A 72,089-nucleotide genomic window follows, 5' to 3' on the forward strand; every position below is an offset into this window, starting at 1 on the left:
TCCACAAAGTATTTTTTGTCTGTTTACTAGGAAACCATTTCACTATACACATATGCACAGACAGTGCACAAACTTCTGAACTATATTACTATTTCTTTCTGTCTATCTTATGAGGAACTGAGGTATATGTTTTTCAATTCATTTCCCATAAAAACAGTAGCCTTGAGCATGGGGGGAGCTTACTGCTCTAGCCAGATTGCTAACCAAGAACTGCTAGTGGGATCCCAGACCTCTCCCAGATATACTGAGAAGAAAGGAAAGAGGGACTTAAGTAAAAGCCCCAGAACTAGTGAAGAAAAGGGAATATTGGGAGGGAAACTCTCTGACAATTGAAATTATGGCGAAAACACATGCCAGAGATAGTAAATTAACAAAGAAATGTCTGACTAATAAGGGGTGCATCTGGTGTACTGAGAAGAGACACATAAAAATCTAGTTAATATCAAGGATTAATGTGAATGTCTGGCAAATGGATTCATTGACACAAGCATATTGAACTGAACTGAATCCAGATTGGATTAGTTACTTTAATGGCAAATGAGAATGGAGGTAGATTTGAGAGAGGGGGGGGGGAAGTACTATACAATTTTCTTTGGTTTCTACAAGTTTCTCTGATTATTGTTACAGATACCCTGGTACAGGTCTAGCATTATTTATTTGTTTGTTTGTTTATCAAATGTCTCTGCTGCCCATCTTGTAGCTGACGATTCTGGGCAGCTTATATATTACACTTATATATTTAAATTAAATAAATCACATCTTAATTAAATTTATTATTCATCTTGTTCAGAAATACTCACATTAGGGAAAGTGCCTTTACACAAAGAGAGAGAAAGAGAGAAAACAAGAAAAGTCTATATATTAGGACAAATGTACATGGCAATGCATACACATTTTGTTAAAACCCTAAAGACTTAAGATGGCAATTTTGCTTTTAAATCCTCTCCTAAATGGCAAGACTTTACCTAATTTTTTGAGAGGGGGATAATTTAAGAAGGTGCAACTGGTACAGGCTTTCTTCCTGAAAACTACATTTCCCAAAACCTGATGATGATGATGATGATGATGATGATGATGATGATGAAGATACATTGTACATTTCAGCACAAAGGTTTTCTTCCCATATGAAAGAGACTTTTGATTTTCTTATTTTATTTTCAGGCCAAGTGAATATTTCTTTCAAATTTCTTTTGGGTGAGTTTTTGAACTTATTTTCTTATTGGAGATAACAAAAGTGTCAAACTTGAAACAAAACACTGCATCCTGGAAGTATCATCAAGCTGGCTTCAGTTGGCTGCAGTTCAGTAAATATAACTCAAATGGATTTGAGTATTCCATGTTGTTGTTTTTTATAAAGCTTTATCAATTTTTTCAACATATACATAAAATACATAAAACCAAAAAAGAATGAAACAAAGAATACTACAAGAAAAAAGAAAACTAAAAAAGTGTGAAAATACAGAAAAGTCTATTATATGGTAGCTTCCAACTTTCTACAACAAAGATATATATAACTCATTATCAATCTCTTACTCTAATTTAAAGTAAGATAAACATTATTTCTATAAAGCATTTCCATCTCTATATGACATTCTCCTCTAAAACAAACTATCTCTCCCTCTTAAAAAAAAACTTTTCTAACGTAATTATTCACCTAATAAGGAAATATTCAAATATTATCCTACTTCACTAAAATTTTACTCCTCTCTGCCTACTAAAATGACAAAAGATAAATTATTTACATTTTACCCAAGGTAAAATCATTATCACCAAAACAAAAACATCAGTCTAAACCTTTAAGAGACCATCCCCTTAAACACCTTTAAACAACTATCCAACTTCAAAATAGACCAAGGCATTTACTTATCTCAGTATTACACACAAAGCTTTCCCCTTACAAGTCTCAAATTCAGCAGCCAGCCTTGATTCTTGGTCTTGATTTTCCAGGAACACAGCCAATTGTGTCTCTCCCTCTATGCCTGAAACTCTTCTTTCTTCAGAATCAAAGTTAACTCTCCACAGTCCATTTTTTCTCCCTTCACTTTTTGACTTGGAAATGTTAATCCTCATTTTCTTCTTTAAAGAAGGAGCACGACTCTCAAAGTAGGTTTCACTCTTGTCTTCTTTTTCAAGTTGTTGGTAGGCTTTAGACTCTACAAGTTCTAAGATCCAGGGCTTGGGTGATGTCAGGATAGAGTTCTTTAAGGATTGCTTTCATTTCTTCCATGTAAACAGGAGCCATTCTCACAGGAAAGCAGAGGCAGATAGCTCAAAATTCAACTTTGCAGATTCAGTGAAGTAGATAAATCTTTTATAATCCTCAAAACATTAAGAAAATGGCAACAAAACAGCAAAAATCTTTAAATACCAATATTAGAATTTAAATATTAAAAAAGCCAACTTTCCAAATTATTAATTCCAAAAATAATGAAAATTACCAAGAGCTTCGCATTTTTTTGTTGCAAAAGGCCTCTCTTTGGTAACAAACAAACAAACAAACAAACAAACCTTCATGTTTTAGAAATGGGATGGCAATATTTAGTGTCCATTTTACAGCTTCGGTGCAGCTCCAAACTTAATGACATCTGCGCCTCCCAGCATTCTCAATCACAGATTGATTGCAGGGACTCTGTTCCGCAACCCCACCCCCACAAGAAAAATCTGTCCAGAGAACAAAAGGGATATTTCCTGGATTCTCCTTACCCGGAGAATCTTCAGGCTGCAGGGACCCAGCCTGCGCCCAGAAATGCTGTGCTGTTGGCGTGGCTTAAAAAAAAGCAGTACCATTCAGTCTGCCACTCCCCACAGGAAGCCCGAGTGTTCCATGATTTTTTAAAAGAAACTCAAGGTAGTTTAAAGTGAGTCAATCTAAAATGCTTCCCAGCTTTGATTCCGCTCTGACCTAGACAAGCGCACTGACATTTTTTATTGCCCATCCTTACCAAAGTAAGTATCTCCTGGAGGTTTACAGCACCATTCCAGTGTCCAACTCACTCCAAGTGTGCCCCAGAATATCTCCAGATGGTTGGGGCAGGAAAGAACTAAAAGTATTTAAATTTGCAGGAGCATATTAAAAGGAGTGTTCACTTATTACTTCTACAGTGGTATATATTTTATCTCTCACGCAAAACACATCCCTTTCAGTATAAATCTCTTCCAGGGCAGGATGGCTTCCTGACAGAAAATACTACATTCCAAATCAATATTTTAATGGGTTATTTAAAATACATGTATTAAAATAAACTTCTAAATCTATTTTTTCTGTGTTTAAATCTAACCTTGCAGGCAATTACAAACATGGATTGTCCCTCTTCCCTAGGTTTATCGGTTGATTTATTTTTATTTTTATTTTATTTTCATTTTGAGAACCAAAGAAAGAATGAATGGCAATTTCTGCCTGAGGGAATGAGAAGATAGGAATGAAATAACAAAAGTAGAAAGAGGGAGGGAAGGAGTGAAACTGTTGACCAGGAAGGGGTCCTCCTCCAGGGGAAAAAATTAGTCTCTCTTTGCTGGCTTTTATACATGTACATGCACAAACACTCCTGTTACATTTTTCTCCAGTAATTCACTGGCTTTTCTTTTCAAGGATACACACATTATCCCACCCCTGTGAAGCTGCATTTCTGTACCTGAATCTTTAACCAACCAAATCCACTCTCCCGGTTCCAGCTCATCTCCCATGCAATCCAGTAATGGCATGATGAATGGGGAATAGTTCTAATCTGTCTCAGCAATGTGCCATACTGCTGGCCTTAGCATTATCTCCATGCTGTGTGTGTATATGTCATAAGTACGTGTGGCCCCCAAACCAGTCTGAAAAGATAAGCAGATGAGCCATGTGGATTTCCTCCAGTTTGACTCTCTACTCTGGAAATGAAAGGAACCGGCAGGTAAGCCAGATAGATCTCATCCAGTGTGCATCTTTCAGATAAGCAAGAGCCATACTGCTAGGCAATCATTGCCAAGTCTAGGCAGACCTTGCAATTGATGCCCAAAACTGGGATTGGTCCATCTCTTCACTTTCCCCTGCTTGCACGTGTAGTGCAGAACAGAGTATTCTGGATGACACATCTCTCTTGTCCTTGCAAATGCTCTACCACGTTGCCCCAGGTTGAGGTTGGCATGCTGGGATCTGCCAAGGAAAAGTCCATGCCAGAACTGAAGCCCTAAGTGTTCCTGCTGACATAAGGGTTGAAGCTGGCAAGGAACCAGCAGTTCCCAGGATACAGACGGTATTGTGGAAGCATATCACAAGTGCCCTACTTCAAGAGCTCCAAATATCAACTATCTGTTATGTAGAAGCAGAAATCCTCAAGTTTAAATCTTTGAGAATATGTAAGTCCCTGACATCTTTGTACTGCATTGGATGATCAAACATTGTGTATGTGGCTTCATTCTTGTCTGCAGTATGCTACTGTATATCTCTGAGTCTTTTGCCAAATCAAGCCAAGCAGTTGATTTAAGGTGATGTGTTTGGAATGCTGATTATTTATTGCTAAGCCCCAGTATAAAGCCTGAGAGCTGAGTAGAAACATCCACTGGATTGCCCCACCCATCCTCCTGGCCGCAGCCTGGTTTTGTCTCGTTCACCAGGCTACTCCTGCAACCAGGAGCTCTTTCCACCAGAGGAGATAGTCAGCACAGATGAATCTCCTTCATCTTTGGACCACCCAGGCTGGCAAGCATTAATACTTGCTTAGAATCCAATGGCTTCAGCTTCTTCAGCAACTGTGCAGGAAAGGTGCTGTGTTTGACAGCCTTGCTGCTTGTACAGTACAGGTCCAAGCAAACAGACCAAAACCAACAGAAACAGATGGAAATGATCCATCCCACCCAAAAGAATTTGAAAACTGATTGAAATATGAATAGAATTCACATTTGATACACAGCAGGTGCTGTAATTCTTTGTAACAACTTGTGATAAATCAGTTATTATATTCTGGGATGCCTGTTTATCTGTTCCAGTATTGCTTGCCAGAGAGAAGCCAGACAGCTGCTAATCAATGACACAGGTTGTGCAATACTACTAGAAGTAGGAAGGATATCTGGATGATATCTGGACAGCTGCTTAAACATTCCTGGGGTTGAAAGCTACTTTGCGTCCTTCCTCCTGCTGACCTGCAGTCTACAGTGGTTGCATACAGGATAGTATGGGTCCTCAAGAGCAAATTCCTCTACAGATGCCTCTCCAATGGTAATTAGATCCAGAATGGCTTTTACTCCCTCCCTATGACATGTGCCCCTTAATTGTCTCTAGTTTTACTCCAAAGACCACCATGGATTGCCTCCCAGCCAGCCTAAGCAAACAGCAGCAAGGACTTGACTGGTTCCCCCCTTGCTTGAATGGCCAAGACAGAAGAATTCACAGGATAAAGCTGAACTGGTCTAGGCAAGACAACTTCTAATCACATTATCTAAAACAGAATGGAACACTTGAAACACTTTCCACCCAAAACAACCATGTTTCAGTCCATGTCTGAAAGAAAACAGCCTTGTTTTGGTTCATACTTGAACCAAAATATCTGAGACACATATGCTTTGTTGAAACAATTATCCATGCTTGACATGGTTCAGGTTTGAGCTGTTTTGCATATCTGTTCTCCTTGAGCTTAATCTCAGATCTTGTAACTAAATTAATCCTGAACAGCCCTTTCCCTTTCCTTTCCTTTCCCTTCCCTTCCCTTCCCTTCCCTTCCTCCCACAAATTATTGGAGAATTCTGTCTGGTGCAGAGGATTTTCAACTTAATCCCCCTTTCTCATTTAACTGCCTCCCTTATGCTCCAACTGCATTGGAAGAATGTCTTCCTTCAGACTTACTGTTTTACTAAGCCACCCGCCTGAATGAGGGAAGAGGAGAAAAAACTATATATTTCCCAAATTGTTATTGATCTTGGGCTATGAACCAGCAGCACAATACTGAGTCAAAGGATTTTGGATATGAAATCTCAGATTAATTAATTCATACTCAAGTTGAATTAGGGAACCAGGTGAATAGTCTTAAGCCATCAGGGTATCTTGATCAGTTTTCTGCACTTTGACATCTCAAGAGTTCTAGAGGGCAGATTAAGGAAATCTCCTTATGCTAATGGAATCTATCCTTGTAGTGTCTAAACAGTTAATTTGCTGACTCATGACATACTATGCTGTGATTTTTACAGAGATTTCCATAATAGGCTGATTGCATCCCTTATTAAATCTTTTCCTGGGTGACCAGATGAATTATACGTCCATTATCTTCTCTTTTTTTTGAGCAGGACACAAAAACCAAGTTTTATGTAGCCATTTCTCTGTGATAGCTTGTAGAATTGCCTGCATCCAGCTGATTAATTTCTTCTTGATTATCTTAGCTGGAAGTCTTAATACTTGATTATAGCATGGAATGATAAATTCTGAATGTCTATTGGTTTGATGTCCGTTTTAGTGCTTTTTGTTGTATTTTCTCTTTGTCTTTTATTGTGCAAACTCTTGTATTTTATTTGTTAATTGTTGTATTTTACCCATCACATTAGTCAGTGACCATAATAAAGAATTGAAATGAACTGAATTAAACACTTTTTATACAAATACTAAATAAGTATATGGCTGATTTGGTAAACATTTGGCTTTGATTTGTTGTTAAAGTACATATATGGTTGCTTGGTATGTGCTTCAAAGTTTTTTTCTAATTCTGAGAGATGAATAGTGGTACAAATGAAGAAAACCCCTTCAAAATGTATCGACCAGCTCTTAGCTAACTCAAGAGTTACGTGTGTAAGGATTAAGGAATTGTTATGATCTTCCTAGTCAGTTCCTACATCCAACTGCAATCTTCCACAAATATTTCTTTCATCTGAGAGGTGGGATAACTTAGATGTAACTAACTGATGGCATAATCAATACCCCTCCAAAATCATAAATCCTTAAAATGTACCTTCCACTGTAGACACTTGGAGCTGTTAACTGGCAGAAGATTTTTGGATGGTCCTGCCTCCAGATTAGAAAGAGTTTTAAAAACAAACAAAATTGTATAATTCTTCCAATTCTGGAATTCCACAGGTCAGTAAATTAAAGAAAACAGTGCAGTGCTTGAAAATAAAAGATGAGGCTCATTAACAAGAAGTTATGTTAGACACTTTGGACTGTTTTTGAAGAAAAAAACTTTATAGAATGAAATGTTATTTTCACATGTCATCATGTGCACGAATTATATTGGTGTCACTTTTCCATTATGTTCCTTCTGTCCTTTTGTATGAATAAAATTTCTGTTTGTATTATTTTGCCTTGATTTCCATAAGGTGTTTATACAAGATAGCCACATATTTATGAGACTATTTCAAGAATACAGGAGATGAAAATGACTATGCTTGTGGTTGCAAATTAGAAAAGGATAATTTGCATAGCATAGTTACTATATATAATGGCATATTAAATAGTTTACAATTCTCTTCCCAATCTCCTTGAACTAGTTTGGTCTAGTGGTTAAGGCATCAGGCTAGAAACCGGGAGACTGTGAGTTCTAGTCCTGCCTTAGGCACAAAGCCAGCTGGGTGACCTTGGGCCAGTCCCTCTCTCTCAGCCGTAGGAAGAAGGAGACAAGGGCAAACCACTTCTGAAAATCTTCCCAGGAAAACTGCAGAGACTAGTCCACACAGTTGCTAGAACACACACAAAAAGAAGAAATGCTTGACTTTAGCTGAGTCCCAAAACAGAGTTTTATAACTTATCCACAAGGATGCTGAATATCCAAAATGCAGGGTTATTGCCAGGCACTGATAAAAGTGAACATTTCAAGGGAAAATTGAAGTTCCTATTCCAGTAAATGTTACAACATTTTGAGGAAAATTAAAACAGTTTGCAAAAGGCTCAAGGTATTTGTACCCATCTCTGGAAAAATCCATTCTAGACATGTTTGCCTTTCAATCCAGTCTAGGTTGAGTAAATGTATAGGTATAGGCTATTACACAAAGTTTACACAGAACAAGATTAACTATTGTTAACCCTCACTGAGTTTATGCAAAATATCGATCCCATCAGATGAGGTGTTTCCTTTTACAATCAATTGTCATAGCTTATTAATTTATTTATGTTTCAAAGGGTCATATGTTGCCTTAACAGCTTACAAAGAAACAGGTAAAATATCCATTAAAAGATACTTAGCTGAAAAACTAAAACAGTAACAGTAAAAGATGTGGAAAAATAAATACATTGTGAGCATGCAGTTGAACTGTAGTAAGAAAGGAATGTGTTTTAATTCCAATGTAAGGTTGTTTTTGCCAGAGGGAAAAACAGAATCTCTGATAACAAGCATATCCATGACAGGGCCTGCAAGTGATGCTCCATTAATGACCTAAGAATGTGGGGCAGATTACACAGAGTAGGGAGGAACATAGGTAGACCTGTCTTCATCCCAAAGCAAATCTCTTAAGATGGGTCTCCCATCCCAATATTGGTCATTGGTTAAATAGCTAGTTGCTGATCGGAAGGTCGGCGGTTCGAATCCACGTGACGGGGTGAGCTCCCGTTGCTAGTCCCAGCTCCCTCCAACCTAGCAGTTTGAAAACATGCAAATGTGAGTAGATTAATAGGTACCGCTTCGGCGGGCAGGTAACGGCCTTCCATGTAGGCATGCTGGCCACATGACCACGGAAGTGTCTACGGACAAACGCTGGCTCTTTGGCTTTGAAACGGAGATGAGCACTGCCCCCTAGAGTCGGACATGACTGGACTTAATGTCAAGGGAAACCTTTACCTTTACCTTTACTACCTGTGAGAAAGCACCCAAACTACTCTTGGGGGGGGGGAATACCTGCAGGAACTCCTGAGGGCACTCCCTTGGGGGCAGAGTGGCACCAGCAGGATACATAAGTATTAGGGCTACCAGGCTTGGACTGCACAGATCTGGGCATCCACTAGATGGCAGCAAAGATTTAAAATAGTTTTTATGTTTTTGCTGCCTTCTAGTAGTTGCCTTAGTCAGTACTCATTATCATCTGTTGCCTTTAGTTATTGCTGGCTTCTCCCTATTGCTCCATCCCCAGTCTTTCTGGCATGCAAGGAAAATGCCTAGACTCCTCTGTGAGGCAGTTTGGTGTAGTGATTAAGGCATCAGGCTAGAAACTGGGAGACCATGAGTTCTAGTCCTGCATCAGGCACAAAGCCAGCTGGGTGCCTTTGGGCCAGTCATACCCTCTTGGCCCTAGCAGGCAATGGGAAACCACTTCCAAAATCTTGCCAAGAAAATTGCAGGGACTTGTCCAGGCAGTCACCAGGAGTCAACAATGACTTGAAGGCACACAAACACACCTCTGTGGGCACATGCTGGTCCTGAAGCAGATCATAATGAGGCTCATTTTTTAAAAGACTGATGATATAGATAGGGCTTCCTGTGCCTGCAAGCCCCAGTAGCCACCACCCTTTCCTTGATTATACTTATGTCACTGGGTGTGACGGGGTGAGCTCCCATTGCTAGTCCCAGCTCCTGCCCACCTAGCAGTTCGAAAACATGCAAATGTGAGATTAATAGGTACCACTTCGGCAGGCAGGTAACGGCATTGCGTTTAGTCATGCCAGCCACATGACCATGGAAGTGTCTACGGACAAATGCGGCTTTGAAATGGAGATGAGCATTGCCCCCTAGAGTCAGACATGACTGGACTTAATGTCAAGAGAAACCTTTACCTTTACTTAAGGCTTTATGCACTGTTGGGGATAAGGGATCCTAGGGAACTGGCAATCAGTGAAGTGGTTTCAACATGATAATGTGGGGCTTCAAATGCACTACGCACCAACTGAGCTGCTGCATTCTGGGTCAGCTACCAGAGTCTAGCCTTGAGATTACCAGTACAGTCAGCCTTGAGATTACCAGTGCATAAGTCATTGAAGCTAGTTCTCTCTCTTTCAGGTGAAACAGAAAAAGACCTCTTTGCCACAGATATTATGTGACTTTCCACCATCATTACTGGCTCCAGGATAACCCTACCCACCTATGACTGCAAACTAGTCCATAACAGCCATATCTCCCAAATCCTGATGTCCAGCATCCAAATCAATAACTTCTCCCCTGCATCAATACAGTAGAGTTGCAGAGTCTGTTTTCTAACCTGTCCTACTGTGAAGGGCTGAGATTAGGTGATCTTTGCTAGAAGAGGAACAGGGAAAATGGAACTTTGCTGATTCTCCTGGACCTTAGTAACATGATATCCTTCTGAAACTGCCCAGAGTCCCTCTTTTGGGGGAGATGGGCAGTAATTAAATTTGAATAATAAATAAATAAATAAATAAATAGTTGTCCAAGCTACATGATGTGGAACAGCCTTGAACTGATTTTGCTAATATCTAGATGATCATTTCCAGAAGATGGTACTAAAGAATTTTCACTCAGTTCCATGGCTTTTGTGCTGTTGGATTCCACAAGACTCTTTTATCTGCCAGTTGTTCAATGTTTACATGAAACCACTGAGTAAGATTGTTCAGAGATTCAGAGGAAAGTATCTTCAGAAAGAACCTAGGGTGGAAAGGATTGAAATAATCCATTTCCTCTAATAGCTTCTGGAACTGCAGCAGTATCACCCACATGTAACTTTAAGGCTGCCTTGGTGAAAGAAGCTACAGGCTGAGAGATCTAGGTAGCACGATTTGCTAACAGGAATACTTTGTTTTTACCACAATCTGGATGAAAGGAGCACAGTATTTTAAGGATCTTTTCCTTGAGAGATGAATATCAGGAACAGTGAAGGAAGTATTTTTAATACATTTTATTAAAAGTTTTATAAAGAACATAAAAACTAACACAAACTAATAGAGAGTAAAAAGAACAAAGAAAAGAAAAGAAGCAAGACAAAAGCAAAAGTAGAGAAAGAATAAAAAGAAATAGGAAGAAGCTTCTGATTTCTTTTACAGCAAATGTAAGTACAAATACAACATTATCACATACTCTATGATTACAAAAAAAGCTCACTTTTTTCAATTATCCATTTTTTTTTCTAATCATCAAAGTCATAAATGCATTTTTTTCTGTTTCATTCAAAAAGTCTATAAGGGGTTTCCAGTCAGCCATAAATGTAGATACTGTTTTTTTCTCTGATCAAATATGTTAATTTAGCTGTCTCTGCAAGTTCCATCATCTTCACCAACCATTCCTCCATTGTGGGTAGAGTTAAATCTTTCCATTTTTGAGCATACAATAGTCTCACTGCAGTTGTCATATGCAAAAACAAAGTCCCATGACTTTTTTTCTAGTTGCCTGTCCATTAGTCCCAAAAGGAAAGTCTCTGGATTCAGTTGTACTTTAATCTTTAAAATCTTTTGAATTAACATATGTATTTGTGCCCAATTTTTTTTGGCTTTTTTACATGTCCACCAAACATTATAAAATCTCCCTTCATGTTGTGCAGGAACAGTGAAGGAAGTATTGAGGGAACTTTTCAATCAGGAATTTGCTCTATATAGAGAGCTATTGTGCTGATTGTACTTCTAAAACCCTAGGCTAAATTATTTTAACCGAGTAACTGGCATTCAACTTGTATGCAGAACACATCATGCGACAAGCTGGCCTTGAGGAATCCAAGGCTGGAGTTAAAATCTCTGGAAGAAACATTAACAATCTCAGATATGCAGATGATACCACCTTGATGGCTGAAAGTGAAGAGGAACTGAGGAGCCTTATGATGAAGGTGAAAGAAGAAAGTGCAAAAGCTGGTTTGCAGCTAAACCTCAAAAAAACCAAGATTATGGCAACCAGCTTGATTGATAACTGGCAAATAGAGGGAGAAAATGTAGAAGCAGTGAAAGACTTTGTATTCCTAGGTGCAAAGATTACTGCAGATGCTGACTGCAGTCAGGAAATCAGAAGACGCTTAATCCTTGGAAGAAGAGCAATGACAAATGTCGATAAAATAGTTAAGAGCAGAGACATCACACTGACAACAAAGGCCCGCATAGTTAAAGCAATGGTGTTCCCTGTAGTAACATATGGCTGCGAGAGCTGGACCATAAGGAAGGCTGAGCGAAGGAAGATAGATGCTTTTGAACTGTGGTGTTGGAGGAAAATTCTGAGAGTGCCTTGGACTGCAAGAAGATCAAACCAGTCCATCCTCCAGGAAATAAAGCCAGACTGCTCACTTGAGGGAATGATATTAAAGGCAAAACTGAAATACTTTGGCCACATAATGAGAAGACAGGACACCCTGGAGAAGATGCTGATGGTAGGGAGAGTGGAAGGCAAAAGGAAGAGGGGCCGACCAAGGGCAAGATGGATGGATGATATTCTAGAGGTGACGGACTCGTCCCTGGGGGAGCTGGGGGTGTTGACGACCGACAGGAAGCTCTGGCGTGGGCTGGTCCATGAAGTCACGAAGAGTCGGAAGCGACTAAACGAATAAACAACAAAACTGGCTCTCTAATGATCTCTTTTCAGCATACCATAGAATGGAGTGAATCTTGATGCCATGATAGTTCACCTGTCAATTCCATTTTGGGGTGGGGTGGGGGTAAATTAAATGATATTCCTGGTATTTATTATGTTGATACATAATATGCGATGAATTGTTATTTATTTTATGTACTTTTGTGTTTAAACCGATTTATAGATGTTGGATATGTATACATTTATTTGTTTATTTATTTATTTATTACTCAAATTTATATAGCCACCCATCTCACGCAAAGCAACTCTGGGCAGATTACAGCAATCAAATAAAAACAGCACATACATAACAAACATTATTAGTGATCTGAGCACCCTATAAGCCAACAAAGCAAGGAAGCAAGCAAATGAACAAAATCATTTTAAAAATCTAGCTCCTCAGGGTTCAAAGATATATATCCATGAATGAGATAGAGATGATTAGAATAAAATACTAACTGTCCATTTTCATGCCTTCAAAGCCATGGCTAGCCAGCAATTTACTGTTCCATATCCAGATGACTTTATAATTATTACTCAGGGCTTTGTGAATCTGAGCTTGCACTAAAGATAGGTGAAGCTCAGTTTGTTATTCCCTGGAACATGTTAAATATATTTGCTAAGATATTTTTGCCCTTCTGTCCAACTGTTTTTATTTGTCTTCTTTATTTTCCAATTAACTTCAGTGGTGACCCACTGTCAACTTTAACTCTGGTATTTTCTAAGCAAATGACATACCAACAGCATAACATCTACAAAATTTCAGACAGACTGGACAAAGAACCACTATTTTAGAAGTGATTAAATAACACAAGTTTCATGCATAATTAAAGTATGCATCAATTATTAAACTATTGAATTTGCTGCCATCAGATGTGTGGCTGGCCCTCAGTTTAGATGGTCTTAAAAATGGAATAGAAAAATTCATGAAAGGATCAAGCTATCAGTGATAGTGTACTACTTCCTGAATCACCTGCAGCAGCAGCCGTGCTGCTTATTCTGGTAAATGGGGCTGGATATCTATCCTAAAGCTCTGCCCAAAGAGCATATCCCTTTGTAATTATTTAATACAATGAGCTTAAATGAAATCCATGGAGTATGGGCTTACCTGAACAGTACCCAGGAAATTCCATATGCAGACTGCAAAGGCATTCAAGTTCATTGCATTTCTCGTTTTCATTTTAAACACATCAATTGTCCTGATATGCAATCCTTCTTCTTTTTTTTAATAATCCATTTATCTTGTGTTGTTCACTGTTATTTTTCCTGTTGACTTTTGTGGAAACAGGCTTTGGTGGTATTTGAACCTTCTCTACTGGTAGAATGGCTCTATACATCCCAGAGGAAACCACACAGAGGGACTTTCAGGGGCTGCAAGGAGATGGATTACTCCATTACTGATAGAAGCAGGCAATTACATTCCAGGTCAGCTTTTAAAGCCAATCTAGAGAAGAATTTGACTTGCTTCTTGCTTAAAACTAGAATTAAGAACCCCTAAAGTTCAAATCTGGGCCTGTGTCCATTGAGTTTCACAATCCCTGGCTAAATATTAACTATGCCTATGTATATAATCCTCATACCCCTAAGAAAGACTAGGGCTAATAGGAATTTATTTCATTTGTCCCTTTTTCTACTTTGATGATCACACCAAAGGACAAAACACATTTCGGATATGCCCTAAGTATGTTTAAAGTCACAGTACCCCTCTTAGCTACATGATTTATTTATTTTTTTATTTCCTGTGAGAAAATCTGAAAACCCCTATGTCTGGTGATCTATCTCTAGGCTAGGGAACTGCCCCCCTCTATGTTATCAGGCTCTATGGATACTATGGAACTGTTCTTATCCTCCTGTCCCCACCCCCAAGAAATGTGTCCTCTTCTACTCTGTGTGTCTATGTCCATGAGATGTGGGGCAGGGAGACATGCAGAGAGAAAGAACCATGAAACTTCACTGTGCTGAAAAAAGTCTGTCCATTTTTTTTACTTGTTCTTTCATCAAACCAAACACCTCTCATATTCAGCTGAAGCTCCTGACCGACTTTTTCATGGACCAGTGGTCATTCACTGGAAAATATTTTTCTACCCCAGCCTACATAATGGAATAAATCGTACAGCATTTTTCAACCTTAGCAACTTTAAGATGTGTGGATTTCAACTTTAAACAAACCCTGGTGCCGAATCTTCATGTATCAAGGGCATAATGGGTCAGTTCCCTCCCCCACCCCATAGTAAAAATGAAAATCTCTGTGGTGAACAATAATACTTTTACAATTATTAATATAAAGAAATAAATATACAGATATACAAATGGCAGAACAGTACCATTCTGGCACAAGAATAACTGTAAGCCCTATTGAACTCAATGGGATGATGCTGTTCTGGCCAACAGAGAGGGTTTTGCTGAGACCTAGCAGTCTATCCTCTCTCACTAAGATATCCACAGTAGAAGCTTCTCCTTCTCCTCCTCCTTGTATTAAAGTAAGCATGTTGTCTCATGTACTATTCCAGTGCTGCTCAACCTTGACAACTTTAAGTTGTGTGGGAGTCCACACATTAAAGTTGCCAAGCTTGAGAAACACTGGAATAGTGTATGAGACATGTTTACTTCAACCAAATGGATTTGTGCCAGTTAATTTTACATCTTAAAGTTGCCAAGTTTGAGAAACACTGGAATAGTATATGAGACATGTTTACTTCAACCAAATGGATTTGAGCCAGTTAACTCTTTTCCCATCCCTTAGGGTAACTAAGTACACTGCATTGTTTTGGTACTGTTGCAGTGTCTGCTATATCCCATATATAGCTCTTAATTCTGGAACAGAAAAAATCACAAAGGGAAAATAACTAAATGGATTAGGGCAGTCACAATGTCCTACCCAACAAAAAAAGAGCTATATATTGATATCATGTGCTACTATTGCAATATGCACAGAGATAGAATAATTGCTTTAATCAAAAAGAGCAACATGTTTTTGTTGATGAGGAAACATCCTTTCTCCTCTGAGAAAAAAGGCATCATGTTTAGCTCGGTTTGGAGTTACAAGGATAGAAGACAAGGATCTGGCAAAAGGCAAATGTGGAAAATACCTCACTAACACTGAGCTCTGCCTCTGGCAATTTATAGATTCTGCTATTGTCATAACTTGTATTGGCCTGATTATTTTCAGATACATATTCAGTTTGCCATATCGCACAATGTTGTATAAACTGCCACAGCTGCCAACTGGTTCATGGGGACAAGTCAGTGTTTGTGTCTTTATTTATAAAACCATAAAGGTTTATGGACCTAGCTGTCTGAAAAGTCACCATCTCCTGTATGAATCCACCCATAGTTTTAAAATCTGCACTGTAGTCCTTTCTTTGGGTCTTGCGATCAAGTGGCACAGGGTTAGGGTTAGGGTTAGGGTTAGGGTTAGGGTTAGGGTACGACAACAATTTTTAGGAAACAACATTTTTTTATTGATTAAAAGCCCTCCTACAAGGTCTCCCTTAGAGTTAGGGTTAGGGTTAGGGTGAAAATACTTTGCTTGCTTTGTCTGGCACCCCATTTGTAGAATTCTTTGTCTTTGTTTAGTTTTAGATAGGCTATTAATCTATACTTTTGTTTAACTTCTGAGATAATTGATTAGCTATAATTTGTTTTTAACACAGCTTTATTTCTTCCCTTGATTTTTCTGTGTTTGTTTTAATATTTGTAAATTGTTTGCAGTTCATCTTTGGGTGCACTTTCTGAGCTGAAAGATAACTTAGAAATTATTTTATAAGTAAAACTTCTAAAATAAATTCTGTTGACCTGTACTGATGAAATCAGCTTTTAGGTGTACTTAACTTCAGTTAGGTGTAATTGATGCTGAGAGGACTTAATAAGAAACCAATGCTCTGATGGGATTCTGTGAATTGTACCTTTCTTATTTAAAAATTAATCATTTTTATCAAGGTAGTTTTTTCCTACCTTCTGCTGGTTATAAAAGCAAACTGTAGCTATAAATTTTTGAAGATTTAGTATAAATTACATGCAGGCATTTACAGACATAATAAATAGAAAAGGGTTTTTTTCCCCAAAAATTATAAGGAACAGAGATTTTATTTTAATTTCCCCCATGTCTTAGCACTTTCATATATTATATAAGCTATGCCTGAACATTTATGTCATATGTGCATTAACTGACACTGCAAGATATAACTTCCATTATTATAATAATTAGGAAGAGATTGAGTTGTATGACAGTAGTTGCTTTCAGCCCACAAGGCATTGTCTGGAGACTAGAAATGGTCCGTGCCAAAAAAATGAAGATCACATTTGCTGCCTGAGTTAATCCAAACTCTTTTTTTTTTTTTTTTAGTTAACCAAAAATGAAAACCATGATCCAAGTTTTTGGAGAAGTTCATAGCCAAATGTTTAGCCATAGACATTTGCTAGTGAGATTTGGTAAGGAGATTATGGTTACAAAATGTTTCTGTGTGCTGGAGAAACAGAAGGACAAACAAATGAAACACCTGGTTTGGAGCTGTTGTTTGGTATGAAAAATAGTGGTGTTAAGCATATCAGAAAGGGAGGAAGCAGCATAAATTAGAGGTAACATTGCTTAGTTGCCATCAAGTCATTGTTGACTCTTAGTGACCAAATAGATTTTCTTTGGGATAGAGGTTAGATGCAAATTGTTGGAAGTTTAGTTGCTGCTGCTGCTGCTGCTTCTGTTCAGACTGGGGAACATATAACCTCCAAAGTTGGGAGCAGAGTAAATAGAGGATAGAGATTAAAAGAAGGGATACATTATTACAGACAGAGAAGTGTCTGAATTAGGGAGCTCAGAATTGGAAAGGTTAATTTCCCATGGATTAAGAGGCAGCAACAAAATTTAGGAGAACTGTGAAAGAAGAAGTGAGCTGTGGGAATGTGAGGAAGTCACACACAGTGGGGGAGAGGAGTGAGATGGGAGTACAGAGTCAAGAGAAAAGGAAAGGAAAGGAAAGGAAAGGAAAGGGAAAGGAAAAGGCTTTGGACAGGCAGACCTGCAAAAGCAGGCTTTTCTCCCTGCAATATTCCACTTGGCAGGGATCCCCCTCTCTACAGCAGGAAGCAGGGGCAGCTTGGGAGCACAAGGAAATGAACATTTTGGCCAGTTGGAAGAGGGAAGAGGATAGAAAGCCTGGAAGAATCTCCAGTGAGGAAAATGCCCATGGATTGGCTAGAGGCAGAGTAAGCCCTGGAGAGCCTAAAGGATTCATGGAAACTGGAGAAACAGACTCAATTAGATAGGACAGGAAAGAGGTAGTCTAACCCTGGAGAATGCAGAGAAAAGTAAGAAAACTGCTAAGTCTCCAGCTGTTGCATTTAGTGTATTGTATAAAGGAAGCAAGAGCCAATTTGGTGCAGTGGTTAAGGCATCAGGCTAGAAACTGGGAGAATGTGAGTTCTAGTCCCACCTTAGACACAAAGCCGGCTGGGTGACCTTGGGCTGGTCACTTTCTCTCAGCCCTAGGAAGGAGGCAATAGCAAACCACTTCTGAAAAACCTTGCCAAGAAAACTGTAAGGACTTGTCCAGGCAGTCACCAGGAGTCAACACTGACTTGAGGGAGTGCGCGTGCACACACACACACTCAAAAGGAGGGGGGGATAACTATATTTGTTTAAAATATACTGTGGGAATCTTAGTGAGAGAGGATAGACTGCTAGGTCTCAGCAAAACCCTCTCTGTTGGCCAAAAGAGCATCATCCCATTGAGTTCAATAGGATTTATACTTATTCTTGTGCCAGCAGCATGGGGGAGGGAATTGACCCATTATGTTGATACATGAAAATTTGGCACCAGGGTTTGTTTAAAGTAAATTGCAAGGAAGCCAGAGAGAAACCACTTAGGAATCTCAGGGGAAAACCAGCTTCCTGAACCCAGAATACCCCCTGCATTAACACATCAGGTACTTTAAGGAGGGTAGGCTTTTCATAAGTCATTCCATCTAATGCTGCTTCTGTAATTGTAACACTACATGGAATACAGCTAGAAAGTAATTTCGGTTCAAGAAAAGTCAACAACTGATAGAAAAAGGAATGGATTTGAATGATTGGCAGGTCTACCTTCTAATCATAGTTCATTAGGGACTCTATAGTCACAGTGTTTTACTGGGGAAGTGATAATTTCTTTGCCTGAAAAAACAAGAGAGCTACATTTTTTAAAAGCACATAACATAAAGAAGCCTGACTGTAAAACCTTGAATGTATAGTTTTCTAATTTTTCACATTCCTTGACAAAGAGTGCCTCTACAATGGGGGTGGGGGGATAAACCAGTGAACCTTTTGCCCCCTGCCCTCTTCTTATTCTTAGCATTTTTCCCACGCTATGGCAGGGTCCGCTTGTTGGCATATCCATCTCCATTTGGCCCCCTGCCTATATACAAAAATTTCCCTTGCAGAAAGTCTCTGAATTTATCAGTCTGAATCTGATCTGCTTGTTCCCCACAAAAGGAGTGATGGTTCCAGCACATGACATCTCATTCTGTCCACAAGCAGGCTTCATCTCCTCAGGAGAGACTACTATAACTACAGATTTGATCGCAGGACATCTGCAGGATGGGGGTCAGAAAAAATAGGATGGCGGCTGCAACAGCATGTTTGAAGCCCCATCCCTTTTTTTATAAGTGTTGCACGTGTGATATATGTAAAAAAAGATGAGGCTGTGATCATGTATTTTCAGCCACCTCCCTGCAGATTCCCCTATTTCAGCCCAATCTATTCAAAAGTAATCAATTACTGTCCATACTCTTTGTGGCCTTCCCTTTTTAGTCAGTGGAAAACAGAAAACTTCAGTTTCTCACATCTTGCCTCAGCGCTGGTTTGTTCAACTGCCAGTGATCTATAATCTAAGATGGATTATGTAATGGTGGTCTATCCCAAACACTCAGACTCACAAGAGGTTACTTAAATGAAATCTGGTTTAATAGGGAAATTATGGCAGATACAGAGAAAGCTGAGAATGACTAAAAGCGCGCCAAATACAAACTAAAAACCCTCGGCTCCAAACGTAACCCCTCCCCCTACCAGCCATAGCAACCACCCCTCTCCCAGGTGCTAGTAACCGTTTTCCGCACATCCTGGGAAAACAACCTTGAATACATGAGATAACCTAAATACATTCCAACCCAGCAGCCAACAGATAAGAACTCCCCGAAGAGGAATCTTCCTCCCTTCTGAGATCAAACATGTATCAGGCTAATGACATGCGAAACGTTACGATGTACCAAGCACATTGAAACGGTGAACATGACAGATTATGAATGAGGGTAAATGGAACGTCTGACTAAGATACTATCTTCAGTAAATTAGCAGAGCTTAAGAAGTGACCCATTAAATCAATGAGTCTCTCTAAATAATACACATTTCATTTAAAAAAATATCTGTGAATCAAGAGACAAAATGTGCTATCCTCATAAAGCCCTTTCAGACACTTAAAACCAAAAGCAAGAGTCTTTTTTAACCAGATTTATTGAAAAGGAAAATAAATTAGGTTACAGAAACCTTGGCAATTAAATAGGTTTACTTTAGCATCCAATTTACCTTTAACTTCATTATGGCAGAGATTAATTGATCCTCTTGCTAACCACCCATTGATGCACTAGGGAAGTGGCTAGCCATTTTCCTGATAAAGAATATGCAATTATTCTGCAGGTGTGATATTTTACACACAGCCTATCCTTCTTGCTGAAGCTTTGAGAAGCCTCTTGCAAACCTATTCACACCAATCCATTATTCAGGCTGTACATATTTTTTTTTTCTTTACTCCTCAATGGAAATGAACAGATTTGTACATAAAGCTATTCAGTGTTGGAGATTGTTCCCAAATCCACACACCCTTGCGGTCCATGACTTTCTCCATGAAAGTCAAGCACAAATAGAGCATAATTAAACAGAGGCAGAGAAGCATAAAGTGAGAGAAATCACATCATGCTAATATTTCTTGTTCTGCAGATGGTATGAGTTGCCAGAAAGGATCAGCACAGGCTTAATTACAGGAATAGTCTGAGAGATTGTAAGAAGAGAGGAAGGTGACTACAGCCAGACTATTGAATGAGAAATATTAATGCTGGCCATCGAGGTGACCAAGCTAAAGATATAAAAGCAGCCATTGATGAGCAGAAGGAATGCAGCCTGAAGTTCTTAATGGAGGATGACACTGTATATAGATCATGGTGCAACAAGATACCCATGTCATTTATTTTTCCTGTGACTTACATCCTTCAACAGGTACTTAGTTAATTTAAAATTATATAATAATAAGGTCATTATTATTAAACAATTTTAACAATTATTGTATAAAAATTACAGTTTTATATTATTATTGAGAGTAATATTTGTTTTAAGACATACATTATTATTTCATTTTCCCTTCTGTATGTGTGTGTGTATGTGTGTGTGTATATATATATAGTATATGTATGCACTTATACTAGTGCACTCTTCTCAGTGCTCATAATATGTTTTCTCTTCATCCAATCAATTAAAAAAAAATCCAGTATAATGACCCAACAGAAATAGAAACAAAACCCAAATAACTTAAAAGTAGGGGTGAACATATAATGAAAAATGTGTTTTGTTTCAATCTTGGGGAAAAAATACCAAAAGTCCGGAGTGTGTTTACATAAAGTGAGAGTGAGATAAGCAGACAGTTCTCAAGGGACAGTGAAAACAGAAAGCTGAAGGTTCAGATCAGCTGATTCAATGTGTAGGAAAATGCTAATATCTTCAAATTTAATACAAAAATAATAACAGGAAGACAACTGTTTACTCTCAATCTTTGGAATTTCCTTTGGAAGGAAAATGAAATCCAAAACTTAAAATAATTTTTTTTAAAAGAAGTAATCCCAAAAATAATGTTAAGCACCAAGAGAAGCAGCTTTTCCTCACTGTAGAAAGCCTCCCTTGGGCTACATACACTTAAAAATAATACAAATTGTTGATTTAGAAATGGGGTGGCTGGTCTTAGTGTCCCTTTAAGGCTGCAGTGCAGCTTGGAAAGTGATGAAGTCTCTGCCTCCCAGCTGGTTCTTACCAGTCAAAAGCACAACACTGTTTGCAAACTTCTGGCTGCAAGCAGCCATCTGGCAGACAGATGGGATGATTCCAGGTATTCTCCTTGATCAGGAGAACGTTTGTGGGCTTCAGGAAAACCTGCCTGTGCCCGAAAAAAATTACCGCATTGTCATCTCCACCCACTGAACTAGTGGGCACAGCCATTCAGTCCACCATTCCCACTGGAAGCCGGCTCTACATTTCTTTTTAATCAAATAAGGACCAAAGCCACAATCCTTTCAAATCAATTACCTCTTCCATAGCAGAACATCCTGGCAGAAAATATTAAGTTTGAGTCAGTCCATTAAGAGATTACTTTAAAAGTAAATGTTTTAAAAACCTCTTCCAAATTGTTGTCTATACCTAATGTAATCCTACAGAAAATCAGGATCCTCCTCCTTAGTAGTTAAAGGCTCACCTGCACTGCAGGTTATTTTCCTTTTTGACAGCTAAAAACAAACAGAAAAGAAAAAAAATGGATTGAAACAAGGGAGAAAGAAAGAGAGATAGAAATTCCTCCCTGTCTGGCTGCCAGCACTTACATCATAAACATAAAGAACCTTGTTTTCACAGAATAAAAGAATCAGGCACATATCTTTGTTCAACAACACAACTCCTCTTTTTTACACATGAAGTTCTAAAGAGACAGAAAAACTACAAGAAAGAGGTCTCAAAGCAACAAATTTAAACATGTCTTTGCAGCAAAATTCAGCAGGGACTTCATCTACAGGAACCAAGCACATTCACAGAGTGTACATGCCCCTAGGTTTAAGAGGCAAGAGTATAGACTCTTTTTGCATTTTTAAATGCACTTTGAAAACTCCACAAAGAAAAAGAGAAAAGAATGTACAGAGTGCAAAGATGATTGAGCACAAAAATTTCAGCAAAGCAACCCAAATTACCATTTGCTTGTCATATGTATCAAACATCAAAAGCTACATTGTGTGTAGCAACCCCAGATGCAGTGGAAGAGCCATCAAATCTGTGAAGTGCTTTGAAAGGTTATGAAACACTTCAAAGCCATTTTATTTGATCCACTGCTTTGAAGCAAGTCCCCATTTCAGTTTGCAGATCTGTTTCATTGGGGTGCCCAGCTGTATAAGGTAGAGACCAGATTATTACTTCTGACAAAGTACTTTGGGGGAAACAGCTTGGGTCAGTTTTGAAGCTTCCTGGGAAAATGTGTTTTCTTGTGTATTTAGTGATAATTTATTTTCAGTATCAGGAAAGTAGTCCTAGGAAAGCCTCCCTCGGTTGCCTATTAGAATGAAGCAGGGTTTTTCCCCCGTTCTTACATTTTTGGGATTTGTGGGAGATAGTTGTATAGTGTCTGTTATAAAGAAAAAACAGATCTGATTCTACAGTCCTTTCAAGACTCTCTGACGTTTCTTGTAATATGTGAAGTGGGCTATACCGATATGCATATCGTAGACTTAAGGGAAGTTTGAAAACCAACACTCAAACCTACCACTGTAGATATTACTTGAAAATATTTTGACAACAAGAGGAAAACCAAAAAGCCTCTAAAATCTGTCTCAAAATGTTTACCAAGATGTGAACTGAAGGTTTTGTGGATAATACACAAAATTCAATATCTAATTTTGCTTTCTCTATCTTTGTTTGCACTTACTGCTGAGGTATTTTCTATTTTCCAGTTGGTTCCCTGTTTTTGTTACAAGTAACATGTTTAAGGGACGTGGTGGCACTGTAGGTTAAACCGCTGAGCTGCTGAGCTTGCCGATCGGAAGGTCGGCGGTTCGAATCCGCGTGACGGGGTGAGCTCCCGTTGCTAGTCCCAGCTCCTGCCAACCTAGCAGTTCGAAAACATGCAAATGTGAGTAGATTAATAGGTACTGCTTCGGCAGGCAGGTAATGGCGTTCCGTTTAGTCATGCCGGCCACATGACCACGGAAGTGTCTACGGACAAACGCCCGCTCTTCGGCTTTGAAATGGAGATGAGCACCGCCCCCTAGAGTCGGACACGACTGGACTTAATGTCAAGAGAAACCTTTACCTTTACCTAACATGTTTATATGGCCACCCAACTCGCTAGCAATTCTAGGCAGCATACAATAAAAACACCAATAAAATACAGGAAAAAATACAGATGGAAAAACCCAAACATACTGGAAAAAACCCCATTCAAGCCAAAAGAAATAGAGAGGATCTGCCATTCATTCAACCCAAGGCCTGGGGCAAAAGCCAAGTTTTCAAGGCTCTGAAGGCCTTGGAAAAGGTATTCAGATGCCGTGATGTGTCTATATGTACAAAGATCAGAATCGTGCAAGCCATGGTATTCCCTGTGACAGTCTACAGAAGTGGAAGTTGGACTTTAAGGAAGCAGGATTTGAACAATATTGACCCTTTTGAACTTTGGTGTTGGAGAAGGCTCCTGAGAATATAGTGGACAGCCAAGAAAGCAAACCAATGATTCATCAAACAAATCAATCCAGAGTTCTCACTCATGGCACAAATGACCAGGCTCAAATTACCATAATTTGGACACATTACGCAAAGACTTAGCTCTGTGGAGAAGGGAAAGGTAGAAGGAAAAAGAAGAAGATGACCAGCAACAAGGAGGATGGATTCAGTTACAGTGGTGATGAACACACTGTTAGAAGACCTGAAAGACCAGGTTAGAGACAGATCATCATGGAGAAAATATATCTGTGTGGTCTCTAGGAGTCAACAGCAACTTGATGGCACATAATCAATCAATCTATAAATCTCAGGGGAGATAGTGTTCCAGAGGGCTGTTGCTGTGATAAGGAAGCCATTCAGCCCTCTGGAACACAATCCCTCCCTGAGATTCATCTGACCCCCACCTTAATTGTGTTTAAAAGATGCTTGAAAACCTGGCTATTCCAAATGACATCAATATTTGATTTTTATCTTGAAATGTAACACATACAACATCTTTCAGAAAACAAGCCACAGAATAAATATTCATCTCCTCTGAGTCTATCAGTACAATTCAATAAACAATATTACTATAAAACCTATCAATGTTTCACTTCCTGAATCAATAAATATAGAAAAATGATTATGTTAAACAATTTGTATGATGCTTAATTATGTTTTAAGATTATCATTCCTCTTAAAGATTATGAGTGTAATCAAAGACATTTGAGAGTTCTGATTGCTTTCATTCACACAATCACTACTGGAGCATCTGAGGTACTATATTACTAGGTAGAATATTTAGATTTTATTAAGAATTTTAAGAATATTAATGTATACTAATTAATAAATAACTTATGCATAAATATTAGGGGTTTTTTGTTATATGTTATAGTAAATGTCATAAATTCCTTGAATGTTAACATTCACTAAAAATTCTTAAGATTTTACAAGAAGGTATCAAAAATGTCTGTTGTTTTCCAATAAATCTGAATGCTATTAGTAAGTTCTGTCATTCTCATTTCCATAATATTGATGATAAAATTTATCCAGACTTGTCTGTAAGCTTCCAAAACTGGTATTAAATGGTAGATCTCAAGGCCAAATTGACACCAGTAGCTGATGAATAAATATATTGTAGCTATTCTGTAGTGTTTGTAAAGCCCCACTGCAATATGTTGACTAGTGTGATGCTAATATCTATGCATAGTATTGATTGATGGGATTTCATTATATGATAAGAATATTATAAGATGCAACTAACAATGGCGGGGTTGGCAAGACCCTTGGAATTAATACAACAGTTAAGGTTGAATTCTAATCAATCAAAAGTCTTAGGAAAAGAAGGCCAGGTCAGCTATTTTTCTACAAGGAATGGTGGATAATTTCATTGTATTATAGAATGTTATTGGAGTCCATCCTCCAGGAAATAAAGCCAGACTGCTCACTTGAGGGAATGATATTAAAGGCAAAACTGAAATACTTTGGCCACATAATGAGAAGACAGGACACCCTGGAGAAGATGCTGATGCTAGGGAGAGTGGAAGGCAAAAGGAAGAGGGGCCGACCAAGGGCAAGATGGATGGATGATATTCTAGAGGTGACGGACTCGTCCCTGGGGGAGCTGGGGATGTTGACGACCGACAGGAAGCTCTGGCGTGGGCTGGTCCATGAAGTCACGAAGAGTTGGAAGCGACTAAACGAATAAACAACAACATTGGAGTCTTCAAGATGTATTCTTGGGACTTGTTAAATCTTAGAGTTTGGCTAGAACTGGTTTGGCCCGTCAAGTGAAAATAGAGGAAATCATTTTTTTAATGTGTATGCATACTCACTATAATATTTATTATTTAATATGACACTATTTGATCGATATGCCATCAAAAGTGTTACGTGAAATAATAAATATTACAGTGCATATCTCATATTCCCTCTTACCACTAATCATCAATATACTTATATAGATTTTTTTTTAAATTTCATCTATTGTTAAGTAATAAGGACTCAGAAATTCTTGCTGATCATTTCTGCAAATGATTCAGAGATCTGTCACTAACATTAGATTGACCTCCTTCTTTCCCATGGACCATGGAATAAATCATTCTGTCTGTGCTGTAGGAGGAAAACAAAAGACTTAGTTGAAAGACTTCCACATACTTCATTACCTTCCAAAAAGAAAATGCACTGGTATTAAATACCACAATACTGCCTTTTTAAAAACTACTTTATTGTTTTATTGAGCTATCAAATCTGAGATGCAAAAGTCCAGATGACCCATAGGTGGAAGCTAAGGTTAGATTCCTTGCTGTCTTTCAATTTTTGCAGCCCAGATTTGCTACAATTTCTGATATCTGGGGAATAATAATAGCATGTGGATTATAACATGTCTATAATTGTCCCACAGTGCTACTCCCAACCATTTGGGTATACTGTTTTTGTCTTTTTCTCCTTTAAATGGAAGTAGGAAATGAGGTGAGTGAAGATAAACCATGTGGACTAGAAGATCAATGGGAGGGGAATGAATAGCTGCTCTTAAACATTTCCATCCACCTCATCAGAAGGAAGGTTTTTTGACCCAAAGTTTTGGTCAATATTGCACATCATAATTGCTTTTTTAACACTTTTTGTGGCTAAATTCATGAAAACAATGTCAGAGAATTAAGCCATATAAACCTAAAACAACTGTTTCTAGGGCACCATCCAGACTCAGCTAAGCACTGTGTTAAATCCCACTGGTTTCTTTTGCAAAGATTTAATTTTTCCACTGCTCTTGGATGAATTATACTGCTAGAATCCATACATCTCCATTGTTCCTATAAGAAAAACAGATGAAATTAGGAAGTTTGAGCCATAATAAAACATTAGAGAAAACTTGATCTCATCCTACCAAAGTATAAGGTGTTCCAAAGAGGGAACATCCATTTTTTAATCCATAAATCCCTAATTCCCAAAGTCAATATTAGGGGAGGTAAGGAATTTTTTAGTTTAAACCTAAAACAAGCCAAGATTATGGCAACCAGCTTGACTGATAACTGGCAGATAGAGAAAACGTAGAGGCAGTGAGACTTTGTATTTCTAGGTGCAAAGATTACTGCAGATGCTGACTGCAGCCAGGAAATCAGAAGACATTTAATTCTCAGGAGGAGAGCAATGACAAATCTCAATAAAATAGTTAAGAGCAGAGACATCACACTGACAACAAAGCTCCGCATAGTCAAAGCAATGGTATTCCCCATAGTAACATATGGTTGTGAGAGCTGGACCATAAGGAAGGCTGAGAGAAGGAAGATAGATGCTTTTGAACTGTGGTGTTTGAGGAAAATTCTGAGAGTGCCTTGGACTGCAAGAAGATCAAACCAGTCCATCCTCCAGGAAATAAAGCCAGACTGCTCACTTGAGGGAATGATGTTAAAGGCAAAACTGAAATACTTTGGCCACATAATGAGAAGACAGGACAGCCTGGAGAAGATGCTGATGCTGGGGAGAGCGGAGGGCAAAAGGAAGAGGGGCCGACCAAGGGCAAGTTGGATAGATGATATTGTAGAGGTGATGGATTCATCCCTGGGGGAGCTGGGGGTGTTGATGACCAACAGGAAGCTCTGGCGTGGGCTGGTCCATGAAGTCACGAAGAGTCGGAAGCGACTGAATGAATAAACAACAAAAATGGAATTTATCTGACTCTTTGTTTTTTCTACAAATGTTGATTCATAAGTCTGTTATAAGCTTGGCTGAAGCAAATTCATTTTACCTTTCCCTGAACTTGGGGTACTTACCATCAGGAACCAGTGATAGTTGAAAAATGGAAAGAAAACAACTTTGTTACTGCTTGAGAATGGAAGAGTGTGATCTGCAGCTGATACATGCTAAGGTCACATACTGATGCAAGGAGTTGGGAAGCAATTAAGATCAGATCAAACAGGGACTGGAGGACAGCAACCAGTGATAAGAATGTTAACAGTTAACTGCCATGCAGTAATTCACATTGGACACTGCAACCTAACAGGTCAGGTTGAGGTGATATAGAAAGGAACTATGAAGAACATGTCTGCCAAAGGATAAAAGGACAAGAAATACAGGTGTCTGTTGGAAGACTCCATTGTCTGAACTCTCCACCTATGCTATTTAGCTGTCTTCCCCAAACCAGATTGAGCCAGGCCAACTCGGCCATGGGCAGAGGTATATAAGTTGGTAGGAGTGAGTGAGTATGTGTTTGAATTCTTTCTTTTCAGAAATGATGAACTCAATAAAGCTTTATTGTTATTGAATCTCAGTGACTTGTGCTGCTCACTGCATAAAATTAGACTACCTCTCTGGAGACTTCAGTTAACCTTCTACATAGGCAGGGTGTGAGAAGTTAACCCTGTTGAATGATGGAAAAAAAGGGCCTCTCATTGGATCTAAGTTCCTGTGTTCATTCTACCCCACCAGACCATTAAGCTGCCATTTTTTAAAAAATGAATCTGCATAAGCCAATGTGATGTAGTGCTTATATTGTTGGTCTTGGGTTGTGGAAAGCCAGGTTCATGTCCATTCTTAGCCATGGGAATTCACTGAGTGACTTTGGGCCAATCACTCTTTTCCTCAGCCCAGCTTATTTCATGGGTTGTTGCAGGGATAAAGTGAAGGGAGATCTCCATGTAAGTGACTTTTTGCTCCTGGAGATAAGCATGATATAAATCAAAGAATTGTTTAAAAAATAGCTTCCTAAATATGCATCTATAGATTATTTTTCTCAAGGTACACATTTAAGACACATTTTACATTTCTGTTTTGATAAGAATTGCAGTGTGGTATCTGGGAAATCTGAAGAATACTTATGATCATATATTAACAAAGGATTACAGCAGTTTTAATGAGAATTCAAAACTTCATATTCCTCCAGCATCTCTACTTATGGTATATATCTGTCCTCCCCAGCCCTCCAGATGTGTTGAGGTTGCTACCAAAATTTCTAACCAGAGTGGTATTTGGTTAGAATTTGGGAAATCACAGCCAAATTTCATCTTTTTTCAGTCTGGTACCTGATGTGAAAATGGGGTAAGTGGGTATATGATACAGCAGAACTACAAAGTAATTGTTGTTGTTTATTCATTTAGTCGCTTCTGACTCTTCGTGACTTCATGGACCAGACCATGCCAGAGCTTCCTGTTGGTCGTCAACACCCCCAGCTCCCCCAGGGACGAGACCATCATCTCTAGAATATCATCCATCCATCTTGCCCTTGGTCGGCCCCTCTTCCTTTTGCCTTCCACTCTCCGTAGCATCAGCATCTTCTCCAGGCTGTCCTGTCTTCTCATTATGTGGCCAAAGTATTTCCGTTTTGCCTTTAATATCATTCCCTCAAGTGAGCAGCCTGGCTTTATTTCCTGGAGTATGGACTGGTTTGGTCTTCTTGCAGTCCAAGGCACTCTCAGAATGTTCCTCCAACACCACAGTTCAAAAGCATCGATCTTCCTTCTCTCAGCCTTCCTTATGGTCCAGCTCTCGCAGCCATATGTTACTATGGGGAATACCATTGCTTTAACTATGCGGACCTTTGTTGTCAGTGTGATGTCTCTGCTCTTAACTATTTTATCGACATTTGTCATTGCTCTTCTCCCAAGGATTAAGCGTCTTCTGATTTCCTGACAGCAGTCAGCATCTGCAGTAATCTTCGAACCTAGGAATACAAGGTCTTTCACTGCTTCTACATTTTCTCCCTCTATTTGCCAGTTATCAATCAAGCTGGTTGCCATAATCTTGGGTTTTTTGAGGTTTAGCTGCAAGCCAGCTTTTGCACTTTCTTCTTTCACCTTCATCATAAGGCTCCTCAGTTCCTCTTCACTTTTAGCCATCAAAGTGGAATCATCTGCATATCCAAGATTGTTAATGTTTCTTCCAGCGATTTTAACTCCAGCCTTGGATTCCTCAAGCCCAGCTTGTCGCATGATGTCTTCTGCATACAGGTTGAATAGGTAGGGTGGGAGTATATAACCCTGCCATACCCCTTTCCCAATCTTAAACCAGTCCATTGTTCCGTGGTCTGTTCTTACTGTTGCTACTTGGTCGTTATACAGATTCCTCAGGAGGCAGAAAAGATGACTTGGTATCCCCATACCACTAAGAACTTGCCACAATTTGTTATGGTCCACACAGTCAAAGGCTTTAGAATAGTCAATAAAACAAATAGATGTTTTTCTGAAACTCCCTGGCTTTTTCCATTATCCAGCGGATATTGGCAATTTGGTCTCTAGTTCCTCTGCCTTTTCTAAACCCAGCTTGTACATCTGGCAATTCTCGCTCCATGAACTGCTGAAGTCTACCTTGCAGGATCTTGAGCATTACCTTACTGGCATGTGAAATGAGTGCCACTGTTCGAGAGTTTGAACATTCTTTAGCGTTCCCCTTTTTTGGTATGGGGATATAAATTGATTTTTATCAATCTGATGGCCATTCTTGTGTTTTCCAAATTTGCTGGCATATAGCATGCATTACCTTGACAGCATCATCTTGCAAGATTTTGAACAGTTCAGCTGGGATGCCGTCGTCTCCTGCTGCCTTGTTATTAGCAATGCTTCTTAAGGCCCACTCAACCTCACTCTTCAGGATGTCTGGCTCTAGCTCACTGACCACACCGTCAAAGCTATCCCCGATATTGTTATCCTTTCTATACAGGTCTTCTGTATATTCTTGCCACCTTTTCTTGATCTCCTCTTCTTCTGTTAGGTCCTTGCCATCTTTGTTTTTGATCATACCTATTTTTCCCTGGAATTTACCTCTGATGGTTCTAATTTTCTGGAAGAGGTCTCTTGTCCTTCCTATTCTATTGTCTTCTTCCACTTTCACGCATTGCTTGTTTAAAAATAATTCCTTATCTCTTCTGGCTAACCTCTGGAATTTTGCATTTAATTGGGCATATCTCCCCCTATCACTGTTGCCTTTTGCTTTCCTTCTTTCTTGGGCTACTTCTAGTGTCTCAGCAGACAGCCATTTTGCCTTCTTGGTTTTCTCTTTCTTTGGGATGTATTTTGTTGCCGCCTCCTGAACAATGCTGCAAACTTCTGTCCAGAGTTCTTCTGGGACCCTATCTACTAAGTCCCGTCCCTTAAATCTATTCTTCACCTCCACTGCATATTCCTTAGGGATATTAGTGAGCTCATATCTAGCTGATCTGTGGGTCTTCCCTAATCTCTTTAGTCTGATCCTAAATTGTGCAAGAAGTTCGTGACCTGAACTACAGTCAGCTCCAGGTCTTGTTTTTACCGACTGTATAGATGTCCGCCACCATTGGCTGAAAAGGATGTAGTCAATCTGATTTCGGTGTTGTCCATCTATTGAAGTCCATGTATAAAGCTGTCTCTTAGGTTGTTGGAAGAGAGTGTTTGTTATGCAGAGTGAATTGTCTTGGTAAAATTCTATCAGCCTATGTCCCGCTTTGTTTTGTTCTCCCAGGCCATGCTTACCTGTAATTCCAGGTGTCATTTGACTGCCCACCTTAGCATTCCAGTCTCCTGTGATGAAAATAACATCTCTTTTAGGCGTGTTGTCCAGTAGGTGCTGCAGATCCTCACAGAACTGCTCTACTTCAGCATTTGTGGTTGGGGCGTATATTTGGATCACTGTGATGTCAGATGGCTTGCCCTAAATTCGAATTGAGATCATTCTGTCATTTTTTGGATTGTATCCAAGCACTGCTTTAGCCACTTTACTATTAATTATGAAGACTACTCCATTTCTTCTGTGGTCCTCTTGTCCACAGTAGTAGATCTGGTGGTCATTTGATGTGAAGTGGCCCATTTCAGTTCACTGACTCCCAAAATGTCTATCTTTAATCTTGACATCTCACCAATAACCACATCCAATTTGCCCTGGCTCATAGATCTTACATTCCAGGTTCCAATGGTGTGTTGATCCTTAGAACATCGGATTCGCCATTCACCACCAGCACCATCGGCCGCTAGCCATCCTTTCAGCTTTGAGCTAGCTGCGTCATCACGTCTGGGGCTAGTTGAACTCATCCTCTGTTCCTCCCCAGTAGCATTTTGACCATCTTCCGACCTGGGGGTCTCATCTTCCGATGGTATACCGACATATCTCTGGTTATACTGATTCATTTAGTTTTCACGGCAAGAATACTTGGGTGGGTTGCCATTACCTTCCCCAGGGATCGCATTTAGTCTGACCTCTCTGTCATGACCTTCCCGTCTTGGGTGGCCTTTCACGGTTTAGCTCATGGCATCACTGAGGTGCTCAAGCTCCAGCACCACAAGGTAACGATCCTTTGCTGAAGACAAAGTAATTAGGGCAGATATATTTTTTGCACTGAAAGTCATGCTAGCAGAAAAATCCTCCTACTATTTTTCAACCAATTCTTATTTAATAAAAGAAATTTGAAATTGAAATTCTTTCAGGAGAATTTCAGATAAATTTTCTTGATGGAGCAATTATAGCTTTGCATTTATTTAAGTAAGTAGTGACTTCATTTAATGTGTGAATGTGCTGCCTTTCTTTCTACCAACATGTCTCTAGTTATCCATAGCCTCCCTGGCTTCCACATTTGAATTCAATCCAAAAGGAAGACTGCATAAAAAAATATTTTCATTGGAGTTTCTCAACAGCAGTGCTACTACCACTGCTAAAGGGAAGTCTCTTGTCTCTGGAAAACTTTGAAGAAATCATCCACATAAATTTAGGTGGGGGGTAGATTTCAAAAAGTTATTTGTGCCTGGTTTTAATTGAAAACTCTCTTGTTAACATACAGTACATAACTTTCAATTGCTCCACTAGCAGGAGCTTCATTAAGTTCAGCATACATCTGTTCTCTAGATTTAAGAGTAAGCCACAGGCTAATGTTTAGCTTACATTTCTTCTCCTCTCTTTTTTTCCTCCATGCCTGCTATCTTTCCCATCTTTACGTCTGATTGCTTCTATTTCAAACCCTTCAAAGTAAATTAGACAATTGTTTTGATGGCAACTGCCGCAAAGGGGTGTTCTTGAAGTTTACCTTCAGTGTACTAATTAAATTGTATATAATAGTGACAGAACATTGACACTGCAGAAGTAAATGATCCAATCTGTTGGCAGTTGAGAAACATTTGGAGTTAACTTAATTTCATTTATCTTGACCAATGTGAACGTTATGAAGTAGGATATTTGAGGGAGAAAAATATTCTGAAGTGTATTTTGCTGGCTGGATTTTAATCCTTGGTCTTTCTAATTTAAACAGAATGACATAACAAATTATTTTTATTTGAAGATCAATTATCAGTCAAAGTAGATGTTATTGGGCTGGATGGATATATAGTCTTCTTATGACCAGCATCACCGTTGCAAACCATTATATTATTATTATTATTATTATTATTATTATTATTATTATTATTATTATTATTATATACACAACAACATGAAATCACAGCTGCCAGTTCTTTAGCTGGTGTTGGCCTACATTTGCACTGAGTTCTTCCCAAGAACCTAGGATCTTGTAATATATCGGCATGGTAGTAGATCCATAGTAGTAGATTCATAGTATATGTGCAGATCCTTTTGTAAATGACAGATGGAAATTTTGTCAATGGGCAGATTTTCTAAGCGTCATCCAAGGTATTTTGGTATGGCACCCAGTGTGCTGATAACCACTGGGACCATCACGCCCAGTTTATGCCATAATCTTTCAACTTCGATTTCCAGGTCTTGATACTTTGTGATGTTCTCCAATTCTTTGTCTTCTATTCTACTATCCTTTGGTATTGCCATATCAATTATCCACACTTTCTTTTTTTCAACACAGTTTATTATTATTATTATTATTATTCACTAGAATAATAGCTAACTAAGGAGCTAGCTGAGTGATAAGAATTCCTACCTACACAATTCTCTTAGTGTACAGAATTAGCCAAAGAGGTTAAAGCAATCACTGTTACACAATTTCTATTCATTTGAATAAAACTTGATATTGTTGAAACTACTGCTGTAGAAGAGTATTCAGAAGTGTGACAAATGTTTAGTTCCATTGAACAGCATGGACCAAACTCTAAAAAGCCATGACAAAAGTTCCAAATGCCCAACATATTTTTGCCCTGAGTATTCTGAAGACCAGATGTTCTATATCTGAAGGACTAGCCCATCTAAAAGGCAGGTGGTTTGGAAAGAAGAATCTGTTTGTTTGTTTTTTAAAAAAAACTCACTGAGATGCCTGTATATAAAACCTTTGTTTTGAGCAGTGTTCAATATTTTTAATAAAATAAAATAGCCATGATTAGAGGTTTCTTTGGAACACAGCCAGTGTCTTTCTACCACCTGAACCATCTCATAGACCATATGGATTTTTCTCTGTAGTTATTTCATTATTGGATTTCCTACTATTCTCTTTGGTCTGCTAAGTATTGTACTTACTGAACCAATACCATTACAAACAGGTGCTCCCATGCCATGTTGTTGCTTAAATACAAGCTTATTGTGTTATGTAGATTGCTTTTAAGGAAAACATTTTACAAAATGACTATGCTTTGAAAACAAATAAAATGCCAAGTGACCTTTCATTCACCCTCTATTAGATTCGTAGCATTATCTAACAGTTTACAGCAGGTGAAGATTTGCTTCAGTTATGTTTGCCAAGATATTAAAACTCTGACACATTAAATAAATATTATTATTAGGGCATGGAAACCCTATCAGACAAAAGAAGTAGCCAATTTCTCATCAGTTGGTGTCACATCTGTGCACAATTATCTATTCTCCTTCTTCCAGATAAACTGGAGTAATAAATAGCTGTGAGAAATTTGCTGAGCAGGAGTCATTTGCTGCCTCATAAACTCATAACCAAGTGAAACCATCACTTACAAGAACAATTAAACAATCCCACTTCTGCTCTGGCAGAGTTTAAGTGAAGGGGATATTCTGCAGAACAGTAACTTAGACTACCTCCCCCTCCACAAAATATGCCCCTCCCCCCCACACAAAAAAGGCTGGCTCCATGTTTAAAAAGAACGTTCAGAGTTCTTTAGATTTGACATTATTCTGTGTGCTTCCAAATTGCCTAGATTTCACCACGTTCTCTATGATTTGTGATCTAATTACCATTTCTCATTATATGTGCTACACTAAAAGAGCAAATGAGCATTTGAGGATTTTGTTGTTGCTGGTACTGTAGCTGTTGTCTAATGTAAGTTATTTATGGCAGGAACCTTTCAACAGCCCTTTTGCAACAGCCATCAAATGAATAATTGCACCGTACTCAAGAATCCAATCAAACAAGGAAAACTCAAAAAGGCGAGAGTGAATGATTCACAAACACTTGAATGTATCAATGAACAGAGGCATTACTTTTAAACCCTTAATGAGGCAACTTGTAAACGGAAATGTCCATGGTTTCTCTTTGTTTGCTTCTTTATGTCTGCTTTTAAAATAAGTTTGCTGAAAAAGTGTAGAAGATTATGCAGCAATACTTAGAGATTCCCCACAAAATAAAGTTTGGAGGCTCGTAAGAGCCCACTTTCAATGATGGACTCGAAAACAATTCTTGTGAAGAATTCTTAGTACCTTCCCCTGCCCCATAACTCTTCCCATTAGCACCCAACTGACAGCTTTCCCATCCCTTCCCTTTAAGACCCAGCAGTAATATGTGATGACAGTGACCCAAGAGTGTGCTCGGAAATAGGGATTGTTTTTAAGTTTAAAAATTCATTGCATTTCTTTGTAAAACTGGTGAAATGGAGGCTTAAGTAGCTGCCTTATTTGTCCCCTCTCTTCCTTCTCTAGATAATTTATGAATCTGGACTGAATATAGGGTGAGCCATCTCACTGGATTGCTTTAGATTTAATAAACATATTCAGTTTTTAAATCAGGAAAATGCAGAATAAATTATGCCTCACAAACAGAAGATAAGGAAGTTTCATCTCCAGTCAATAAGGATGTGGGTAGTCCCTCCTCTGTAGAAGAACTGGTGCACTCAGTGAAATCTCAAGATGAAGATGCCTTTTTAGCTGTGAACTTTGACACAGAGCTGGGAAAGTCTCATTTGACTTCTGATACAATTCAAGCTGGTGCATCTAAAGAAGAGCTTGTTCTCCAGCTGATGGTCAAATTGCAGTCTCTCTGTACTGTTATGGAACTGAATCATGGTAAACTATATTCATGGAGTGGGTCTATTCATGGGGAGATAGTAAGTATGCATAAAAATATCTGTGCACTCAATAAGAATATTACTACCATTGAGAGCAAATTGAAATTCCTGTGTGATAAAATGAAAAATGATGCAGGCTCAATTTGCTAAGTTTCATCAAGAGCTGGGGGTTTTGAAGACAATTATAGCACATTCACATGAGCCAGAATTAAAGGCAGCTACTGTATATCTAAAATTCTTGTGACTCTCTAAATCACTCCGAACTTTTGTTCAGAAAGGAACAAACAAATGCTGCCTTAAGCAAACCTGTATGGCCCCACCATACAGAACTGAAAGATAAGGATCTTTTTTAAAAAGAGTACGACTCTGTAATTATTTGCCTCTGTTCACTCCAACCCATAATAGTATTTTAGATTCAACTCCACACACACACTATGGTATTCAATTTCCAGTACAAATAAATATAAATATAGAGCCTGTCCCATGGTTAAGCAAAATGAAGTCCTTAGCTTGCCCAATGGGAAACTATTACCCCTGTTTTTATGTATGGTTGACAGTGTTAGTTATCTAATATGGTATTTCTTCTACTCAGTGTGGTCAAATAGCACACTCTGTGGGACCATAAAATGCCCATTTGTGCACCATATGCTTCTTTCTATTCTAAAACAATTAAACAGGCATTGAGGATGCCAAGGATGTCACACGGTATAGCTGTCATTCTAATGATTATGTACTTATATGCAATAAACAAAGTAATAAATAAGCAAAATATTTTTTCATGAGTGTGATGCTTATGCAATAAGTATTTTTCTACAGACGTCCACCACAAGTTGCTAGTCTCTAGAAGTTAGGTTCTTAGATATACTGTATCTGGTACTTTGATATGTATTCTATCCTTTCTTCAACCACCCATGACTACATACAAAAGTGCTTTCATCTTTACAACAAAGTCATGGGATACATTATACTGAGAGAATGTGCTCAGTCAAAATTTACTTTATGGACTTCATGGTTGACTTGGACCTTGACCCTAGATGTCCTTCTATCCTGGGATGCCCAACACATGGTCAGTGAATAAATACTGTATATAGTTGGAGGTACTTTTCTTGCTTTCTCCTAAGCTCCTGCCTTGCATTACATGTACTCTTTTTTTCTTTCTCTACAAAATAATCAAAGGAAAATTGACATAATACAAAACAAAGTGCCATTCTCCTACATCATCTTCATTTATAAGAATTATTGTGAACTATAAATGAATCTCATTGACATGCATATAAAAATGGTCCATTGATTTGTCTGAGGTGTGTCCAAATGCACAGAAGGAAAAAAAATGAATTGTAGTGGTAGGAAATATAATGGGCAATTTGTCTTCTAGTAAATGTTGACCATTTTATGAATATATGTTGCAACCATTTTGTGATGGTGCCCATGCTCCCATAATTTCAAACCAAACATTAAAACACAATTACCTTCAAATATGCATATATTGAGGAAATTTACAAACAAAAGTTCAGATATTAGAAGAAATATGCACAGTCTTTATAAAGACTGAAAAAACTAAGGAAAAAAAGACTGCTATGCAAACTTTACAATTATTTTGTTGTTTATTCATTCAGTCGCTTCCGACTCTTCGTGACTTCATGGACCAGCCCATGCCAGAGCTTCCTGTTGGTCGACAACACCTCAAGCTCCCCCAGGGATGAGTCCGTCACCCCTAGAATATCATCTATCCATCTTGCCCTTGGTCGGCCCCTCTTCCTTTTGCTTTCCACTCTCCCCAGCATCAGCATCTTCTCCAGGGTGTCCTGTCTTCTTATTATGTGGCCAAAGTATTTCCGTTTTGCCTTTAATATCATTCCCTCAAGTGAGCAGTCTGGCTTGATTTCCTGGAATATGGACTGGTTTGATCTTCTTGCAGTCCAAGGCACTCTCAGAATTTTCCTCCAACACCACAGTTCAAAAGCATCTATCTTCCTTCGCTCAGCCTTCCTTATGGTCTGGCTCTCGCAGCCATATGTTACTACTGGGAATACCATTGCTTTGACTATGCGGACCTTTGATGTCAGTGTGATGTCTCTGCTCTTAACTATTTTACTGAGATTTGTCATTGCTCTTCTCCCAAGGATTAAGGGTCTTCTGATTTCCTGACTGCAGTCAGCACCTGCAGTAATCTTCGCACCTAGAAATACAAAGTCTTTCACTGCTTCTACATTTTTTCCCTCTATTTGCCAGTTATCAATCAAGCTGGTTGCCATAATCTTGGGTTTATTGAGGTTTAGCTGCAAGCCAGCTTTTGCACTTTCTTCTTTCACCTTCATCATAAGGCTCCTCAGTTCCTCTTCGCTTTCAGCCATCAAAGTGGTATCATCTGCATATCTGAGATTGTTAATGTTTCTTCCAGCGATTTTAACTCCAGTCTTGGATTCAAGCCCAGCACATCTCATGATGACTTCTGCGTACAAGTTGAATAGGTAGGGTGAGAGTATACAACGCTGCTGTACTCCTTTCCCAATCTTAAACCAGTCTGTTGTTCCGTGGCCTGTGCTTACCGTTGCTACTTGGTCATTATACAGATTCCCTAGGAGGCAGACAAGGTGACTTGGTATCCCCATACTGCTAAGAACTTGCCACAATTTGTTATGGTCCACAAAATCAAAGGCTTTAGAATAGTCAAGAAAACAGAAATAGATGTTTTTCTGAAACTCCCTGGCTTTTTCCATTATCCAGCGGATATTGGCAATTTGGTCCCTAGTTCCTCTGCCTTTTCTAAACCCAGATTGTACATCTGGCAATTCTCACTCCATGAATTGCTGAAGTCTGCCTTGCAGGATATTGAGCATTACCTTACTGGCATGTGAAATAAGTGCCACTGTTCGAGAGTTTGAACATTCTTTAGTGTTTCCCTTTTTTGGTATGGGGATATAACTTGATTTTTTTCCAATCTGATGGCCATTCTTGTGTTTTCCAAATCTCCTGGCATATAGCATGCATTACCTTGACAGCATCATCTCACAAGATCTTGGAGTTCAGCTGGGATACCATCGTCTCTGATTGCCTTGTTATTAGCAATGCTTCTTAAGGCCCATTCAACCTCACTCTTCAGGATGTCTGGCTCTAGCTCACTGACCACACCGTCAAAGCTATCCCCGATATTGTTATCCTTCCTATACAGGTCTTCCGTATATTCTTGCCACCTTTTCTTGATCTCCTCTTCTTCTGTTAGGTCCTTGCCATCTTTGTTTTTGATCATACCCATTTTTGCCTGGAATTTACCTCTGATGTTTCTAATTTTCTGGAAGAGGTCTCTTGTCCTTCCTATTCTATTGTGTTCTTCCACTTCCATGCATTGCTTGTTTAAAAATAACTCCTTATCTCTTCTGGCTAACCTCTGGAATTTTGCATGTAATTGGGCATATCTCCCCCTATCACTGTTGCCTTTTGCATTCCTTCTTTCTTGGGCTACTTCTAGTGTCTCAGCAGACAGCCATTTTGCCGTCTTGGTTTTCTCTTTCTTTGGGATGTATTTTGTTGTCGCCCCCTGAACAAAGCTGCAAACTTCTGTCCAGAGTTCTTCCGGGACCCTATCTACTAAGTCCAGTCCCTTAAATCTATTTTTCACCCCCACTGCATATTCCTTAGGAATATTAGTGAGCTCATATCTAGCTGATCTGTGGGTCTTCCCTAATCTCTTTAGTCTGATCCTAAATTGTGCAAGAAGTAGTTCGTGATCTGAACTACAGTCAGCTCCAGGTCTTGTTTTTACCGACTGTATAGATGTCCGCCACCTTTGGCTGCAAAGGATGTAGTCAATCTGATTTCAGTGTTGTCCATCTGGTGAAGTCCATGTATAAAGCCGTCTCTTAGGTTGTTGGAAGAGGGTGTTTGTTATGCAGAGTGAGTTGTCTTGGCAAAATTCTATCAGCCTATGTCCTGCTTCGCTTTGTTCTCCCAGGCCATGCTTACCTGTAATTCCAGGTGTCATCTGACTGCCCACCCTAGCATTCCAGTCTCCTGTGATCAAAATAACATCTCTTTTAGGCATATTGTCCAGTAGGTGCTGCAGATCCTCATAGAACTGCTCTACATCAGCTTCTTCAGCATCTGTGGTTGGGGCGTATATTTGGATCACTGTGATGTTAGATGGCTTGCCCTGAATTCGAATTGAGATCATTCTATCATTTTTTGGATTGTATCCAAGCACTGCTTTAGCCACTTTACTATTAATTATGAAGGCTACTGTCATGAGTGAGGATGGCGAGCAGGGGGCTCCCATCCAGGCTGTAAAGCGCATGCATAGTAGTGAGGAATTAGGTGGCCATTCAAAGAGACACAGATCGGGCCCGCCTTAGTCCTTGGGGTTTATATGTCTGGGTTTTCCCACGCTTCTTCAGTTTGTTAGGATTCTCTGTTATGTAGCAGTAAATAAACACTAGAGACCTATTCCTTGTCTCAGCATGGTTCCTGGCTGTTAGGACAGCTACTCCATTTCCTCTGTGGTCCTCTTGTCCACAGTAGTAGATCTGGTGGTCATTTGATGTGAAGTGGCCCATTCCAGTCCATTTCAGTTCACTGACTCCCAAAATGTCTATCTTTAATCTTGACATCTCACCAATAACCACATCCAATTTGCCCTGGCTCATAGATCTTACATTCCAGGTTCCAGTGGTGTGTTGATCCTTAGAACATTGGATTCGCCGTTCACCACCAGCACCATTGGCCGCTAGCCATCCTTTCGGCTTTGAGCTAGCTGCGTCATCACGTCTGGGGCTAGTTGAACTCATCCTCTGTTCCTCTCCAGTAGCATTTCGACCATCTTCTGACCTGGGAGTCTCATCTTCCGATGGTATACTGACATATCTCTGGTTGTACTGATCCATTTAGTTTTCATGGCAAGAATACTGGGGTGGGTTGCCATTACCTTCCCCAGGGATCACATTTAGTCTGACCTCTCTGTCATGACCTTCCCATCTTGGGTGGCCCTTCACGGTTTAGCTCATGGTGTCATGGAGGTGCTCAAGCCCCAGCACCACGACAAGGTAATGATCCTTTGCTGAAGTTTACAATGATACATATGGCAAAATAAGAGACAGGAACTGCATTGTAGTACTAACTTTTGCAAGTGAAAATTGTCTTGCAGGTCTGAGGAAGTTGGTCCTGTTGAACTTTTCTCTTTTATATAACATTGAAAAGATCAAGACCTTTGTTCTCTTTGCACAAGTTTGGTCTGCTAAATGCTAAAATCTTCTCAGACTTCTATAACAAATGAATCCTCTTAAACCAAACAAACAAACAAAAAAAACCTCAGCTTGCATTCAAACTTTCAATCTATCCACTTCAAATAATTACTGTTACTAGTAATAAGAAGCTACCTTATGCTGAGTTCATAAAGCCAGAAGATCCTCTTCCAGCAGGGGACAACCTAATAACATGGATAAGTTTAGGGCATAGTTCCCATAATAGCAATGGTGACTGTCATTCATGAAAGATATAGTGGGACATTTGTGGTACATGTAGATGATTTGTCCTCATCCATGCTGTAGTGGTTCTCCAAGTTTCGAACAGGGGACTTTCCCAGCTACTTGGAGATGTTTGAAACTGAATGTTCTGCATGCAAAGAAGATACTATGCAATTGTACTTTTCTGATTGCTTATTAGTGATCCCCATTAGTGTTACTACTACTACTAGCACTATAGAGTTATACTGTTTTATATTGTAAACCGCCCAGAGTCACTCTTAGTGAGATAGGTGGTGGTGAAATATGAAATAAAAATAAATAAATAAAAATATTACTGCTACCACTATTCCCACTATTGCTGCTACTATTTCCTTTGCTAATAAAAAAAAAAGGAAAAAACTCACTTGATTTGAGCTCAGTGTCCATAAAGTTTTCTTTGCAACAACATGAAATTGGTTTGACTTTCACTTCCTTTAGGATTTTCCCCTACTTCTACAGCTCAATTACCATTTATGTACTAATAGTAGTAGAAATAGTAGTTAATAATGTGAAAGTTTGTTTATTTTTATTTATTTATTATTCCAATTTCTATCACCACCCATCTCCCCCTTAAAAGTTGTTTTGAACTAGCACTCCATAAATTTTTTTGCTATTCAGGAAACTTGCACTTTACGTTATCTTAAAAAAAAAAAAAAAAGCAATGGAGACAGAGATACAGATAATAAATTCAAAATGGGTTTCAGTTACAACAGAGTCCCATAGGAACAAATGCTGAAGAAAATGGCTCAGTTATTTATGGGAATTGTAGGTTTCCCCAACCCCCAATAAAAGTTTTTGGATTTAATAATTTAAAAAAATCTAAGGAAGATGGCCAGGTGGGGCTGACATCAGTTTAAGGTCATCTTCCTTACTCTGCACAAACCTTCAAATCTCAAAATTATTCTTTAAAAGAAACACAGTAGCAACTTCAATAATTTCACTTATTTCTTTATCTAAAATGGTTGGATGTTATTAGTGCAATATACAGTACATTTCTCTTTCTCATCATTGCAATGGCGCTCAGTGAGCAGTGTATGATATTCACACAAATATCATAAAATGGAAGAATGGGGTAGAGCCACTGATCATTACATCTCCATCAGCTGTGCTCCACCACTGTAGTCTTACCATCCATGGGCTCTCCTTGAGATCTGGAAGCCTGACTATACCAGCACAGAGAAAGGCTGATCACATGCATTTGGTTTTCCTTTCACAGAGATCAGAGTGTGGGAAATAGCCAATAGATACTTGATAATGGGTTTAGGAATGGGGGAACAGACGGCTGCAACCATCAAGTTATGGCTGGGTGAATGGAGCCAGGTTTCTTTCTCAACCCAGTTATGATTGAAAGCAGGATAACAGGTAAGGTCCAGTCATTACAAATACTTCAACAGATCTGTGAAGACATGCCTCCTTCTTCAGATATTCAAGCCACACACCTCTCTGAAGCAACACTGCAAAGCAAAGGAACATACTGCTTTTTGAATGGCTAGACACTTTCCTTTGCCTGATAACAGTGGCTTTAGTGCATAGAAACCTCTGCTGTTGAAGTGGATAATCAGTCAAGAAGAAATGGTTCTGCTTCAACATTTTGTTAAGGCAAAAGGCTATAACTCTCTAAAATGCCTCACTGCTGCAAGGCAGAGCAATGCACCACCAGAAAGTGAGATGAAGCACTTCCTCAGGGTGGATTATCAACAATCCCCAAACCCTAACAGATAGTAGTAATAGTAGTAGTAGTAGGGTAGGTTTCCCTTGACATTAAGTCCAGTCGTGTCCGACTCTAGGGGGCGGTGCTCATCTCCGTTTCAAAGCCGAAGAGCCGGCGTTTGTCCGTAGACACTTCCGTGGTCATGTGGCCGGCATGACTACACAGAACGCCGTCACCTGCCCGCCGAAGCGGTACCTATTAATCTACTCACATTTGCATGTTTTCGAACTGCTAGGTTGGCAGGAGCTGGGACTAGCAACGGGAGCTCACCCCGACACGCAGATTCAAACCGCCAACCTTCCGATCGGCAAGCTCAGCAGCTCAGCGGTTTAACCCGTGGCGCCCCCACGTCCCTGTAGTAGTAGCAGCAATAATAATAATAATAATAATAATAATAATTATTATTATATTGTACTGGTTGTTGTATTGTTCATAGGTTTATTTTGTGTGATCTTGGTTTTACAATTCATCTTTTCCACACCTAGTGGGAAAAAAAGTAAATATAAAATATTTAAATGACTTAAAAATAATATATAGAGTCTGATTGTACTATAGCTGACATGGAAGTTAGTTCTGTTGAATTCAATAGAACATTAGTCTGCAATTGCATGACTTCTTATCTGGGAATGAGATAAATAGGCATACAATTATCTGGGAATGGGACTTGCTTCTGAGCAAATATGCATAGGATTACAGCAATGACAATTTAGTATGCCAAGACAGAACTCTGCAAGTGCACAATTCGGTATTGAAAGGAATCAGATGTCCTTGATCTCCTTTGGCCTTCTTGCCTATATTGGTCAGACTTTCATAAATCATATTTTGCTATTTATCTCAAACTTAATGTTGCTATGCACCAAGTGAGATTCCATTTTTTTTAGCTTAAACTGCAGTGACCAAGCACCTTTGCATCTTTTTATTTCTTGCTTTTGCCAAAAGAATGAAGTCTTTATCCCTGTCATGTTCATCGTTCCAATGGTTTGCATACATCGTAACATTTCGCATGTCATGTTTCTGATCCGTGTCTATCACCTGCGGGGTGGGGAATTTCAGCTCTGCCAGGCTGTTATCTTTCTGTTGCCCTGAAGGAATGTGTGTTTGGGTTATGACATGTATTCAAGGTTACTTTCCCAGGCAGATGTGTGACGCTTGCCAGGCCTGGGAGGGGGTGGTTGCGATGGTGGGGTGGGGGGGCGGGATCAGCTTGGAGGTGAGGGTTTTTAGTTTGTATTTGGCGCGCTTTTGCTTATTCTCAGCTTTCTTCGTATTTGCATACTATCCTTTCAATAAATCAGTTTTATTCACTAAACTCTGGTGAGACTGACTTCGTTGGGATAAGGCAATCATTACAATCCCTTTCCTTCCTTGCTTCATTTGTTTACAGAGAATCTCTAAGCTTTTGGGGGCTAATGGGCTCATTTGGAATTTTGATTCATAGGAAAATTTAGGCCAGCAAGCAAAGTTAAACCTTATTTAAAATTAAAATAAACAAGACATAAATTTCAGCAATGTTATCTGACAAAATCAAGCAGATACTAGGATTAGATTGCTTTCCCTGTGAATCCAATGTCTTTCAAAATATGAAAACTACCAGGTCTGAGAGAAGAAGGTGCATAGGTTAGGAGAACTGAGAAGACTCAGTTTTATTATTTTGTTTCCCCCAAATGGATTTTTCAAATTTGCTAGTTTTCTGTATTAATATTCTGTTGCTAATGGATCTTGTGCCTGATCCTATGTATTTTTGTAGATGTCTAGCAAATGAAATAATAAGCAAAGGCAGTATTCAGAAGAAAAGCAAATTTCTATTTTGGCTAGCAGCTTTTAATGCTCTTAGCTTGGCCATCTTTAAAACTCAGAGAATAAGTAAATTGTATTTTCATGCAGCCTGAAAAGCCACAGAAGAATGAAATAGAAAATGTGTGTATGCAAACTTCTGCATGCCTAAGGAGATGTTTGGATTCTGACATAAAAGACAACATTTGGAAGGCACACCACTTCAACCTGTACTTTCCATTGATGTCTAATCTCTTCTTGTCCTTCAAGAAACATCTTGGAGTAAAATAACTATTCTTGGCCAATTTAGCATGTCTGATATTAAATCTTCAGAAAAAAGATGTGTATGTTATTGAGTGACTTTTTTTTTTCTAAGTGTCATATTGATTTCTGTAGTGGAAGCAAAGAGTTCCCAGATGTTAACTTTTCAAGTCACTGACATTTCAGAGTTTTGGGGGGGAAATGTTCACAGCTCTCTATCAAGTAAAACTAGTGAAAATGCTGTAATATATACAGAAGAAAAACTGAGCCAATCAGTGCTTCTTCTGCTCATATTTCTAATATTCTCATGCTCAAGTCCATTAACAATAGGCTATTCATACAGCAAATCCAGCAAATCATAAATATCTAATTCAGTTTGTTGTTTATTCGTTTAGTCGCTTCCGACTCTTCGTGACTTCATGGACCAGCCCATGTCAGGGCTTCCTGTTGGTCGTCAACATCCCCAGCAACCCCAGGGATGAATCCATCACCTCTAGAATATCATTCATCCACCTTGCGCTTGGTCGGCCCCTCTTCCTTTTGCCTTCCACTCTCCCTAGCATCAGCATCTTCTCCAGGGTGTCCTGTCTTCTCATCATGTGGCCAAAGTATTTCAGTTTTGCCTTTAATATCATTCCCTCAAGTGAGCAGTCTGGCTTTATTTCCTGGAGGATGGACTGGTTTGATCTTCTTGCAGTCCAAGGCACTCTCAGAATTTTCCTCCAACACCACAGTTCAAAAGCATCGATCTTCCTTCTCTCAGCCTTCCTTATGGTCCAGCTCTCGCAGCCATATGTTACTACGGGTAACACCATTGCTTTGACTATGCGTACCTTTGTTGTCAGTGTGATGTCTCTGCTCTTAACTATTTTACTCAGATTTGTCATTGCTCTTCTCCCAAGGATTAAGCGTCTTCTGATTTCCTGACTGCAGTCAGCATCTGCAGTAATCTTCAAACCTAGAAATACAAAGTCTTTCACTGCTTTACATTTTCTCCCTCTATTTGCCAGTTATCAATCAAGCTGGTTGCCATAATCTTGGGTTTTTTGAGGTTTAGCTGCAAGCCAGCTTTTGCACTTTCTTCTTTCACCTTCATCATAAGGCTCCTCAGTTCCTCTTCGCTTTCAGCCATCAAAGTGGTATCATCTGCATATCTGAGATTGTTAATGTTTCTTCAAGCGATTTTAACTCCAGCCTTGGATTCCTCAAGCCCAGCTTGTTGCATGATGTGTTCTGCATACACATTGAATAGGTAGGGTGGGAGTATACAATGCTGCCGTACTCCTTTCCCAATCTTATACCAGTCCGTTGTTCCGTGGTCTGTTCTTACTGTTGCTACTTGTCATTATACAGATTCTTCAAGAGGCATACAAGATGACTTGGTATCCCCATACCACTAACAACTTGCCACAATTTGTTATGGTCCACACAGTCAAAGGCTTTAGAATAGTCAAGAAAACAGAAATAGATGTTTTTCTGAAACTCCCTGGCTTTTTCCATTATCCAGCAGATATTGGCAATTGGGTCCCTAGTTCCTCTGCGTTTTCTAAACCCAGATTGTACATCTGGCAATTCTCGCTCCAAGAATTGCTGAAGTCTACCTTGCAGGATATTGAGCATTACCTTACTGGCATGTGAAATGAGTGCCACTGTTCGATAGTTTGAGCATTCTTTAGTGTTTCCCTTTTTTTGGTATGGGGATATAAGTTGATTTTTTCCAATCTGATGGCCATTCTTCACTTTTCCAAATCTGCTGGCATATAGCAGGCATTACCTTGACAGCATCATCTTGCAAGATTTTGAACGGTTCAGCTGGGATACCGTCGTCTCCTGCTGCCTTGTTATTAGCAATGCTTCTTAAGGCCCATTCAACCTCACTCTTCAGGATGTCTGGCTCTAGCTCACTGACCACACCATCAAAGCTATCCCCAATATTGTTATCCTTCCTATACAGGTCTTCCATATATTCTTGCCACCTTTTCTTGATCTCCTCTTCTCCTATTAGGTCCTTGCCAGCTTTGTTTTTGATCATACCCATTTTTGCCTGGAATTTACCTCTGATGTTTCTAATTTTCTGGAAGAGGTCTCTTGTCCTTCCTATTCTATTGTCTTCTTCCACTTCCATGCATTGCTTGTTTAAAAATAACTCCTTATCTCTTCTGGCTAACCTCTGGAATTTTGCATTTAATTGGGCATATCTCCCCCTATCACTGTTGCCTTTTGCTTTCCTTCTTTTTTGGACTACTTCTAGTGTCTCAGCAGACAGCCATTTTGCCTTCTTGGTTTTCTCTTTTTTTGGGATGTATTTTGTTGCTGCCTCCTGAACAATCTTGCGAACTTCTGTCCAGAGTTCTTCCAGGACCCTATCTAGTAAGTCCAGTCCCTTAAATCTATTCTTCACCTCCACTGCATATTCCTTAGGAATATTAGTGAGCTCATATCTAGCTGATCTGTGGGTCTTCCCTAATCTCTTTAGTCTGATCCTAAATTGTGCAAGAAGTAGTTCGTGATATGAACTACAGTCAGCTCCAGGTCTTGTTTTTACCGACTGTATAGATGTCCGCCACCTTTGGCTGCAAAGGATGTAGTCAATCTGATTTCGGTGTTGTCCATCTGGTGAAGTCCATGTATAAAGCTGTCTTTTAGGTTGTTGGAAGAGAGTATTTGTTATGTAGAGTGAGTTGTCTTGGCAAAATTCTATCAGCCTATGTCCTGCTTCGTTTTGTTCTCCCAGCCCATACTTACCTGTAATTCCAGGTGTCATTTGACGGCCCACCCTAGCATTCCAGTCTCCTGTGATGAAAATAACATCTCTTTTAGGCGTGTTGTCCAGTAGGTGCTGCAGATCCTCATAGAACTGCTCTACTTCAGCTTCTTCAGCATCTGTGGTTGGGGCGTATATTTGTATCACTATGATGTTAGATGGCTTGCCCTGAATTCAAACTGAGATCATTCTATCATTTTTTGGATTGTATCCAAGCACTGCTTTAGCCACTTTACTATTAATTATGAAGGCTACTCCATTTCCTCTGTGGTCCTCTTGTCCACAGTAGTAGATCTGGTGGTCATTTGATGTGAAGTGGCCCATTCCAGTCCATTTCAGTTCAGTGACTCCCAAAATGTCTATCTTTAATCTTGACATCTCACCAATAACCACATCCAATTTGCCCTGGCTCATAGATCTTACATTCCAGGTTGCAATGGTGTGTTGATCCTTAGAACATCGGATTCGCCGTTCACCACCAGCACCATCGGCCACTAGCCATCCTTTTGGCTTTGAGCTAGCTGCGTCATCATGTCTGGGGCTAGTTGAACTCATCCTCTGTTCCTCCCCAGTAGCATTTTGACCATCTTCCGACCTGGGGGTCTCATCTTCCGACCTGGGGGTCTCATCTTCCGATGGTATACCGACATATCTCTGGTTGTACTGATCCATTTAGTTTTCATGGCAAGAATACTGGAGTGGGTTGCTATTACCTTCCCCAGGGATCACATTTAGTCTGACCTCTCTGTCATGACCTTCCCATCTTGGGTGGCCCTTCACGGTTTAGCTCATGGCGTCATGGAGGTGCTCAAGCTCCAGCACGACAAGGTAATGATCCTTTGCTGAAGATCTAATTCAGTAGTGATATACAAATCTATCCTTTTTTTTTCTGTTATATTTGTTTTCCATTTTTAAAAAAACTCAAATTCTTCACTTTCTATATATGAAGAAACTTATTCTTGAGATAGGTTGGGGTAAGAAAGAGAGTAACAGGCTCAAAGTCACCCATTAAGTTTCCTTAGCTAACAGTGGGCTTGGACCTTGGTTTCCCCAGTCCTAGGGCACTATACCATGGAGGTCTTGTCATGTAAGCTATAATATTTCATGCTTTATGACCTTCCCTGAACTTCCATTCTACAACCTGAAAACTTTGCTCCCTCCCACACCTCCCTCTCCTTGTGAAATTCTTGGGACTGGAAGGGGAACTTCTTCATTAACCAACCAAATATACATGTAGCAACGGTAGGGGACTTATGTGGACCTGGATGAATTACTTTCAGGGGACCCCTTTGACACCTTCCTCCTTTTCCTGCCAGCAGGGAAAGTTGCACTATATTGGACATTTACTGTATATACTGTATATATTTGTGTTTAAGCCCATCTGCGGATAAGTTGACCCTCAATTTTTTAACCAAATATCATAAAAACATGTCACCTGTAGATAAGCCAACCCACATTTTTTCATGGTACTTTGGTTAAAAATTCAAGGGTCTGCTTATCCACAGATGGCTTATATGCAAGTATTTATGGGAAATATAGGTACTTTTATAAGTATCACCCTATACAGTATAGTTACAGATAAGCCCATCTGCAGATAAGCCAAACCCAATTTTTAGGTGTATTTTGACACCTAAAATTCTGAGCTTATCCACTAGTATATATGGTATACCTTCTTTCCTGAGGGAAGACATTTTGTAATTCTACAATGGTAGCTACCCAGCTATGCTTTTTGAGGTCTTTTCAATATCCTGTATCTTCTCCATAACTTTTGATGCCTCATATTCAAGCAAATGTTTTCAGACCGATTGATATGCCAAGCTTGTTGATGTGCCAAGTCTTAGGTCAACAAATTAACTGAATTGCTGCAGCCCCTTTCCAGACACAGCAGCCTTGGGACAAAGTTTCCATGAAGTTTATAACTTACAATTTGTCAAGAGTCTGGGTGTTATTTTAGTAGCAATGATGATTTTTCTAAGATGGCCCACCTCATTCCCTCTTTTGTCTTTCCCTTCATTGCTGATACAGCCCTATTGTTCTTTCAACAGTATGAAAACCTGAAACTGTGGAAATGATTGGGTGGTCAGGAAAGTCACAGTTTTCCAGACTTGATTTCTGACATGCTTATAATTTACAGCTCATTTCTGATAGGTGCTGTATCAACCATTGGACAAGTTCTACCTGGCCTCAATCCATCATTAACCATTGGGTATGGAAATCTAGAAGATGAATGCCACTTGGAGGTTTGCCATCACTTCTTTGCTAACTCACAACAAAAAAATTGGCTGGATTTTTTAATCCATTCTACAGGATTTTGCAGATGAACTTGAACTTTGTATTTAAATGTATTTGCAAAAGAAGGAAATAAATGGCATGACATCAGAGATGCAGGCATAATGATCATTTATTATGTGATGGCACTATCTGATTAGTCCTTTGTTAGAATTATTTTTCACAGATTAATATAGTTCATCATACTTATGTAAAGGGTTGACTGTAGAAAAAAATAGCTTCCTTCTCTGTACTTTTTCTGAAAGCAAACAGGGTTTATATTGTGTTCTGGATGACACATGCAAACATATCACACAATAATCTTCATAGAATGCCAGCAGATGCATGTCTTAGAATGGCCATATGTAAAGCAACTTAATGAAGTGCAATTCTATGGAATTTAGGAATAAAAAAATATGCTGGAAACAATAGTCACAGTATTTTGGGAGAAAAGAACAGCAGTTGTCTTAAAAGAATCTAGAGAACTGGTCTATGGACTTTCTCAGGAAGGAATCTCAAAAGAACACACTCTTTAAGCATTGCCCTTTAAAAAGCTTTTGCATTAAATCAGCAAGTAATTGAAAAGTCTAGTTGCTCTCTGCCCAAAGGTATACGGTGTTTGTTAGAATAAAATCCCCATAGTAGCTTGACCACTGTGCTCTAATTATTCTTTCTACTCACTTCAGTGCACTTTCAAATTCTAGGAAACTGTCAGGATGTAAAGTGCATCACTGACCTGTGGTAATCAGAGCTGAAGATGCAGTTCTGAATTACCTTGCCAACAATTGCTCAGTTAATACCATTTCTTCCCACAACCCGGAAGAGCTGACTTCATTCAGATTGACATTTTGTGATGCAGTGCTTATTCCTATTCTATTTGCTGTTACGTGTGGCCCGTGGCAGCTGGTAACTCCAAACGACAGGGGTTTCCCCCTCTAATCCATTCTACCTCATTCTCCATTGGTTCCACCCTGTCACTTGCCAGAATCCTGATAATCAGCTTCCACCCCCTCTCCTTCTGCATAAGCACATACGTAACTCATATCCATATGGAAGGACAAGGAGAAGATCTCATAGCAAATGTACGAGTTCATCCTCAGACAAATCATCTGAGGAATGTCAAGGGAAGACAAAAAGCAGTTTTTAAAAAATTTCTGTTTCATCATTCTGCCAAAACAAAAAACCATAAATTAAAAACTAAAACTTTTACCCAGTATCAGAAAGGTGACTAATGGGAAGGGCTGATTAAAGAAGTGGGTTCTACTCATGATTTCCCCTTGAAGGCTGGGGTCTTTTTTCCCACCTTGGCATGAATACCATCCCATAGGCCAAGGAATGGCAGCCTAAGAATAATTTTAAAAGCCATGTAAAGAGAGAGATCTTCCTATCGTCTGTATTTTTTTTTCACATATATTATTTATAATCCATTTCACTCTTCTAATGAAGTATTTCCTATCTTTAGGCTCAAAAAGGACCCTTCGTTTGTTCTGATTCTTACTGATTAAATTACTCTTTCGGTTCCCCTATTGAATGAGAACTTGCTTTCAAAAATACAAAGTGAAGGTTTCCTGCTGAAAGCAGAATTGCCATGGGAAAGGCATAATTATAGTGACTGTACATTTGGAGTTTTTGGTTTTAGGTTCAGTGTCCCCTGAAGCAGATGGAAAAACAGGTGTGGTGCCAGTGCCATAGCTGTATAACAGATGGTCACGCAATACATACAGAGCAGTGCAGTACCATTGGTCATATAAATGATGCATATTAAAAAGAAGCGCATAGTGGCCTTGAATTCCAGCACCTACGTCTCTGGTGCCAGTGATGGTTGTAATAGAAATGTGTGGAGAAATCAAAACGGCCACTGATATTCTAGCCAGATGTTTCTAGAGAACATCTACTTTACCCTCAAATTTCTGTGCTGCTCTCAAGGATAGTTGGAAGAATCAATGCAATATATTATTTGAAGGTATTTGAAGGTATATGAAAGAAGTTTCATGCAAGTTTAAGGACTTAAAAAACATCTGAATAAACAGCAAAAGGGTGACTAGAATGTTGATTTTGGAAAGTTATAAACAGATTAAGGGGCCAGATGGACTTGAAATAAGATTTTGAAATTAATTAAAAGTATACTTCCTGTGGGTTGTTTAAAATTTTACAAAAAATATATATGAAGATATAACTAAGAAACCTTCCCTGGGAAATTGTTGTTGATTAGGAAAAAAAAAACATGATAAGAGGGTACTTTGAAGATTGACTAGAGGGAACCAGAAAGAACTTGTCGCTTATTCTTGGTTTTTTACCTTGCCAGAATAACTTTGAAATATCTTTTTGCCATTGTTTAAATATTATATCTGTTGAGAGAATTGGTATTGTCTGAAAAAGGAACAACATCCTAGGCAATACATACATCTTGATTACATAAATTCTCCCCATAAGTGACAAGTGTAATTTTTCCCATCTTATCAGGTCTTTTTTAACCTCATTCCAAATTTTACTATAGTTATTTTGAAACAACACACTGTTTTTAGTTGACAAAATCACTCCCAGATATCTAATCTTTTTCTCACTCTTAAAACCTGTCTTTCTCATCAACAATTCTTGATTATTCAGTGTCATATTTTAATTAACATTTTTGTTTTTTATTTACTTTGAAACCTGCTAATGACCCAAATTCTTTCAATTTTTTCAACAAATATTCAGCTGAGTCCAAAGGATCTTGTAGTATCAAGACTAGATCATCAGCAAATGCTCTTAACTTAAAAACCTCCTGTTTAATCTTTAAGCCTTTTATTTGATCGTCCTTTCTGATGTCCCTGTTAAAAACCTCTAACACTAAAATAAACAACAATGGTGATAAAGGACATCCTTGCCTTGTTTCTTTTTCTATCTTACATGCTTCAGTCAACTCATCGTTCACAATAATATTAGCCCTTTGGGATGTATAAATTGACTTAATTCCCTTTATAAAAGTTTCTCCAAATTCCATACTTTCCAAAACCTTAAACATAAAAATCCAATTCAAATTATCAAAGGCTTTCTCTGCATCTAAAAAGATAAGGGCCATCTGACATTCATTATGATATTGTAAATATTCTATAATATCTAACACAATTCTTATGTTGTCTTTTAATTGTCTTTTAGGTAGAAATCCACATTGATCATGGTGAATAATTTCCTGTAAAATTAAAATTCTGCTAACACCAATGCAAATATTTTATAATCATTATTCAACAATGAAATTGGCCTATAGTTCCTAATCAAAAAAGGGTCCTGTCCTTCTTTTGGTATGAGTGCAATGTTTGCTTCCCTCCATGTATCTGGCATTGCTGAACCCAACAAAATTGAATTCATCAGTTCTTTAAAAGATAAAAGAATCTGATCTGCAAAACATTTATAATACATTGCAGATATTCCATCAGGTCCTGGTGCTTTTCCTGACTTAGTTTTCTTTATAGCTTCCACTATTTCAAAAGTGGTTATAGAGCTATTCAGTATTAATTTCTGTGCATGTGAAAGTTTTGGTAACTTTTGTTTATTCAAATGTTCATCAATCTTTTCAAATGAAATTTCCTGCTTTTCATATAGATTAGGAAAACAAAATTATAAAATGCTTTTTTAATTTTTTATTGTCCACTAATTCAGTATTACCATCCAGAATTTTAGTAATCATTTTCTTCTCTTTTTCTACATACCTGCCATAGTCATCCGCAAGTAACAAACGTGGTTTCAAATAAGATTTAATATAAATTACAATTCCACTAATTTTCTTTGAATTAGCCGAAACAAACTCCTGTCCCAAATTCTTATTTACTAAATATTTTATATCTTTTTTCTTTATATGTGTTTCCTGTAAACAAATTACATCATATTTCAATTTATTTAAATAATGAAAAACTTTTTTTCCTTTTTTGTGGAGTGTTTGCTCCATTTATATTCCATGTGAGGAACTTCAGATCCATTTTTATGTAAGTAATTCATCAGAGTCTTTGGAAGTAATAGCCATTTTTTCTCTATATATTGCACCTTCCTTTCTTTTAATTCTGCCTGTGTCTTGTTCCAAATCCATTCTATGTCTTGCTAAAAAGTCTTTCGCTTTAGAAATCAAAGTTAATTTAAATCTTTTTTGTTGAAATGTGAAACTCACCCCTTCTAATCTTTCCCAGAGAAAGGGGACTTTATTCTTTATCAACACATCCGTCAAAAAGACATATTCCTTCCTCTTTCTTAAGATCCTTACTGGTATTCCTTTAAGCACAATTATATATTCTCCTCCAATATTAAGTTTAGCATCAAAGTGTGCTTGAAAAACCAAATCTCTTGTTTTTCTTCTAGAAAACTCTACCAGCACATCTCTTAGTTTATTATGTATATTTGCATATTTAGAACTGATACAAAAAAAAATTTCTATTTCATCCAACATCCTATCTTCATCCCAATCAATTAGGGATGCCAAAGCTTGTATAATCTTTTCTTTGAGATCTTCTTCTTTAACTTCAGGTATTCCCCTAAACCTTAAACAAAGTTCCTTGTCTCTTAGTTCTAACAATGCAATTCTATCAAGTTCATTACCTCGTTCACTCTCTAATAAATCAACTCTGCCGTTAACTTTTTAAAGTTCTCCTTCCATTTTCTTTTCCAACTTCTCCAATTTTTGGTCAAGCTCTTTTCAAAACCAGCGAATTTTAATTCCAATGATTGGTAACATTTTGAGTAATAGTTTGCGGGTGTGTACTCTTCAAAGAGGCCTTTTATCCAATCACCTTCTCCAGAGCCATGTCTTACTTGCTTTCCAGTATTCATAATGCAGTTTATTTATAACTTATATTTCAATTTAATATCTCCCTCTAGTGGCAACAAGGAGAGGGGAAATTATAGTAAAGTATAATGTAACTTCTTAAGTGGCCGCTTAAACTAGCTTATGTCTTTGTTTAGAATAAGAAAAGGAAAAGAAAAGAAAAAAAAGCTTCTGTAAAACAGTAAGTCTTTCAGATTACCTGCTTGAGTTGTTAGTCCTTTAAATTTGATAGGAACACACTAAGGAAATCGAAAATAATGAAAAGCCCACCAAGAAAAAAAGTTTTTCTGTAGTGGAGATAGCCTCCTTGAGTTCTCTGATTAAAGTAGAACAAAGTGATTTTAAAAATGAGGTGGTCGGAAGTAATGTCCTTTTTAAAAGGCTTCACATGCAGCTCCTACAAGATGGCTTTCCCGCTTCCCAGCTGCCTCTCACCGTTCAATCGCGGCTCCACGATTCCTCAGCAAGTTTCAGCTGTCCGAAAGACACAAGGAGCAAAGGAGCAATTTGCCAGCTTCTCCTTCCCTGGAGAATGCTTCTGTCTCAAATTACTTCCTGAGACACCCAATAATCGTTGCGTTGTAAATCCTAGCTACAGAGCTTCGGTAGGACTAACTTTCCGCCATTTCTCCTCATCAGAAGCCCCCTCAATGGATTTTTCTTGACTAGGCCTGAATGATGAGGCTTTAAACATTTGTTTATAGATAAGAGGTAAGATATGGGGAAAATATTTTTTTGTTGAATTTTTAGAGAAAGTGATAAGTTACAGTATTAAAAGGGAAAGGAAAGGAATATGAAACTGATTTGATTAAGGTTAAAATATTTATCTTGTTATTTCTGGTAACTCTTAATGGATTTTGCTATTAGGACTAAATAATGAGGTTTTATAATTTGTTTATAAATAAGAGATGAGATATGGGAAGAAGAAACCTTTTGTTGAAATGTTAGAGAAGGTGATAAGTTACTGAAACTGTTTGTACTTGTCTTGATGAAGGAGGAAGTCATTTCTTTATATATCTTTTTTCCTTTTTCCTTTTTCTTTTTCTCTGCACTTTTCATTTTTTTCTTTTTTCTTTTCATATTTTTATTAGTTTGTATTACTTTTTTATCTTTGTATTTTTGAACTTGAAGAAAAAATATTATTAAAAAAATAGAGAATAGTCAGCAGGAGAAAAAAATCTACAGAGCAGTCTTGTTAACATCATACTTTTCTTAGGAAAAATATCCTCAGAGAAACTTTAGCTCAGCTCTATTTGTTACATTTTGAACATTTGTCAACGGAAGGAGCTAATGGGATAGCCAGAGACAGAATTGCCCTAAGCCCTGCAAAGGCAATGTCAAGAGTGTGCAGTCTTCCAGATGCTGAGAGTCACATACAGTATGTCAGTCTCTGATGTTTCTAGGTCTGCAGTTCAGTTTGTAAACACAAGCCACTCCCAAAACTCATATTCTACTCATTTCCATGAATGCACCCTTTTTCTGTTAAGGATCATTGTGCCTGCTTTGTGCCCTCTACAAGAGGGCTATGCAGCTTTTTTGAGCCAAAAAGACTGAGGGGTGGGGCAAGACAGAAACAAAATGAAAACTAACTAAAATTTAATTATAGTTAATACTTTTCTCTGTTATAATAAAAAGATAAAAAAAAATGTGGGAGGTTTCTGAGGAGCTGTATCCAAGCTCTGGAGACTAGAGTTAATTGGATTGTATCTTCCGATTGGCAGAGAGATCTTTGTGATCCTGTACTTACTTATTGGAAGGTGAAAAAAGCCTGAGGTCTCTCCCTTCCTTTCAACTAATCTGTTTGAGTTTGCAGGGTGAAGAAGGAAAGCCATAATGCAAGTGGTTCACCCATGTGAAAGCTGTTTTTTATGCACACATCCTTCATTCAAAAGGCATTTATTTACATAAATATATGCATAACCTGGCAGCTAAATTCCCAGACTCAATCCCATAGTTGATACCAATAAGAGAATCTAAGTAATACTGAACAATTTTTCAGAAAGAGGCAAAATCTCATCTTTCTCTCCTAAAATATTGATTTAATTTTTTATTTAGAGTAGCCTAATTCAGCATTGGCCTTATTGTCTAAGGAAGATAAAAGCTATAAGTGAATATGTTCGGGGGGAGTTGGACGAAGTCACATTGTTTGGCCAGTGTTTTGTTTAACTAGGGCTCTTTCCTGGCTTGGCTGATAACCTCAAAGAAGATTTGACCTCAAAGTCGGTCTATGCTCTGGCAGAACAAAGTACTGACAAGATTTTAGACATTTCAGTGCAAAACATTACAGACTGGGATAAGTGTCAGTATGTAATTTCAGCACCCTGTTTAGGCTTAATTGAGGCTTTAAGGAGACTAAATAATCAGATGGTTCTTTAGTTTCACAACCTTGTTGTTACTGACTTTGTTTAAAGAGATGCTAACCCATTCAGAAGTCTAGGATTCCTGTACAGCTAAGTCATCATAGACATGATGGCAGAATCTGAATTTTCAGATGAAGGGGTTTTTCAGATGCCAGGAAGGTATAAAAGAGGATGGAAAGGGCTTCCCTTGAATTAAGGTAAGCTGCCATATCTGGGAAGCAAAATCAACCATTAGATGCGAGCAAAGAATTAGAGTTTTCAGTATCTCTTTGCTTCCACCTAGTAGTCATTTTGCAGCCCAGATATGGTAGCCATGGATAAACTGGGGCTGATCATACTCAGAGTCCCTTTGTGCTCCTAACCCTGGGGATGTGACAGGATCCCTGATGTTCATTTTCAGAAAAGCTGCATTTTTGGCCCCTCATAGGTATATTTATTACACATGTTCCACCTTTTCCTCCCTCCCTTTTCCTCCCTTCTGATTGTTAAAGTGTGTTTAACTCACATTAACACCATCCTTTGCCAATGGATTGTATGAGTTATGCATTTGCAAAGAACCTTCTTTTCATTGCTTCAGGTTGTCTGTCTGTAATTCCATGGAATACTAAGTGCTTGAATTTAAATAAGTTATTTTTCTCTCTGTTCTACTCCTGACTTTTACTCTATCATGGCTTTCCTCATAAGCATGGTTTCAAAACCAGATTTTGATATGAAAAATCATCATTATCCTTATTATCCTAATCTCTTGGTTATACTTTTTTTCCTTTCCTTTTTCCTGCTTTGTTGCAAGATGACACTGGATAAAATTTGCCTTTATTAAGGTTAATTGGATAGCTGTTGGCTTATTTATTTTATTGATTTACTCAGTCACAATCTTTTCAAATCACAGAAATTAATAGTTCTGCTCTATTCTGCATTCTCAGGCCAAATTTGGAGTTTTCTGTCTCATTTTAGGTGTCACAATTGAAGAAGAACATTGTCAAATTAGAGCACCACCAGGAAAGAGTAACTTAGATGTTGAGTTGGCTGCAGACCAAGTCCTGTAAGGAATGGTTGAAAGAGCTGAGCTGGCTTAAATTGGGGAAAAGAAGATTAAGGAGAAAGTCTTCAATAATCTGAAAGGCTGACATGCAGATGATGAAGCAGACTTGTTCTGTGTTGCTTTAATGGGCATGACTTGAACCACTGGGCAGAAATATCAGACAGGTTTTGCTTCACTTAAGTATTAGGCGACACTTGATGGTAAAAGCTGGAGTCCCTCCAGTGGGAGGAGATGGGCAGTGACAAATTTGATAAATAAATATTTATTAAATAATAAATAAAATAAATAATAGCACTGGGGGAAAAAACTATTTATGAGCTTGTTTTTCACTGGAGTTATTTTAAAACTGGATAGCCATCCCTCAGATACGTTTTAAAAATACTCTATAGTACACATTTTGCACTAAGCAAGGAGTTTGCATGTTCCTTTCTGTGGAATGAAACTGAAATTGCTTAGATAAAAGGTTATGCACATTTCTTGGAATCACCACCACCAAAAAGGTCCTGTAATTGTTTTATCTTCATGATCCAGCATGTTTTACTGGGATTCCTCTTACAGCCTCATAAACTTTTACTTGAAGGTGGGGTGGTTTTGTGTGTGTGTGTGTGTGTGTGAACGTGCACGCGCACCTTTAAATCAGTCTTGTCTCTTAGTGACTGCTTGGACAAATCCATGAAGTTTTCTTGGCAACATTTTTGGAGGTGGTTTGCCATTGCTTTCTTCCCAGGGCTGAGAGAGAGTGACTGGCCCAAAGTCATTTAGCTGACCTTGTGCCTATGGCAGAACTAGAACTCACAATCTCCTGTTTCTAGCCTGTTGTCTTTAACCAGTTAAATCCGATTTGTAATTCACAGCATTAACACTCTGTGCTAATGACCAAAAAAACAAACAAGTACAGACATATGTGGAAATAAGAAAAGATAACAATAATTCAACATTTATTAATACATCCCTAGTACCTGGTCATCAAATTACACATTCACTTTGACTGATTCAGATTAAATGCTCTACTCTATATACCTCCATAAGAAATGTGTTGGGATGCATGCTACGCTCAAAATAAAACCACCTTTTATGGAAGCTAAAGTATAGATACTCTATCCGGACTCCAGAAATATGGACAACCACTAGAGTTTTCTCTAAATCTTTTGTGCTACCTAGCTGTCTTTGCAGCTCAGATGTGACAGCCCTACCTAATGGAGCAAAGCCATGTTCAAGTCCCAGATATCATTTATACAGTATAAGGGCTGTTTATGTTGGGCATTGGGAATAGGCAAGAGAATTAAACTGTGAGATTGGAAAAGTACTATTACCCTGGATATTAAAATCTGGATTCAAGAAATACATAATTTATCCATTTTAAAAAAAACACGATTTCTTCTATGAAACAAACAAAAAAAAGTCACAATATATTTCCCTTTCTTAGATTTCATAATTTTAAACAATTTTATGTACAATTTGATACATTGTTATTAAATAATTAAATGAATATGTGATATTTAGGTAATCTATATTAATTTAGTAGGTTGGGGGGATTTTTCTGTTTATTTGTTTAGCCTTTTTTATTTTTTGCTTTTTTGGTATTACAGTTTCACACCTAATTAATCTGTTGGATATTACTGTTTTTATTTTAGTTTTTGTGCATTGTTTTCTCTGTAGTTCTCTTTTAAATATTGCAATATATATAAAAAATTCCCTTCTCATCCATATGGGTGGTATGTGTCTTTCTCAACCTCGAGTCCTCTACCAGAGGCCTGGGAGTTTGAGGGTTTTGCGCAGTATCTTAGCTCTTCCTAGCACTGCACTCTTCTGGACAGAGAAGGACCTGTCTTATCCTTTGGTGGTACTTGGATGTTGCTGTCTTCCTTGCCTCCTCATCGTGGTTTCCATGTGATGTTCCCTCTGATATTGTTCCTGGGATCTGTTGGAGCCACTCTCCCAGCTTGGGAGTCACAGCCCCGAGTGCCCCTACCACCACTGGGACCACTTTGGCCTTCACTTTCCACATCCTCTCTAGTTCCTCCTTCAGGCCCTCATACTTCTCCAGCTTCTCATACTCTTTCTTCCTGATGTTGCTGTCACTTGGCACCGTTACATCTATCACCACCACTGTCTTCTGGTCCTTGCTTATTACCATGATGTCCGGTTGATTGGCCAGCACCTGCCTGTCCACCTGAATCTGGAAGTCTCACAGGATCTTAGCCCTGTCATTCTCCATGACCCTCTGTGGAATCTCCCATCTGGACTTGGGAGGGTCTAGCCCATACACTCTGCAGATGTTCCTGTACACAATGACAACTACTTGGTTGTGCCGTTCAGTGTATGCTGTTCCTGCCTGCATCTTACACCCTGCCACTATGTGTTGGACTGTCTCTGAGGCCTCTCTGCACAGTCTGCACCTTGGGTCCTGTCTAGTGTGGTAGACCCCTGCTTCTATGGATCTGGGGCTTAATGCCTGTTCTTATGCTGCTGTGATCAGTGCCTCAGTGCTGTCTTTTAGTCCAGCCCTTTCTAGCCACCGGTAGGATTTCCCAATTTCAGCCACCTCAGCTATCTGTTGATGGCACATCCCATGCAGGGTCTTGTCTTGCCATGGCACTTCCTCTGCTTGATCTTCCTTCCATGTCTCCTGCCTCAGGCATTCTCTCAACAGCTCATATTTAGGTGCAATCGTACTGATGTACTCCTGGATGCTCTGGGTTGCATCCAGGACAGTGCCTTTCACACTCACCAAACCCTGCCCGCCCTCCTTCTGGCTGGTGTACAGTCTCTGGGTGTTGGACTTGGGGTGGAAACCTCCGTACATTGTGAAGAGCTTCCGAGTCTTCACATGGGCAGCCTCCATGTCCTCCTTTGGCCAGCTCACTATACCGGCAGGGTATCTGATGACTGTCAGGGCATACTGTACATGTTGATGGCATGGATCTTGTTGTTCCCATTGAGCTGGCTCTTCAGGACCTGTCTTATCCTTTGGTGGTACTTGGATGTTGCTGTCTTCCTTGCCTCCTCCTCATGGCTCCCATGTGTCTGTGGGATACCAAGGTACTTGTAGCTGGTCTGTATGTCTGCTATGTGGCCTGCTGGTAGTTCCACCCCATCAATCTTAACTACCTTCCCTCTCTTTACTACCATCTGGCCACACTTCTCTAGTCCAAATGACATCCCAATGTCCTCACTGTAGATCCATGTCAGGTGGATAAGTGAGTCGATGTCTCGTTCACTCTTAGCATACAGCTTGATGTCATCCATGTAGAGGAGGTGGCTGATGGTAGTTCCACTCTTGAACTTATATCCATATTCAGTTCTTGTGATAATCTGGCTGAGGGGGTTCAAGCCCATGCAGAACAGCAGTGGGGACAGTGCATCACCTTGGTATATGCCACACTTGATGGCTACTTGTGCAAGCTGCCTTGAGTTGAGTTCCAATGTTGTCTTCCACAGTCACACTGAGTTCTTGAGGAAGGTCCTGAGTGTCCTGTTGACTTTGTATAGTGCCAGGCATTCACAGTTCCATGTATGTGGCATTGAGTCGTAGGCTTTCCTGTAGTCAATCCAGGCTGTGCTCAGATTGGTCTGTCTAGACCTTGAGTCTTGGATGACTGCTGTATCTATGAGCAGCTGGTGTTTGGAGCCTCTGGTGTTGTTCCCAATGCCCTTCTGAGCTGTGCTCATGTACTGGCTGATATGGTCCTGCAGCTTGGCAGCTATGATGCCTGATAGGACTTTCCATGTTGTGGGGAGGCAGGTTATTGGCCGGTAGTTGGATGGTGTTGTTCCCTTGTTGGGGTCTTTCATGATCAATACTGTCCTACCTTGTGTTAGCCAGTCTGGGTGGGAGCCTGCTGCTAGCAGCTGGTTCATCTATGCTGCTAGGCATTCATGCACTGCTGTTAGTTTCTATAGCCAGTAGGTGTGGATCATGTCCAGTAGGTGTGGATCATGGGCCAGGTGCTGTCCAGCTCTTCATGTTCTTGACCTGCTGTTGGATGTCTGCTACTGTGACAGTGACTGGTTCCTGTTCTGGGAGATTTCCATGGTCTGCTCTCAGGTCCTGTAGCCACTTTGCACTGGTGTTGTGTGTCTTCTCTTTCTCCCATATGTTCTTCCAGTACTGTTCAGTTTCTGCTGTTGGTGGCTCTGCTGTTACTGTGTTATGCACTGCAGTTGGGAGTATACCTTGGATGGTTCTTTGGTGAACAGGGCATTTATCTTCTTGGCCTCTGCTTCTCTAGTGTACCTCCTTAGCCTGGTAGACAGTGATGTGAGCCTTTGTTTAGCAGTCTCTAAGGCTTCAGATGGAGTCAGACCCTTGTATTTTTTCAGTAGTCGAGTCTTATCCTTAATCTCCACACCCTTTTGTAGTTCCACCAGTTGATTAACTTCTCTCTGAGTTGCCTTGATCTTATCCTCCAACCTCATTTTCCTGGGGGGTGGGGTGGCATGTACTCCTGTTCTTCTTGATCAAGTAGCCAAGCATCTCCAGGATTACAATGGCTGTAGCATATACTAGTTCATTGGTTTGAGTTATACGAGGTTTGGTTTGATTGTCACGAGGGCTCTGTTGGCATCTTCTAGCATACTATCTGATGGTACTTCTCCACTAAGCCTTGGTAATTGGTCTTGAGAGTTGACTGCAGCTAGTTGATCCATGATCTTTTGCCTCATATCAGCTGCTGTGCTCTGTAATGGAAGGGGTGGCAGTGCCGTTCCAGCTTCAGGTGTTGGCTGCACCTCCAGTTGTTCTTCCAGGTCTTCTTGAGTCTGGGATATAATGTGTAGTTGGTCTATCTCAAGTTGAGAGAGCAGCTTCCTCTTCACTGTGTTGAAGCATTGGGTAACTAGCTGTTTCTCAGTTAGTGTGGATGCAGGTCTTCTGTCCATCCATAGTTCCCTCATGCATTTCATATATCCCCTCTCATTAAGTCTACTGTTGTAGTAGCATTCCATCAATTCCAGGTTCTCTTGTCTCGTCCATGCATGGTTTGTTCTCAAAGTTAGCATTTAGGGCAGTTAAGGTTTGTCTCGTCCATGTATGGCTTGTCTACATGGACAAGATTATATGTATGTATGTGTGTATATATATATAAGGATTGGTTTAGTGTATCAACTAAAGGATTGATTTTTCAGTCTTGTTTATCTGAACTACATAAGGAAGAAGGAAAGCAGAGGGAAGGAACTGCTGTATTTTACAGCTTTTATGTTTAGAGTGACAAGATTTTCTACACTTTTCAATTTTTTTCATTTATTTTTGAAAAGAATTTGCAGTCACAAAGTTTCCAGAGCAAGCCAAAAACTCTAATGGAAAGTGATGGATTTCTTTATTTCTGTTTTTCCCAGCTTACCTTACCATTCAGATCTGTCTGAGGTTGCTCTAGTGTTGTTGTTCTTTGCTTGTTTCTGCTGAAAATCTCTCCAGCTTCCCACAGCTTCACCATCTGCCTATGCTTCCTAATAAATATCATGCATTACAAAGCAAACAAAGGCACACCAATCCCAGCAACCTCTGGACAAGTCAGCTCAGCTCAGAAAGCCCATCAGCCAAAACTCTAAAAAAAATAATAATTCTAAGGTACTGTACAAATAAGACCCTCAAAATAAACTATGTAGATAAAGTCACTTTTAGATCTTAGATCCTTAGGAGATAAGCCAGCAATGCTGACGCCAAGTTTACCTCAACTGGACAGCAGAAATCCAGATGATCACTAGATGGCAGCATAGAGCTATAAAACAGTTTTACAGAGTTAGATCAGAGTTAACACCTGGAAATTGCAGCCCAGATCTGATAGCCTTAACTGCCCTAATGCTAACTTTGAGACTCTTTAATATCTAGGGAGCTAACATGATGTCTCTGGGAATCTACTGAGTAGGCAAAAAAACTGAATGGGCAACAGAATGAGAGCACATAAGAGACATTTGGTTGGTTGGGAACTCCAGCTATCTCTTCCCTGGCCTACCCCATCATCCTTCAACAGGAGCCAGAATAGCCTAAAGGATGCAGAAGAGGAAACAGAGAACAACTCTTAGGTGCCAGTATCTACAGACCATACTGGGGATTTTATTTTGCCATCCAGACGCTGGTTGTCTCATTGGCTGAACTGCATTTAGAGCAGGCCAATTTGTTCATTCTTCTAAAAAGACAAAATGACCTGTTGCTCACACCCTCACTATGTTTCAAGAAATAAAATATTGGACAAACAGATGAATGGGATTTAACCCCAAGGTAAATAGAAGAATGGAATTTGAACCCAAGGAAAAAATGGAACGTACAGAGGAAGGTGAAAAGCAAGGAAATATCCAGACCAAATCTGGATACCAGTTACCAGAGGTAAGAATTGTCATGCAACAGGTCACAGAAAAGCAAGCCCTCAGGAGCAGAGTTAAAAACTGCCATGTAGCGGGTCATGCAGTAGTTAACACGGGGTCAATAGCTATCAACCTAGATGGCAGTGTGATTGCTTGTGAAGACATCTGCTGGAAGACTAGTGGGTTTCCTTGTGCAGTTGGTTGGCCACTGTGAGGGCAAACTGCTGGACTAGATGGGCCAGGGGTCTGATGCAGCGAGGCACTGCTTATGTTCTTAATGAAAGGATGGGGTGACACAGTGTGATGGGCTACAGTAACGCAGCTGGTTCTCAGGAAGGAGGGAGCACATTCCAAGGAGGGGGACAAGACAAGAGACAACACAGCCCTGAGTTGGACCATGGGAAGAGGAAGAGATTCAGAGTAGCCCTGCCCTAGAGCCTCCCAGGTAATTTCCCTTTAGGTTAGAGTAGAGAGGTTTAGTCTGGCAAGATTCTGTCTATATAGTGTGAGCAAATAAAGAACTGAAGTTTGTCTGGATTGCTTCCTTGTCGTTCTTGGGCTACGCCTGACACATGCTGCTAAGAATTAAAAGGAAAGCTGTTAGAGCCCTCATTTTCAGAGACTTCACAATTCATGCAATTCATTGGCCCTTGGCACCTGATTGGCACCCAACCCCTTGCAAATTTGGCCAATTTGTCCTGGGAAATGTAAGTAAAAGTGTGTATGTGTAATGTTTACACAAGCTATATCCAATAAATTTTAGTGGGTTAAATGACCTGTATGTTCCCCAGAACATTTCATTACTGTATAAGATCCTGAACTCCTGTAGCTCATTGACAGTGTGTAAATGTGCACCACTAATAAATCCCCTCTCCCCCAGTCCCGACAGACAAGATTATGTGCCATGAAATCTAAGATGCAGCTATCTAGTCTCTGGGTTAGGTAGAACATGGGAGACAAAAGCCATTGTGCTTCAGTGAGATGTCTGAAAATAAAAATGAATGAACTATAAATGGAGGGATTTGTAGCCACTAGGTACCAAAGATGGGTGACTGAGTGGATCCAAAAAGTGGTGAATGCATCATAGTATGATGCAGAATGTGTCAATATTGGAGGGAGGGTAAGGATACGAATTGACCCAGACCCTGGGAGCTGAGCGTTCAAAAAAAGTGCCATTTATTTCTATTTACAATGGATTCCACTAAAGAAGTGGTACAGTTTGCATATGTATAAGTGAGGGCAACGAAAAAGCAGTGCAATTAGTGTTTATATAAATGAGTGCAAAAGTGAAGAGCTAATGGAAAATGTAACAATAAGATCCTCTCCTGCCAGCACCTGAGCCACTGCAACAGTACTCAGTCCAAGGCTGCCTTTTCTGGCACTGCTTGGGTTCTTCCTCTCTGTGCTACTTCTCTGAGAGTCCTCCTCAGTCTACTGTAGATGTCCCCTGGTCCTTTCCTGCTCCCCAGCTGTGGGTCATCTGGACTCCCTTTATATCTGGTCACTTCTTGGTCCACTTCTGGTCTGGTTGCTCTGTGGGGCATCCTGGCATGTGTCAAAATACTAATTTTTAAGCTCCAAATGACTTGAGAGCAGATCCCTGGCTGACTGACTTTGTTATTACAGACCAGGTAAGATAGGAGAAGAAAAAAAAAAAAAACAATTTCTCCACACTGATATTATGGAACATCTGATTGAAGAGACAGATTTTCAGTAGTGTCCAAAACTCTAACAATATAGGTAGTCCTTGTTTAGTGACCATAATTAGGACTGGAAACTCAAGTGAAATGATCACTAAGTGAAACCGTGATTGTGCTTACCATCTTACTTCAGCTTTCCTTTGCTTTACAGACCTGTGAAGGTCATAAATGCAAGGACTGGTCATAAACTTACTTTTTCATCACTGTCATAACTGTGAACTGTGAACAAGGCAGTTGTTAAACAAGGACTACCTGTAGGTGCCTCACACCTACTGTCAGGGGAGAGTATTTCAGAGTGTAGGCCTCACCACAAAGAAGGTCTGCATGTGTTTATTACCTATGAATATGTTTGTTTGTGGTATTTGTATAGTGCCTGTTTAAATATTAAGGGATATGTATCCTGCCCATTGATTTATTGCAAAATATTTTGAAGGAATGTTATGGGAATTGTTGTTTATTCATTCAGTCACTTCCGACTCTTCATGACTTCATGGACCCACACCAGAGCTTCCTGTCAGTTGTTGCCACCCCCAGCTCCCCCAAGGTCGAATCCATTACCTCTAGAATATCATCCATCCATCTTGTCCTTGGTCGGCCCCTCTTCCTTTTGCCTTCCACTCTCCTAGTAATTTAATATTAGGCCTGGGTGAGCTGATGTAGGGCTCTTTTCCACAAGAACAATTTGCTTCAGCCTCACAATCTCTCCATGGTCTCTTCCATCTCTCACTTGCAAATGCTGAAGGCACTTTGGGACCAGGTGCTGCACATGTGCAGAAATCTCTTCCGGTTTTTGGAATGGGAAGAAGTTTGTGGAGGGATTGTGAAGCTGAGCAAAGGCCAAGCAATGTGGACATTTCTCTTCACTCTTAAAAGTGGGGGGGATGCTTGGTATCTTGAAGGGGTGCTTTGCTTGAATCTTTATCAAAGCAACACACCCCTTTAAATACATCAGATACATGTGTTTATAGATAACTTGGTGCATGTGATTTTTTTCAAAACTCTTTCAACTTTAAAAAAAAAGGAATAGGAAGTTAGTATTCTGCAAAGCACCAACAAAAATACATTTATCCTCACTGTAAACATTCTGCTGAAATGAAGAAAAAAATAAGAAAAAATGGGGTAGCTGCCAGAGATCTCAGGGTTCTAATTAAAATAAACTAGTTCCTAAAATCTCAAGTAGCATACTGGAGAATTCAATAATGGATTTCTCTTCAAACTAATTGGGGAGATCTGCCAAAACACAATCCATTGCTGCACTATTGTCCATTTTGAAATATTTTTTGCCTTTAATTTTTTGTATGTTTCAAAGACAGAAATGTTTTTCAATGGGAAGGAATTAGGTGCCGTTATCAATGTTACTACTGAATATGCAATCTTAAGCAACAGGGAAGGCCAATATATACCCCACAGTATTCTCTAGACATTGGTGTAGCCTCTGAATTTATCTCCTCATTAGTCAATTAAAAAAAATGGTGACAAACTTCCAAGAAATAGTATTTAGTGTTCATTATCTCAAAGAAAAAAAAAGAAGCTAAGAAACTAAAAGTCCCCAGCACAGTATGAATGTAAGACTTATGGTTAAACTTCAGAACTAAGTTCAGCCATGAAGTAGGACCTTTCTTAAGGCCCATTTGTGATCCTTCTCTGGGGCTGTAACTTTTGCACAGGTTCATATTGTGCACCAATTGCTCACATTTCTGGACTGAGAAGCTTAACTCATACCTTAGTCACCTCTTGTTTGGATTACTGTAATGCAATCTACATGGGGCACTGAGAAGTTGCTGCTGGTCCAGAATGCAACAGTATGGGCAGCTTTCAGGATTTCACAGTACACTCATATTACATTGCTGTTCCATGAGTTGCCCTCACTCCCAGTGGGCTTCCAGGTATGATTCAAGGTGCTGGTTCTCACCTATAGTCTTACTTGTCATAGGGCCAGGCTATTTTGTCTCCAATTGTTTTTGCTTGTCCCACCAGAACTGACAAGAAGGGCGTGCTCTGGGTCCCTTCTATTAAACTATGTCATCTTGCTGGACCCAGGAGCTGTGCCTTCTCTGTTGCAGCACCTGTCTTGTAGAACAGCACACCTACAGAGATCCAAATGTCCCCCCACCCTATTAGCTTTTTGTCAGGCATTCAAACCCTGGAATTGGGATATTAAACAAGCTCAGTTGTTGATTGGCTGATTGGTTTTATTGTACTGTGGGGTAAACTGGGAATGATTTTTCTTGACCCTGGACTTTGTTGGATTATTGGTTGTTTAATTTTACTGTTATTTGGTTTTAATTTTTTGTATGCCACCCAGAGTCATTGCTATGAGATGGGCAGCCATATACAGTAAATGGCTTCAATAAATAAATAGTAGCAAAGGGGGATCACTTCTCTGCCTCCTTTGGGCTTACACTAACGCACAGAAAAGGCTGGTGACACCTTTCCATACTGAGTGGCATCTCCATCAAAATCTTAGGGAAGGGAGTTGGAACAATCAGAGGCTTGCTGTGAATCTCTTTCTTCCTTTCTTTCTTTTGCAAACAACACTGATCACAGTTCCTGTGACTTGGACTCCAGTGCTGAGGCAGGTTATAGGGAGGTAACCTTAGAAACTACATGTTCTGTTAATATGGATTTTTGCTTGTTGTCTTGAAAGCGTGGACAGGATATGTGGAAAGTGAAGGCCACAGTCTGTCTGTTTGACCCGTGCCTCACCTGGTTAATTAAATCAGCAAGGTTGGAACTGGGGTGTGTAGTTATGGGAAATGATTATGCCTCCTTGAGTCAGGGATGGATTTGCATTTCCTTAAAGGAGGCATTTATATCACCTTCATAGGAAAAGACCTCCCTGGTTTCCCAGAGAATCCTATAGACCCTAGACTTTAACATTTCTTTCTTGGGTAAGGTGATTGGGAAGGGGGTAGCTTCACAGCCCCTGATAGATCAGAATGAAACTAATTATTTGGCGCCATTTCATTTGAAGTTACACCCAGGATGTGGTACTGAGATTGCTGTGGTTGTGTCATGAGTAAGGATGGCGAGCAGGGGGCTCCCATCCAGGCTGTAAAGCGCATGCGTAGTACTGAGGAATTAGGTAGCCATTCAAAGAGACACAGATCGGGCCCGCCTTAGTCTTTGGGGTTTATATGTCTGGGTTTTTCCCACGCTTCTTCAGTTTGTTAGGATTCTGTTATGTAGCAGTAATAAAACACTAGAGACCTATTCCTTGTCTCAGTGTGGTTCCTGGCTGTTAGGACAGGTTGCCTTAGTAGACGTCTTATATCAGAAACTAGATGGACACTTTGACCCTGCTAGTTCTTCTGGATCTCACAGGGGCTTTTAGTAACATTGGCCATCATAATCTTCAGGGCCATCTGCCAGGGTTGGCTATGAGAGCCTGTTTTGCAGTGATTCCAGTCCTTCCTGTCAAGAGGCACCCAGAACATGGTGTTGAGGGGCTGTTATTCAAAACCTAAATCACTAGTTTAGAAAGTCCTACTGACTTCTAATCTTGTCCCCTATGCTGTTTAACTTCTAACAAAAGCACTCAAGAAGGTCATTCAGAGCTTTGGAATGGATGTTACTAATATGCTGATGACACCCAGCTCTAATCATGTCTTCTCATCAATTCCAGAAAGCAATTAGCCCCCTTGAATGTTACTTAAACTTGATAATGGCCTTTGATAGGGAGAAAGTTAGACTCTGGAACTGCTAGGAAGCCTGTTTTGGATTGGATTGGATTGGATTGGATTGCATTCCCTCAGAAAGAGCAGGTTTACAGTTTGGGAGTGGTCCTTTAAACTAAGCTATCACTAGATTGCAGGTGGCTGTGACAAGAAGCACATTTACATAATTATAGGTAATCCACCAACTGCAATCAATTAGACTTAGCAATGGTTAACACCTTGGTTAATTGCATTTGTTTTTAATTCTTATGTTTTTAACTTTTAATTTTTTATTGTTGTAAACAGTTTTGACTGTTAGATAGAGATGGAATATTACACACACACATAGTGATAGAGATGAATTGTAAGTTGTTGCATTTGATATATGCTGTATATTAATTTGTGGGAGTAACTATACAAATATCTGGTTCAAAAAAGGATTGTGTGTGTGTGTGTGTATACATGTGTGTGTAAAATGGTATTTGTCCTGTTTGTTCAGACTTTCATGCTCTTCATCTGGGTCTCCTGAAAGCTACTGTTCGGCCATACTACCAAGATCAGGGTATTTTATTTACTCTTTAAGTTGATTCCTGAAATACTACTTTATTTCCTGTCATTTTGTATTCTTGGGGCCTGCTGACTAATTCTCCCATTTTCCTGACTAATTTTCCCATTTCCAAGTCCACATTCACTTCTATTTATTGTAGTATATAAGACTGCACATTTTCACTATCATAAAAAAAGATTTTCCATCTCAGTGTGTGGTTGCTGGGTATTCAGAGAGAATTACTTCTACATAGGAATGGTTCAGATTGTATTGTTAGCTACTACTTTCCTAACATGTTTGTTTTCTTTATGTGAAGAATTATGTTTATGAATGATTATTTATTCCTCTGCATATCTAAAAAAAACCTATGGTTAGAACTAGATGTCTCTGGATACATAGCTATCAGAAGCTATGTATTTTATTGCAAAGATCAGAAGGAAAATTGGTTTACATTGCTATTTGTTGTTCATATGTGATGGGCTGGATAGTGTTCATTGTTTCTTACCCCATCAGTAATAATACTTCTTCACACTGGGATAAATACTATTATGAACAAATCCTAAATACAGCAACATGTTTCCTGATTACTAATAAACGTTTATAAAGTGTAAATGATCACAGCATGTTAACAAACATGATCCAGCACATTTTTTTCTGTGACAAAATACTGATGGTTTCATCAGATGTGTTCTCAGCAACTAAAATAAATAACCAAAAATAAAAGTGTTATATGTAAACAACAGCTTTGCCTTCTATTTTATCAAAAGCAAATTGATTATTTGGTCTTCCTTACTGGACTAATTTTCAGAGAGACAGGCTAAATAGGACATTTTGCAACTGAATATTAACCACCCTGTTTACTAGCTGAAAAATTGTAGCAGGGACACTCTGCCCCAATACAGAGCATGGTAATCCAGATTTAGGTGTGGGGTCATCTCTTAAAATAAATGTATAGTTGTTTCATTCTAATTCATATAGTCATTACCTGTGGATGAAAAATTTCCTAGGAGCAATGTGGTAGTGCAACCAATCTCTAATTTCCCAGAAAGATAGTAAAATTTCCTTTACTGGAAGTGTTCAAGCAGAGGCTGGACAGCCATGTGTTAGGGATGCTTTAGTTTGGATTCCAGTACTAAGCAGGGGTTTGGTTATGATGACATGTACAGTTCTTTTAAATCCTACGATTTTCTGATTTCATATTAAAGGTCATAAAAGCATCAGCATGTATCACAGACTTTGGAGGTGAGTTTCTCATCTAACTTTGACTAATTCATCCACATAAAAATGTTAATGTTCCTCTCTGTTTCAGTAAAAGGAATCAAATCAAAATGTATTCAATTCAAATCCTTCTTGAAATTAGTGCTAGTTTTATAACAACACTCAGTCTACTTTACAGATAACTTTAAGTGGTTTTGTTCATTCAAAATGTTGATGAAATGTGGATTTCCATATGAATGGAC

Source organism: Candoia aspera, chromosome 1 (assembly GCF_035149785.1).
Source record: "Candoia aspera isolate rCanAsp1 chromosome 1, rCanAsp1.hap2, whole genome shotgun sequence".
Taxonomy (NCBI): Eukaryota; Metazoa; Chordata; class Lepidosauria; order Squamata; family Boidae; genus Candoia; species Candoia aspera.